The sequence below is a fragment of the Podarcis pityusensis genome, assembly GCF_964106645.2.
Source record: "Podarcis pityusensis genome assembly, chromosome: 5".
NCBI classification, from domain to species: domain Eukaryota; kingdom Metazoa; phylum Chordata; class Lepidosauria; order Squamata; family Lacertidae; genus Podarcis; species Podarcis pityusensis.
The window spans coordinates 31,570,062-31,642,150 of NC_138032.1; the positions used below are offsets into that span (position 1 = coordinate 31,570,062).

General features: G+C 40.5%; 2 long non-coding RNA genes across 5 annotated transcripts; one reads left to right on the forward strand and one right to left on the reverse strand.

The window, feature by feature from the left end:
- Nucleotides 1-1,558: 1,558 nt before the first annotated feature.
- On the reverse strand, nt 1,559-13,304 carry LOC308477917. 4 transcript variants are annotated; one of them, XR_013986743.1, is made up of 6 exons: nt 11,970-13,304; nt 11,720-11,868; nt 11,426-11,516; nt 11,023-11,108; nt 2,844-3,012; nt 1,559-2,117 (listed from the first exon to the last, which is right to left on the reverse strand). It is a non-coding gene; the product is annotated as an uncharacterized lncRNA (long non-coding RNA). The 4 variants fall into 4 exon arrangements; XR_013986744.1 differs by having other exon boundaries at nt 1,559-2,217; XR_013986745.1 differs by having other exon boundaries at nt 1,559-3,012.
- Nucleotides 13,305-13,328: 24 nt separating this feature from the next.
- LOC308477919 lies at nt 13,329-34,963 on the forward strand. Its single transcript, XR_013986748.1, has 3 exons — nt 13,329-13,457; nt 14,267-14,308; nt 34,435-34,963. It is a non-coding gene; the product is annotated as an uncharacterized lncRNA (long non-coding RNA).
- The last annotated feature ends 37,126 nt before the right edge of the window (nt 34,964-72,089 follow it).

A 72,089-nucleotide genomic window follows, 5' to 3' on the forward strand; every position in this document is an offset into this window, starting at 1 on the left:
ATGTAATTCCTCCACTCCATGCCTCTGTTAAGTCGTGGGTTGACATAGCAGCCGGCACAGCGATTTCTTCAAGTAGCTCTTTATTATGGTAAGCTGGAATAGAACTGACTGCGAACAGCTCAGCCGGCCTGTATTTATAGGCAGCCGGCTGTCAACATTGTAACCACAACAGCCCAGAGTTCCCGCCTAAAATAACTGCCGCGGACCTGAGTGAAAACTATCTACAGACCTGAGTGAAAACTATATACAGTATCCCCCTGTTGGCCCAGGGTGAAACTACACTACATAACAGCCTCCATTTGGGGAATCAGATTCCCAAGTCATCTTTACAAAAAAAGCTGGTGGAGACAAACGTGTCCTCTCCTAAATTGGAAATTGCTTTGTAATTGTAACAACAATGAGTTACTTCTGTCTCCCCCAGCAAAACAACAATTCTATCCCATATGCCACTAAACGTACCTGTTTTCGCTTAAAGGAAAATGTGTTACCAGCATCAATCGACTGCTGATACAAATATCACATATCTTACTAGCAATGATATTGTTAGCCTCAAGATGACAAAGATCTTATCATTAATTTACAGGAACTAACCTGATTCTCATCTGAAGACGGTTCAGCTTCTGACTGATAAAATGCTAATAATGCTGTTGCAAGGCTGAACAGGAAGCATAAAGGACCGTAAAGTCTGGAAACTGCTTGACCTCAAAGAATAGTATCTTGAATAAAGTCTCTATTAAACATTTCTTTTCATTAGAAAATGTTAAGTTTTCAACCCCCCCTCCAAAAATATATTCCATTATTGTTGTTGTTGTTGTTGTTGTTGTTTCCATATGCTGTTGCTCCAATATGTGAACAACAACTTCCATGTTGTTGTTCCAGTATGTGAACTTCAGCTGAAGTTCACATATTGGGCTACAGCCTATAGCACTTACATGGGACTATGCCCAATTGAAGCGTATATCCATGTAAAATCCACGTAAAGCATTTCTGAATTTGCAGGGATCTGTCAATCAAACTCAGGGCACTGGAAATATGGACACTATTCTAATCCTATATACATCACAAATAAGAAAAATAAAATGGCACTCATTCTGATCTCTCCTCTCCACAGCACACACACAAAATTTTGTTTCACCCCCTCTCAAATTACAGATAAAACTGCCCATTTCAAGGTAGGCAAAACAGTTGCAAAATTTATTTGTTTTTCTTCCTAAAATGACCCCAAAGCAAATGATTTTATTGAACTTAACAATTTTAATGAAAAGTTCTTTCCAAAATTGCCTTTTGCCCTTGGTCAAAATAGATACACACAAAAATGTTTATTTTATTTGGAGGGGAAAGGAAAGGAAGAGCATGGTGAGGATCGTTGTTGAGAGATGTTCAACAAACCAACTAAAAATGGGGTGTCAGGTTGGTGAGGTTTGTTGTTGCTTGCACTGCTTTTAAACAATATATTATTTCTAGCTGGATACAAATCAAAACCCATTCCCTGTGCAGTTTACAGAACAGCAGGCTCTCATGGCTTCTCTGTATTTGGACATCTTGATTCAGAGACATATTTCTGTATTCAATTTTTAATGAGTTCAAAATCAACTATATATGAGGGCAGCAAACTTCTCCTTGGTGCATTTATCAGTGGTCATTCTGAAGTTAAGGCAAAAACTGAGGTGAGAGGCTATTTTGTCTAACAGTCAAAACATCATCATCATCACCATCATCATCAACATTTTTTATTTGTATGCCGCCTTTCCATAGTTAAAACAATGCTCAAGGCAGCTTACAGCATAACAAGATTTACATAATTACCAACATTACAAAGGTCATCAACAATAAATAAATAAAGCACATCCAAAGGTACACAACCAAATGGAAAACAATTTCCACATAAATCATAAAATCTAAAACTAAAAAATACAACATTGATATCAATAACAATTTAAAATGATATAGATAAAAAATAAAAGCATCCATCTCTGTTGAGCAGCAGCAGCAGCAGCAGCAGCCCTTTATGGAGTCCTCCAGACCCCGCCCCAAGCCAGGTGGAGAGAGGCAGGGCAGGGCCCTTCAGTCTCCCAGCAGGTCAGTCCTGGGCAGCAGCAGTCCTTTATGGGGAAGAGCTATACTGCAGTGGTAGAAAAGGTTCCAGGTTTAACCTCTGGCATCTCCAAGCAGGGCTGAGAAAGTCTCTTCTCCAAAACTCTGGAGAAGAACTGTCGCCTAGTATAGAGTGGACAACACTCAGATAGATAGACTAATGGTTCAACTCGGTGTAAGGCCACTTTCAATAAATTTGAGAATGTACGGGACTACATTTTGTTATTACACTGTTTTTAAATTTACTTAAAAACCCACCCCACCCTAACCTTCCACAGAATCACACTCCAAGTATGAGCTATAGCAGAAGGGTATGTGGGAAGTCTGGCATAGCTGGGACTATGTCTGCTCCATCAACCAATGGGATGTGAATGTGGTAGAAGCTGCGTGTGGCAGCAATTGGCCGTCTGAATTTTCCCCAGCCTCTCTATGATCATAAAAGAATGTAGGCAGAGGAAGCAAGGCTGCAGGAATGCTGCAAGAGAACACTGGCAGTCTAGATGCTACATGGAGCCAGAACAGGAAGCACCCTTTCCTGTGGCTGAAACTAGCAAAACTGGAGGCAATTCTGGGCAAATGTCACCTGGTAGTATTCCAGGAACTGAGAGGAAATAGGAGATTTGCTGTGGGTTGGAGGAAATATCAGCAGGGGTCCTTTAAGAACCAAGTTGCACTATTTAAAGCCAGCTAAAACTGTTAGGTAATGAAAAGATGAGGTAGATGCAGGGGGTTTTTCAGCCAGAACTCACCAGAACTCAGTTCCGGCACCTCTCGGGTGGGCGCCATTGCCATTATAAGAGAACAAGAGTGAGTTCCCACACCTCTTTTTCTAGAAAAATAGCACTGGGTAGATGTCTGTGATGGGTTGGGCTTCCTGACTCTGCACAAATATCAGGAAGAAGTCATGTCTTCTGTTCCCTGGATTGAAAGAGAGTGGGGGAGAGACCCAAATGGTCAAAAAGAATTTGAGTGGAGTATGTTTTGAGGTTCAGAACAGATTATTCCCTAATGGGCATTCGCTAGAATTCTCAGTGCCTCACAGCAGCAACAAACAACAACCCACAACTTACGTGATCCTTTCCCGGATGAAAATGTTTTGATGGTGCCAGCTTTCACGTGGCTGCATACAGCATATTTGCTAATGTCTGTCACACACGTAGGTGACAGGAGGGAAGGTTTTATAATGAGAATCTTCACAATGACCAAGCACAATGGGCTACATCATTTACATACACGATCAATGACTGCATGACCGCTGGCTTTCTGTGTGAATTCCTATTGTTAGCAGTGCTTAACTGAAATTAAGCTGTCATGCTCTTTAACATAAAATGTCATCCAGAATGAAAAGAAATGTAGTGACTCCCTCATACTATTGGGCTGTGCAGATAGAAACATAGGCCTGGACACACTGTACAGCATCTTCCTGATCACCTCACCTCCAGTTGTTTTGTTCAGAAAGAATGTATGTTGGAAGCAACAATTTTCCCAATGTATGCATAAATGTTCATTAGTACGCTGCAGACGTAATAATGAACACATTGGTGTCAAGGGGACGTAACTGGTAAAATGTTCTTTGTGGCATATTCCTTGCCATTACAGAACATGGGAAACTCCTGCTTTCATGGAGCTCCTTGGTGCAATGATGTCAGGACTGCAGCAGAAATTGAACTGTTGACTTGAGTGGACCACTCTATCCAAGGTATCCACATCCGCCACTAACCCAGAAAAGGTCAGGTGACAGCTCCTGATCCTTATACATCAGAAGCAGGTGGTGTGGTGGGACAGAGGCTCTTACCTGACCTCCCAGCATGTGAGTTGCTGCTGCATATCCGAAGGGGAGGGGGAGATAGACAGTGGTACAATCAGTGTGGTGCAAATACACTGGCTGAGTCAATCCAGCACTCCTGCTGGTATATTTGCACTGCACCACCTTCCCACTGTCTTGCAGCAGTGACTCCACTGCTGGGAAGTCAGGTAAGTACTTCTGCCCAACCACAACAACCACTCCTGTTGTGCATGTTTCCATATCATGCTTGGTTCCTTGGCTGAAAAACTAGGAGGGAGCAATTCTTGAAAGCAGACCACTTTCATGTTGCCCTGATCTGCCATCAAGTGCATATAGAAGTGAAGTCTGTCAGATTGACATTCAAAGGCCCTAGCTATGATTCACAGCAGTTCCTGATGGGATGGCATACAAAAGGAAACTGTAAGTTCAGCTCCTGTGGGGGAAGTGTTTTTAAGTAGCAGCAGTGTGATAAACTTGACTTTAAGCTTTGGTGGAAAACTTATCATAGTGCTACATATTTTATTTTCTATGCAGACTTAACTTCCTGATTCTATTTATTGTTTCTCTCCCAACTGTTTCTTTCAAGTCTATTTCTTTTAGGCATATTTCTTTGTTGTGCTTGTGCCTTTTGTTCTCCATACTGTTCTTTTATTCTGTGATCTGCCAAGCCCTGCACAATTAGAACAGCTAAGTCAACATTGCCAGCCTACTTGAATTCACTTGGCACTGTAACTAGCATTTAAGATTTGCATGGCCTATACACTCTTCATCTCTTTTATTGGAGAAGGTCATTGTAAAGTCATTTATGTATTCCTGAATAGTTTATTGATCTCCTAATTATTCTGTGTTTGTGGTTCCCTCTGATGTGTCTCTCTCTCTGTTATTTTGTTATATTATTCTAAACATTCAATAAACAAATTTCGATTTATAAAAGGCAGCTTAGACAAGAGGGTAGAAATTCCCTGAAAGTTCAAAGGAGGAACAGAATGTTTAACTTCTACTGAACTTAGAGGGTGGGAATAAAAACACAAGGCAAAGGGGAAGCTAAAGCATATCATGCCTATCCTAAAGAAATAAATAGTGATATTATGGCCTTTTCCTCCAGCGCTGTGGTCACGTTAGCCTTGGTTATTTCATAGCAGTTCCAGAAATGGATGTTAATAATTCTCAGAGTAGTCTGCCCAGAAAAAAATGAAATCAGCAAAATGATTTGCACATTTTTGGAACAATAAATAGCGACCTCAATTATACAAAAGAAATTTCATAATATTTCTCCTCCCCAAACAATTACAAAGCATAGCCCATCCCTGCATTTGGGAAAGGGTTCAATGACCAGAGCTAATGCCAAAAGGAGGAGTGGGCTTTACTTAAACCCATATTTTACATTCTGCTATTAACACAGCATGCCTACTATCCATGTCCCAGAAGAAAGGCACATATTTTTGCATGCATAAAATCCCAAAGGCATTCCCAGCAGTTAAAGGGTTTCGGATAATGGAGAAATGCTTGGCTGAAAGGGCCTACAGACACCATCGTCCCAAGAAACCCATCAAACGTATGCTTGCTTCTAGGTTCACATCATGATAGCCAAAGGGAGAGGGGAGGGCACAAGGGAAATTGCTCCTATACACGAAGCAACAGCATTCTCAGCATCACCTTCGAAAATTGTGATCACGAACTGCCAGCCAGGCCCAGGAGCAATTCTGCATTTGGCTGGCTGCATGGAATTATAACATCAAAACTCTAGTAATCTGCTTCTGGGTGGGCTAAGCTAGATGGACAATTGGTCTGACTCAGAATAAGAGTGTAACTACATGCTAGGCGAAGCATGGCTGATGCCAAGAGCAGCAGCCTGATGTCTGACTCTTCCCTTTTGTCTCTGAAATGTAAGGATGGGGGGGGGGGATTCAATTCAGCTCATATTTAAAAGTGAACCTACCTAATTTGCAGTTTACAAAACAATATGCAAACCAAAGGACAGTCATTCTTCTAAATTTGCACTTTTCTGAATTTTGCAATGCTGATTTTCCACCAACTAATGTGTATAAAACAGGCATTTTGGTGAAAATAACATACAAAAATGCATTATATTAAGCAGAAATGCTTTGCCAAATGTGTATATAAGGAGAAATTGCATACACAAATTTGGGTATTTGGTGAAATTAGTGCTAAAATTTTCAAAAGGAGTTTGTTTGTTTTGTTTTACTTATGAGCAATGCAAAAGTCACTAGGGCAGAGACAGACCAATTCATCCAGCCTGACTCTTCATTGCCCAGAGATGACTTGGGTTTGTATTCATCTTTTATATTACATTTATACCAGCATTGCTGCTCCCACTACAGCTGAAACTGTAACTGCTGCTTCTAATCACTGCATATTTGACACTGAACTTGTTGGTCAGTACAGTAAAGGTAGTTGTTGAATGCTGAGAAAAGAAAAGAAACTATAACCATAGTCCTCCCTGTTGCATTTCATTTTAGGGTGCTGAAAGAGACGTCAAACTTTTCAGCATGTGTTCGGAAATATATTTTTAAAAAGCAGTAGTTCAGCTGAACATAAATATTATTGTTTCAATCCTAATTAAAAAGCACAGGTCATTACTACATAAATAATAAAGCCATCAAAATATGTTTTCCTTTTATGAGGAGAAATCACATTAGGAATGGCATTTCTAACACTCACTTTCCAAAAAGCAATTTTTGACAAGTATTGCCTGTGTGTGCATATGCTTACACACAGACAAACCAACACAATACAATTCTATTATATAAGAAAGCGAGAGCTCCCAGCCCTGACACTTTTATAACACCATACTGAAAAATACAGCTTTCCCAAGCAAAGAAATCGGAGAAGGCCTGTATTTTTTGTTATCTTGTATTTACATTAACTAGAATCACCATTTTTACTAGCTGTGAGATCACTGACTAGAAACCCAGAGGGTGTTAGCTCCATAGTTGTTGTATTGTATAGTGCTACGTGACGTTCTTTTTCCATGGGAAGCACATAGATTTCATGCACTGTGTCGGAGGTTACAAGACCCTTGCCGTGGTCCCTATGGAGTATCACATACACCATGGTGCATTATCAAACAAAGCTGTTTTGTTTTTCTAATGAGCTCATTGAGCAAGGATGACTACCATGTGCAGATACAGAAATGGAAACAGCGTTTGCAGCTTCTTAATGATTTCTCTTTTCATTTGCTGTAGCTTTGCACTGTAACTATTCATATACCTATGTTTCTTGTGCGACGGTTAATTTCTGTCTGTTATCCTGACACAAGGAGTGTCAGGTTGCATTACCATATGTGGAAACGCTCAAGTGCAAAGCTGATATGTATTTATGTATTTATATAAGCAGATAATAGCAATTATTCTATTCACGAAGACCTGTGTATGATGGTTATTGCGACAGTTGCATTGGGATTTCTATATCTTCCTGCCGCTATACAAATAGTGAGCTTTATTTTTTATTTTTTATTATTTACAGGCACAGTTTGTCATGCAGGGGTGAGTGACACAAACACACTTGCACCATAAAGTTATATTATATGGGATATCCCAGTGGTATATCTGTTGTGGTGTTAAGGTAGACCTGGCTGCTCATCTGACTGATTTTCAGTGTAGGATTGACCTCTTAATGTATCAAAAACATCACAATTAGCCAGCTCAGAAAATAATACTAGGTAAGATCATGCCCCTATAGCAGATAAGAACGCCTAGAGAACACTGGCTGGCATTAGGATATACAGAATCAATATGGATTTCTATAGACACCATGTATCACCTATTAAATACTTTCTGCTTTACCATGCAGTAACCTTCTCCTCTCCCATGCAATAGATATTCCTGATTGCCTCCATTTTAGTACCTTCTGCTGTGACTCTTATTGGTTGTTGGGAACACCATCCTTTCTGTAACTGCTGGTGCTGCTTCATTTGCCCCATCCAAAAGTGGATTACGTACACCAGCCTACCTTTCCCAGATGTCCTAATATGGATGTGGGTGGCACTGAGGTACAAACCACTGAGCCTCTTGGGCTTGTCGATCAGAAGGTCAGTGGTTCAAATCCCTGTGACGGGGGGAACTCCCATTGCTCTGTCCCAGTTCCTGCCAACCTAGCAGTTCGAAAGCACACCAGTGTAAGTAGATAAATAGGTACCATTGTGGCGGGAAAGTAAACAGAGTTTCTGTGCGTTCTGGTTTCCATCATGGTGTTCTGTTGCACCAGAAGTGGTTTAGTCATGCTGGCCACATGACCCGGGAAGCTGTCTGTGGACAAACGCTGGCTCCCTTGGCTTGAAAACAAGATGAGCGCTGCAACCCGATAGCTGTCTTTGACTAGATTTAACCACCCAGGGGTCCTTTACTTTTACCTTTATCTAATATGCACCTCTTTATCCTGACCGCTGGAAATTTTCTGATTTATTTTTTTTTAAATATTTATTAGGGTTTAAAATAAAAATAGATATAATAAACAGTATAACATATATCTTAACATAATTTCACATTTTCTTTGGACTTCCTCACATCTCCCGCTCCCACTTTCATCGTTGTAACTTTTTGCCAGCAGTTTATTATCTTATTTGCATTCTTATGTCCCATCTATATATTTATAATCTTGTAATTCTCAAAAAAGTTTATATTTTCTCAATCTCACTTATTATCTTAAATCATCTAATTTAGTGGTGCTCAATTGTTTATGATCTAGCATCCTGCTTAACATTCACTCAAATTACAATGTTTTTGTAAATAAATCTTGAATTTCTTCCAGTCCTCCTCCATCTTCTCCTCTCCCAGGTCACGGATTCTGCCGGTCATCTCGGCCAGTTCCATATAGTCTATCAGTTGCATCTGCCATTCTTCCAGTGTGGGTAGATCTTGAGCTTTCCAGTGCTTTGCAAGAAGTATCCTTGCTGCTGTTGTTGCATACATAAAAAATGTCCAGTCCTTCTTTACCACCCCTTGGCCGACAATACCCAAAAGAAAGGCCTCTGGTTTCTTTGTGAAGGTATACTTAAATACCTTTTTCAGTTCATTATAAATCATTTCCCAGAACGCCTTCACTTTAGGGCAGGTCCACCAGAGGTGGAAGAATGTTCCTTCGCTCTCTTTACATTTCCAACACTTATTATCAGACAGGTGGTATATTTTTGCAAGTTTGACTGGGGTCATATACCATCTATATATCATTTTCATTACATTTTCTTTCAAAGCATTGCATGCAGTAAAGTTCAACCCAGTACTCCACAACCTTTCCCAGTCCTCAAACATGATATTATACCCAATGTCCTGCGCCCACCTTATCATAGCCGATTTAACCATTTCATCTTGTGTATTCCATTTTAACAGCAAGTTATACATCCTTGAAAGTACCTTAGACTTTGGTTCTAACAGTTCTGTTTCTAGTTTCGATTTCTCCACCTGAAACCCTAGTTTCTTGTCATTTTTAAAGACTTCTTTAATCTGAGCGTAATGTAACCAGTCTCGCACTTTATCCTTCATTTTCTCCAAACTCTGCAATTTCCAGTTGTCTCCATCTTTTTCTAGTATTTCCCAATATTTTGGCCATTTAGCCTCCATATTGGGTCTTTTTCGGGCCTTAGCTTCCAAAGGTGAAAGCCACCTTGGAGTTTTATTTTCCAGCAAGTCTTTATATTTTGTCCAGACATTAAACAGTGATTTTCTGACAATATGGTTCTTAAAGGCCTTATTTGCTTTAACCTTGTCGTACCATAAGTATGCATGCCATCCAAAAGTATTGTTAAACCCTTCCAAGTCCAACACGTCAGTGTCCTCAAGAAGTAGCCAGTCTTTTAGCCAGCAGAACGCTGCGGCCTCATAGTACAACTTTAAATCTGGCAGGGCAAAGCCCCCTCTTTCTTTCGCATCAGTTAATATCTTAAACTTAATTCTGGGCTTTTTGCCCTGCCAGACAAACTTAGAAATATCTCTCTGCCACTTCTGAAAGCACTCCGTCTTATCCAAAACCTGAAGTGTTTGGAACAAAAACAACATCTTTGGCAATACATTCATCTTGATAGCAGCAATTCGGCCTAACAAAGAAAGTTTCAATTTTGTCCAGCTGTCTAAATCTCTCTTAATTTCTGCCCAACACTTTTCATAGTTATCCTTAAATAAGCTTAGATTTTTTGCTGTTATGTTTACCCCTAGGTACTTTACTTTTTTAACCACATTTAGTTCTGTCTCTTTCTGAAACCGTTCTGACTCTGTGTCTGTCAAATTTTCCCCCAAAACCTTAGTTTTCTGTTTATTTAATTTGAATCCCGCCACCCGACCAAAATCAAGAATCAGTTGTAATACTCTTTTCGTACTAGACTCTGGCTCCTGCAGGGTCAAAACCAGGTCATCTGCAAACGCTTTTAGTTTAGGAAATTTTCTGATTATACCAAAAAAAAATTTGTATATTGGGTTGAAAATAATCCTAAATGAACTAACAGAATACTTTCATCTTCCCCAGATGAAGTATATAAAATATTTTCATTCTAAATCTATTTATTAAAAACCTAAAATATTGTTTAGGCTATTGGTTGTGACAGTATCAGGGAGTTGCCTTTTGGACACCAGATTCCCTCCTTACGCCTTTCTAAGCTGCAATCAAAGCTATGTCAATTGATTCCCAAGATGCTTGCTAGTCAAAAGTACAGATGATCCAAGTCGGTTTTCTGCTGCCAAAATTTTAGCCACAGTTCCAGTCACCGTTTCTGCTCATTAGGCCGATGGGAATTGTTTAGATCATTTTCATTCTCTGCGAAGATGTGGTGCCAAGTGTTTACTATTACATATGCAAAATAATTTTCCAGAATCACATTACAAATGGGAAACACTCAGATGACTCACAAAGACTGAAACAAATGAATAAGAAATAAATAAACAGTCCCTACTGCATGGGTTATCAGTTTTATGCACAGGATGAATAAGCCATGCACATTTCCACTAATCTGGAATTACAATAACCACTTTTCTCTTGGAGGGGGTGGCAGCTGAAATACTGCATTAAGATGTGCTTTGTTCGCTTTTCAGAATAGCAGGGAATGGTCTTGACTGAACTGAGTTTTATTGAGTATGCAAACAATTCTAGAAATCTTAATAGTGCTGTTGGGCTACACTCCCATACCTACTTACCAGGGCCGGATTTAGGTTTGATGAGTGTCAGGGAAGAGCCAGAACGTGCTGCTTCGTCAGTAGCAGGGGAGGGTTCGGAGCAGGAACTGTCAGAAGAGGAAGACAGGGAAATGACGCATGAAGCAGAACAGGGGGAGGAGAGTAGTCAGGCGGAGCAGGGGGTCACAGATGGTGAAGAGTCTTATAACCCACCATAGCCAGGAGAAGGAAGTTCAGACTCAGAAAGATGGGGGGGGGGCATTCACATCAGGACAGGCAAGGAAGGAAATGAAACATAAAGATCAAAGACGTCTTGCGAGGTTTCCATGCCTACTTTTTTGGTTCTGGAAACGAAAGAAGCCACTCCCTGAATCTGACTCGACAGGTTGTTTAGCTTATACGTAAATCCGGCACTGCTACTTACTTGTGAGTATGGCTATACGAAGGCAATGTTTTCCTTTCCGCCCTGTAGTTGTCACATGCAGTATTGTTTCCATTTCAGTGCAGCTCATCTTCTGCAATTTTTTTTTTAAAATGGCATTATTCATCTTGTCTGCTGTGGCAAAGTTACAATGTGCATAATTAATTACATTATCATGTTGCCATTACATTCTTCCACTCCATTCCTTTCATTGCAAAGGAAATGCAATGCAAATGAGGAAGAAGCATTATCAATTACATATTATTTATTGACTGAAACATCAACAATCATGAATACCAATTATATTTGCTGGATTGATTTCTGGGTATGAGATGAATAAGTGAACACTGGCATTTTTTGCTCCCATTTCCATTGGAATTATCTGGCATTTCTTCTTAGGAAGAGATGTTGTTCTTAGGAACAGCTATTGTGAGCCACCATGAGATCTATGGGCAGTATACAAATTTAAGAAGAAGAAGAAGAAGAAGAAGAAGAAGAAGAAGAAGAAGAAGAAGAAGTTAGGCCCATTGAACTTAATGAGACTTACTTCTGGGTAGACAGGTACAGGATTGAACTATTTATTGTCTTTTCCAAACTTTCTTTTCCAAGCAGAATAAATGAATTTGGGGGAAAGTAAACAGCATCCATCTCAGGAAATGAACTGAACTGCAAGAGATAAGAGCTCTGATCCAGACTAAGCTAGTCACACTTTAAATCACAGGGACAAGTTCACCACAACTAAGTCTGGATATCAGTCAAAAAGGAAAAGGCAACCAAAACTTCAGAGTAAGTATCAGTATTAATATTACTAAACATATGTAGAAAACAATTGCTGGTAATTTAACTCTGCATTCTGAACGTGCTGAAGATGTCACTATTAAAGCTATAGAAGGCAAATTCTGTTGAAAACCCCAAATCAGCCTTTGTTGTAAAAAGCAGCAGAAAATTGCTGACAAAACCTAATGGAGGCATCAGAATAATCTCATTAAAGTGGAACGCACTTATTCAAAACATACAAAGAAGGTTCACAGCAGCTCTCAATCTGTTTGGGGAATGGCAGGGGAAAGAATGTATTTGACCTCATCTCCTTTTTGAGTCGAATTTTCTCCATTAACTCTATATTAAGCTCTGACATTCTAATATCCTTCACAAATACACCTGTGTGCACACATACACACACACACATACACACCCCACTTTAATACATCACCCACACAAAACATCAAGTAAAGAGACTTAAAATCTTAAATGTAGATAACTAAAGATAACTGGATCCTCTCCCTCTTTCCTTATGTTCCTGACAGGAATGTATTTTTTATGTTGGCTGTGAGGGATATACAGTGGTACCTCGGGTTACATACGCTTCAGGTTACATACGCTTCAGGTTACACACTCCACTAAGCAAGAAATAGTGCTTCAGGTTAAGAACTTTGCTTCAGGATAAGAACAGAAATCGGGCTCCGGCGGCGCGGCAGCAGCAGGAGGCCCCATTAGCTAAAGCGGTGCTTCAGGTTAAGAACAGTTTCAGGTTAAGAACGGACCTCTGGAACGAATTAAGTACTTAACCCGAGGTACCACTGTAAATTGTATAATTCAATGAAGATAAATATTTATATTCCTATCTGCCAGAAGCCAGGCAGTGGCTGGTGGAGAGGGAGGCCTGAAATCAGAGTAGGGGGTTCTCTTCACAAGGCTCCCCATTGCAGGAGTGGAAACCTCCACTGCTTTGTTGCTGCTAAGGCTGACATGCTTGTTTTCCTTCCTGTTGAGACCTGGGACTCATGACAATATCTGGAATCAGAGCTGGAATAGGATTTCTCTAGTCTAGAGTCTCAGCATTAATTTGAAGTGAGGTGGTGTTTGAGTGACTTCCGTGTGGCAGTTGGAAGCTTGAGCGTAACTGGCAGGAAACACTGTTAACCATATAAGAACAGAATGCCAGGCTGCCCAGTAATCCCAGAGGCTGATGTTAGAAATGTCTGATTCCTTCTGGACCTGAAGTGAGGGCTCAAGGAACTGAAAACTACAAACACAGGTAGTGTGGACCTAGACGGACCTGGTTCAAGCCTCAGATTCCCTGTCACAACTAATGCACTTCCTTATTCCCCACCCCAGCTTGCTGGGTTGATTGGGGCAGAAGTTGCACATAAACTGTGCCTGTTTCACATACGTGGAAGCATGTTTCCAAGTGCTGCTTAGGCACTCTCACTGAGTGAAAAATATATGCATGTTAATGGCAAATCATAAAGGTTAAGTGAATCTCTGGCCTAGCTCGGTACAGTTAGTAGCAGAGTAAGGAAAGGTGGGTATAAACGGGAATCAGGTGAAGGTGTGTCTAACTCTTCATGAGTTGGGTTAACATGGAAGCAAAAAGTGCAAAGGCCAGAAGGTCATCATTTTAAAATCTGTTATATACTTTCCCATCACTAAAGTGAAATAATCATTAAAAAAAATAACCAAGACTGAGAATTTGCTTATACTGTATTTATTGACTGTGCAAAATTGCACAATTTAATAGGCTTCACCAATGCCAAAGCAATTTGTTAGTTGATTTTAAAATAAATAAAAAATATGTTTTGTAATTAGGAAGAAAAGATTGCCACCAGGATAGTTTTCATGAAACCTGGCTGAGATGTGTTGTGACTTAGCCAGAATTGATTCTTCAATCTAAGTATTAAGTAATAAGCAATTTTCTGTTGGCATATAATTCAGTATGCTAGCATATGAAAATGAATGACAATACAATTCCTGGGGTTGAGGGTTCCTCGTTGCTAAAAGTGACAGATATGGCTATGTTGTACGATGCATTTTCAAATCATTTGTGATCTTCTTCATCCTTTGAAGGATCCCTGTCATTCTGTTTAATAGCAAAGACATTGAAAAAAGGTAAGGGCAATTGCTGATAGTTAGCTGTGTGCATGCTTCAAATCTTCTGAAACTTTCAGATATGTAGTGTGGTTATATTTATAATTTTCACTATATTGTAACTCTTGCATTGCATTAATAACATACTATGATGCCTGTGGTCTGTGCCCAAACATGTGATGAAGGCTAACTCTCCCCACAACCCAACACACACACACAGATCTATCCACAGGAGAGTCATCTGACTCAGAGAATAAAGTGTATGTCAATTTTGATGGGCACCATTACAGCTCAGAAGTTGCAAGCTTCCCGAGAGGTCACCAGCAGAGGAACTGAAGGCATCACTCAAGAGAAATACTATCTTTCTGAAAGATTTCAAAGCACAGAACCTTTACAACTGTCACAATGTTTTGGTGTTCCCTTCCAGTAAGCATATCTTTACCAACAATGTGTGCCCATCAATCTGGGTACAATGAACTTGTTTTCATCAGTCTGTAACTTTCAAGTTCCAAGATGGATCCTTTGTTATGTTCAGGTTGTTTTACCCAAACTAAAATATTTGTATCTAAAAGAGGCTCCTCTGCTAGGGAATGTGGGATAATGTGCTTTTGATCACTGAAGAAGTGGTCTTATTTTGCAATGCAATTATCTACATGAAAATACTAGTGATGATGAAAACAAGTGATTAAAGTGATTTAAATATTCAGTTCTTATGAATTCACAGGTGTGAATTTGACTGCAAAATGTAAATAATATTTTCCAAATTTGGAACAAGTTCTACAAGGAGATTTATTATGATCCGTGTTTATCAGTTTCCTCATGAGTTTTCAGATCTGTCACAATCTTACTTTGCAATGGTAAAACAAAAGTTACGGACATGCAACATATTTACCAATGGAACTGGTTTTTTCCTGAATCCTTTTAATTGTACAGTGTTATTGTTGATTGGCTCTCAATGAGCAAAACACATCAGTGCTGGTTTGCTGATCACCTATACTGATGTATAACTGATGTACAGTGGTACCTTGGGTTACAGACGTTTCAGGTTACAAACGCTTCATGTTATAGACTCCGCTAACCCAGAAATAGTACCTCGGGTTAAGAATTTTGCTTCAGGATGAAAACAGAAATCGTGCTCTGGCGGCACGGCAGCAAGAGGAGGCCCCATTAGCTAAAGTGGTACCTCAGGTTAAGAACAGTTTCAGGTTAAGAACAGACCTCCAGAACAAATTAAGTTCTTAACCTGAGGTACCACTGTATTTAGAAAACTGAAATAATCTCTGCCTTTGTAAGCACTCATTGAGTTGCCTCTACAGCAAAGACATTGATGCATTTATGTGAACTTCTGTTGGTAAAAGTCTTGAAGTGTTTCAGCCTTATGCAGGTCTTAATTAAGAAGAATTCTTCACTGACACTGAAAAACTCTCATTTGTAATTTGGCAAACAGCTTGTGTTCTTCCAGGTTGGCCACTTTGAGAACAAATTCTGGACTAGATGGGTCATTAGCCTGATCCAGCAGGATCTTCTTATGTTTTTGGTACATTGTCTACACGATGGTTCCCAAGTGTTACTGTCAAGTTGTATTTTGTTTGCCAGAAAAAATAAAAATATGTTGACTAAACCCAATAGCTCTGAGGTCTCCACCCCATTTTCCAAGATAAGATTGCAGTTGCAAAATCTGACTTTGGTTTTATAAACATACATGGTTTGGATCCAGGTTAACTTAGTCACATGTTGGCCCCACTTGAATCAGTGAGATAAGTTAGTCATGATTCCCTTTACTGATCCAGATCATTGGGTCCATCTAGCCTGCCAGCTCTTTGAATTCTCAGGTAACTGTCTTTCATGTTGGTGGTATTACTGGAGAAGCTAGAGATTGAACAAGGTTTATTTTATTGTTTGATAAAAGTTACCATTTTATTATTTGATAAGATTAACTTAATACAGTATCTTTACAGCATCTTTACAGTAATGTAAAGATATGAAGGATTTATATGAAAACAATTTTTTGTTATGAGTATTTAATTTTAAAACAAATACAGTCATACCTTGGAAGTCAAACAGAATCCGTTCCAGAAGTCCGTTCGACTTGCAAAACATTTGAAAACCAAAGCATGGCTTCTGATTGGCTTCTGAATCGGAAGCCACACAAGCCCTGTCAGACGTTCAGCTTCCAAAAGAACATTCAAAAACCGGAACAGTTACTTCCGGGTTTTGATCGTTTGGGAGCCAAAACGTTCAAGAACTAGGCTGTTCAACTTACAAGGTACGACTGTACTTTTCTCCTTTTTTAAAGGAATTATTAAAACCTGTCTGCATAGGCTTTTATTAGAGTCATTTGCAAATATGGCTATCCTACTTTTCACTCCTCCTGTATATCATTTACGAAAAAGTTAAGTATCACTGGACCTAATATAAATCCTTAGGGGACCCCACTTATTACTTCCCTCCATTGCAATAATTTCCACTTGTTTCTATTTTCCACTTCCTGATCTGTCAACAGTTATTAATGCATAAGAGGAGCAATGATCTTATCTCACGACTGAACTTCTCTCTGAGCAACAGCCAAACCTGATAGTTGACTAAAAAGAAAATTAGTCCAGTAATTCATATTGATAATATTTACAATGCTTCTGTTGATGTGATGTAGGTCTATAACCAGAAAGAGAAAATTATTTCCCACTAGCCATCCCTAGCCTAGGAAAACTTCCTGTATCCCTAAGTTTGGTAAAAATGTTACTGTGATAAAATGCAAACTAGTCAAAATGGAAAATAGGAACTTTGCAAAATGAAGTTGGTTTGGAAGATTCACGCTGAGTTAAAGTAGATTTGCATTTCCAATTTATTATTTCTACTGCAGTTTTGGAAAGGCACATGTTTATTTTGAGCTTGACATCTTTGCTCTGCAGGCCCTTCAATTTCCAGAATACTGCATATTTTCTGCAGAATGGTAGCAAGTCTTTCTATAGATTGCTCTAAATTAATTTGACTTTGTTCAGCATTATCTTACAATTGCAGTGACCCTAAGGTGAACTTCCCAGTGTTAATTCACATGCCCATAGTGAGACTCAATGTTTCTAAGACCAGAAAAGATTATGCTAAACTCATGCTAATTATAATTTTCTAATATATTCTGAAAATCACACAGTTACCAAGTAACAAAAGGTCATTTCCAATAAACGATACCTTTTGAAGTAACTGATATATTAAATTGTTTGGGGGTTATTATATATATACTCTAGCTGGATCTTGAGAAGTAGAAATGGGATCTTTGCCAAGGAAGTGATCTTTGACACTCATAAGCAGCATATTGTACACAAAATTGTTGTTGGCATCCGTCTGTCTCGGGAGAAAATGGAGGAGTGTGCCTTTGGGGGTGAAGTCAAACTGTTGGAAGGTTACAAAAGCACCTGCTATGGCTGCAGAGACCAAATAGAGAAGAAACATGTTTTGTTGCAGCTGAGACAGATAAAGATGTCCAGTTGTGCTGCAGCAGATACACCATGGTGCTCCCTCTCTCAGTGTTCCTCCCAGCAGTCATTATTCCTCTTAGGCACCAGCAAGGGATCAGGAGCAAACAGTTGTACTTAAAAACATCAGTCTATGGCCAATGTATTTTAAGAAGAATTTGGTAACCTCGCTCATAACCTTAAAAGTCACATGTCTAGTTCATGGGTAGACAACCTAAGGCCTGGGGGCCAGATCCCGCCCAAACGCCTTCTCAATCCGGCCCATGGATGATCTGGGAATCAGTATGTTTTTACATGAATAGGATATGTCCTTTTATTAAAATGCATCCCTGGGTTATTTGTGGGGCCTGCCGGGTGTTTTTACATGAGTAGAATGTGTCCTTTTATTTAAAATGCATCTCTGGGTTATTTGTGGGGGCCTGCCGGGTGTTTTTACATGAGTAGAATGTGTCCTTTTATTTAAAATGCATCTCTGGGTTATTTGTGGGGCATAGGAATTTGTTCATTTCCCCCCTTCAAAATATAGTCCAGCCCACCACACAGTCTGAGGGACAGTGGACTGGCTGAAAAAGGTTACTGACCCCTGGTCTATGGGGTTTTTTTAAAGTCCCAAATAGGTGAGCATGCAGGATATGGGAGGAATGAGGTCAACAGGAAGAATTCCTATTGGTTGCTTGCAGTGGTAATGGAACATGCATTTCTTTGGTGCTCCCCACCCTAGTCTCTCCAGAAGTTAAATATTGGAGAGTGGAAGAGCAGATGCTTCATTTCTAATATCAGCATACAGTATGACCATGAACACTAAAATACCATGCAGTGTATTTGTGGGAAATTGGGTTGGACTAGCCTATCTTTATCTGAAAGAAGAACAGACAATCTTGGCTTTTACAATGACAGAAGGCACTATATTACAGTCTGAGTAAGATCTAATTTATATATTTTAATTGCTGCTATATCTGTACTGTCCCTGTTATACCAAACTGCAAATTTAAATGTATCCCCATTGTGTTTTATGACTTCCCTGATTTTGTATGTGAGCTGGAACTGGTCTGTGACCGAAATAATAAATTCATTCATATATTACAGTCTATATTACAGAGTAAATAGCATACAGAAGGAAGGTGTGGACTTCTCAATCAAGTTCAATGGGAAAAAGTGGTGTCGGCAGTCATCCTTGGTATGAGAATTAGGGCATCACAGGTCTATTCCTCTTTTTTATCTATCAAGTGCTTGAAGGCATGGACTCCTTAGTGGTTTATGCAGATTCATAGAGACTACAGGATACCATACCCTTCCACAGTGGACACAGATGCTGAGTGCCAGCAAAATTGTAGCCAAAATGGGACAAGCAAGAAAAAAATAGCAAGGCATCAGCATGTTCATGCAAATCCTGAGGTCCACAGATGCAGATCCGCCCCCTGAAAATACTAAGGGGGCATCCCTACCCCAGTAAAAAAAACCTAATAAGGCCAAAACATGTGAAGTAGCCATGGTATGTGGTCAGCTGGAAAAGGTCTATGGGGATGAAGAGAAAGAAGAGCAAGGTACAATACCCTGCTTAGAGGGAATGGCTAATTGAACCATTTCAACAGGAAAGATACACAGCAACATTAGGCTGCAGGGCACACGTGTGTGTGTGTGTGTGTGTGTGTGTGTGTTTCTTATTTTCTACTTCTGTTTCTCATATTTTTCATCTTGCCCTGTTCTCATCAAGTTCAAAGTTAACCCAAAATCGCATGGAAGAAAGAGTAGCTCTGTTATCTAAGAATGTGTAATGCAGCATACCTTTCACATTAGCATCTCAAATCCCCAGATTGCACATGTAATGTAAGAACATTTTAAATAGTCTCAGTGGATCTCTCTCCTGTTTGGAATTTGAGCCACAACCCCTCAGCATGGTGCCAATAATCCTTGTTCAGGTGCTAGCCCCTAGTGTACAAAGTGATGTATTAACTAATAATCTCTGTCACCCAGAAAACAAAATCCATTCATCATATACAACCTTTTTCACCCACCTACCCATCCTTGCCAATAAACACACAAAGAATAATAACAAAAAGGAACAAGAGCTATCTTGTGCTGCCTCCATCACATAGCAAAACATATTATAAATCAAAATATGGCCACACAGGACTCTCAGAGCAAAATGAATATGGGGCAGAATAGTTTCTTCATTTAACATGAAATGTATGCCTTGTACAGTCAGGTCTGTATGCGAACAAAGGTTGACTCTGTACATTGCATTCAGGCTTCAGTCCTACACACACGCGGCCTGGAAGTAAGCCCCATTTAACACAGTGATTCTCACTTCGAAGTAGACTTGGACAGAATACACTGTTAGCTTCCAAGATGATAGAACTTGTGAATATAGACAACCAATCATTTTTTTGCTGCAAAACATAGGCCTGGTTCATTCAGCCTCAAATCTTGACATGGATAACAGGTTCTAGCTTATATTTCTCTCATGTATTAGTGTTCTGTAAGCAAGGGCAATTTCCCCCCTAATCAAGAGCAATCACTTCTCTGATATATTGGCTAGAAAGTTGCAAGAGTTTACATGTAGAGGTGCCAGTGAAGTTCTCCTGAATCGGGTTCAGGGAATAACTTTGAGGGGCTTGTAAAAGCTTGTCTCAGTTGTGAGGTGAGCTTTTCACAATAGCTCAGAAACACACGGTTCTCATAAAGAAGGTTCCAGATGGATTCCCAGGCATCTCTGGTTTTGGGGAGGGCCAGAGTTCAGTCACAGAGTGCATGCTTGGTATGCAAAACACCTAAGTTTGGTTTCTGTAATCTCCAGGTAGGGCTGGGGAAGGCTCCTCTCGGAAACCTTGGAGAGCTGTTTCAGGTTAGTAAAGACCAGGGGTTGTTAACCTGTGGTCCTCCAGATGTTATTGGGCTGCAGGCCCCATTGGCACCAGCCATCATGGCCAATGGTGGTGGTGGGGTGATAGGATTTGTAGTCCAAGAACATCTGGAGGGCCACACGTTAGGCACCTCTGGGATAGACAATACCGAACTACAGTAGATGGCTCAGTTGTCTGATTAGCTTCCTAGTACCCAAATCCTTTGCTGACAAATTAATACTAAGAAAAGAGTCGATAGGGACTGAAGGGTTCCAAGCCTCAAACTGGGTCAGTAAATGATACAAGTTATTTCCTATTTTTTTCTTAGGTTTTTGTTTGTTTTGTTTTTTCTTTGAGAAATGCATCCATGGCATATCGTGCATGTCATTTGTTTTGATTTTTTTTTAGCATGAATAAACCACAGCAGCGTAGTATATTATAGGTTGTTCTCAGATATTCCAGAGTGTTTGGCTATAAACAAGGGAACTGATTATGATGAAAATACAATAAGCCAGTGCTCAAAGATAGGAGCCAATGTGGACTCATTGTGTCAGCAGCCCACATGTTATTTCTAAACTGTGGTATTAATTGTTACTTGTAGGGTAGAAGCTGTACTTGTATGTCAATGCTGGATTTAATGATGAGGGGATGAAAAAGTGATCAAGGGTTCAAAAGGATCTGAAAGGTTCAGAAAATGTGTGCCTCAACACATGCAAACATCTGGAATGCATACAGGAGAGAATGGCAATGAGACTTTACCAGTAAAATGTAACCAAACCGTTTAGCTTCCCTGCTCCATATTTCAGACACTTTCATTTTACAATACACAAGAAACCTAGCACTCCCTGTTAGATGATTTACTATTCTAGACAGCTTATATAGAAGAAAAGCAATTGAACATATCTGGCCACACCAACCTCCCATGCCAATAGCAAGGTTTTAAAGTAAAACTCAGCACAGCTGTGCGTATACCTGCCATGTCTTCTTCATGTGTTGTTTTCAGAAAGAACAGCTTTGACCATGTTGACTTACGAAATGATAAACACATCGTTCACCATGGACAATTTAATGTGATTCAAAAAGATACCCATTAAACAGCATCATTAACTTTTTCACCTAATATTTAGAGTCATCCGGGATGAAAAGCTGGGTGAGTTACCAGTAATTATATTTGGAGGACAGGTTCAAAAATAAATGTGTCAGGCTAGCATAGATAAAACAGACACCACGTAGCAGTCATTTTGTGAACAATGGTTTTCAGGAGGGTTTTGTTGTTGTTGTTGTTGCAAGGATTAGCATGTTCATCATAGCACTCTGTATGACAAAAATGTTTGGAAAGAGCCATATGACAATATTCACAATTATGTAAATCACATTAAACTTTTGAGAATGCTTCCTGGCACTGCTTGTTTATTTTGTTCTATTTTTTAGGTTTATTTTATTTTTTGTTCAGATTTTTATTTTTATTTGTAAGCCACCTTCAGTTTGCTTTTATCCTGGGATATAGCTGTCTAAGGGAGATAAATTAAATTCCACAAAGGCATAGTGATGTAGCAACTCATTCAAATATGACAAAGAAACCCACATTCTTATCACATCATATCATGACTTCCCAGTATACTTGAAGGAGCATCTCCACCCCCATCATTCAGCCTGGACACTGAGGTCCAGCTACAAGGACCTTCTGGTGGTTCCCTCGCTGCAAGAAGTGAGGTTACAGGGAACCAGGCAGTGGGCCTTCTTGGTACTGGCACCTGCCCTGTGGAATGCCCTCCCATCAGATGTCAAAGAAATAAACAACTATCTGACTTTTAAAAGACATCTGAAGTCAATCCTGTTTAGGGAAGTTTTTAATGTTTTATCGTGCTTTTAATATTCTGTTGGGAGCCGCCTACAGTGGCAGTATTAATGTTATTAGTATTATTAGTATTAGTATTAGCACGTTGGTATAAATATTCTGAGGGTGCCTCCTAGCAATAAAAGAAATGACAAGAGGGGCCAGGAGATGAAGATGTGATGTGGAGGGGCAGACCAGCTAGTGCATCCTCATTCTGCCTTCATCAGGTGAGGCTTTGAACACTTGAAGAACACTATACAAAAAGAGAGGGCAAAGAGGCAGCTTCTGAATCTCTGCCATATTTCCAGGCTCCAATCATATGCCCATCTACGTATATAGGATTAAGCCCCGCTGACTGGGTCTTACTTACAAGCAGATGTGTCTAGAATTGCACTGTCAATCTCCAAACTATGTTTTGCTGCATGTGAACTGAACAGTATAGGGCTTTTAGAAAATGCTGCTAAACGTTTCCCCCTTACAGAAGAAGAAGAAGAAGAAGAAGAAGAAGAAGAAGAAGAAGAAGAAGAAGAAGAAGAGTGGGGTGCTTTTAAAACTAGAAAAGACAATGTGAATTCACAGTATTGTTTAAGTAGGTCCCTCCCCCCCATATTGTCCTTATGATTGGATATGGTTAGGCTTGCATAGTCTGCAGGGGCTGGCATCTATGGGAAGAATGAAAATATGGTAACCACAAGGTTCATTAAGTCTTTGATGATTTACTAGCAGAGACTTATGGCAAAAGTGATGCAAAAATTCAATGCAAGTACAGTGCTCTTTTGAGAAAATAAAAATTACTAAAATAAACTGGCGGGCATCTGACAAAGAACAATATATTCTGCAGAAATCAAATATAGACTTTGCCTGATTTATGCATGAACATTATGAACTAATAAATGAAATGCATTATTATGTTTTACTTTTTTGTGCAAGTCAAAATTTTAGATCATAGTATTTTAACTTTTTTTTAGGAATATATATGTTCTCATGAGTCATAATTATAATCTTTTGGATAACCTGCCTCTACCAGAACAATGGTAGGGTGTTTCTATATCAGATGCAGATCGACAATTGTGCACTTATCCCCCATCTCACACCACACATGTACTTAGCCCTGCTAGTGAAATGCTTACATCCTGCAATTATATACTGAATGCAAATAAATTTTAACAATTACACTCCTTTTGACTGAATGGTCCCCAATGAGACAATAGTATTGTGTTTTCGCATATATACAGTTTCAAATCTCCTTTATTTCATACTCCAGCTTCTATTCCAATCACATATTTATGTATCCTGCAGTTTAAATAATTGTTAAAGTTGTCCTTTTTTGCATACTTCTATTTCAGCTTTTCTTTAAAGCAGTTTTTAAAAAAGCAGAAGTCAGAAAAACAGAAGTTGCATCAATTGTATGGGAACCTGAGATATATTCAGAACACCACCCTCCTCCAAATCACCTTGATGCTTGTAGTTATTGCATAGTAGGGCTAAAGCTTAAAATGGGATTAGACAAATTAACAGGCAGAAGGTCTTTCAAAGGCTATTAAATGTGATAAGTAAATGCAGCCTCCATCCATGCTCAAGGTAATGTGCCATTTGAGTCTAGATATTGGAACAAATAATTGAGAAGGACAGTTGCCTTCTCTTACTTTGGGTCTCCTTAATCAACCACTGCCTACCTGGTGAAAGACCCCATGTTTGATGACCACAGAGTGTCACCACCAGACCACCAAGCTCTCATTTTCTTTTTCATTTCTTTATAAATATGTTTAGATATAGGCAGAATCCCTGACACATGTCCACTTTCTGTGGTTACCTAAGGCTCAAAAGGGAAGCAAGGATTGTGCAGTCGTAAGTCAGGACCAAGGAGAGAGCATACAGAACCTTGGACAGCTCTTTGAAGCTAAGGCAAGAGAAGCTGGTTCACAGAGAGCTGGAGCCGAATTAAACCTTATGTAGGCTGAATGGGACGCAGGTGGCGCTGTGGATTAAACCACAGAGCCTAGGACTTGCCGATCAGAAGGTTGGCGGTTCAAATCCCCATGACGCGGTGAGCTCCCGTTGCTTGGTCCCTGCTCCTGCCAACCTAGCAGTTCGAAAGCACATCAAAGTGCAAGTAGATTAATCATAGAATCATAGAATCATAGAGTTGGAAGAGACCACAAGGGCCATCGAGTCCAACCCCCTGCCAAGCAGGAAACACTATCAGAGCACTCCTGACATATGGTTGTCAAGCCTCTGCTTAAAGACCTCCAAAGAAGGAGACTCCACCACACTCCTTGGCAGCAAATTCCACTGTTGAACAGCTCTTACTGTCAGGAAGTTCTTCCTAATGTTTAGGTGGAATCTTCTTTCTTGTAGTTTGGATCCATTGCTCCGTGTCCGCTTCTCTGGAGCAGCAGAAAACAACCTTTCTCCCTCCTCTAGGTGACATCCTTTTATATATTTGAACATGGCTATCATATCACCCCTTAACCTCCTCTTCTCCAGGCTAAACATGCCCAGCTCCCTTAGCCGTTCCTCATAAGGCATCGTTGCCAGGCCTTTGACCATTTTGGTTGCCCTCCTCTGGACACGTTCCAGTTTGTCAGTGTCCTTCTTGAACTGTGGTGCCCAGAACTGGACACAGTACTCCAGGTGAGGTCTGACCAGAGCAGAATACAGTGGCACTATTACTTCCCTTGATCTAGATGCTATACTCCTATTGATGCAGCCCAGAATTGCATTGGCTTTTTTAGCTGCCGCGTCACACTGTTGGCTCATGTCAAGTTTGTGGTCAACCAAGACTCCTAGATCCTTTTCACATGTACTGCTCTCAAGCCAGGTGTCACCCATCTTGTATTTGTGCCTCTCATTTTTTTTGCCCAAGTGCAATACTTTACATTTCTCCCTGTTAAAATTCATCTTGTTTGTTTTGGCCCAGTTCTCTAATCTGTCAAGGTCGTTTTGAAGTGTGATCCTGTCCTCTGGGGTGTTAGCCGCCCCTCCCAGTTTGGTGTCATCTGCAAATTTGATCAGGATGCCCTTGAGTCCATCATCCAAATCGTTGATAAAGATGTTGAATAAGACCGGGCCCAAGACAGAACCCTGTGGCACCCCACTAGTCACTCTTCTCCAGGATGAAGAGGAACCATTGATGAGCACCCTTTAGGTTCGGTCAGTCAGCCAGTTACAAATCCACTGAGTGGTAGCATAGTCAAGACCGCATTTTACCAGCTTCTTTACAAGAATATCATGGGGCACCTTGTCAAATGCCTTGCTGAAATCAAGGTAGGCTACATCCACTGCGTTCCCTTCATCTAGCAGGCTTGTAATTCTGTCAAAAAACGAGATCAGGTTAGTCTGACATGACTTATTTTTCAGAAATCCATGCTGACTATTGGTGATCACAGCATTCCTTTCTAGGTGCTCACAGACTGTTTGCTTAATGATCTGCTCCAGAATCTTCCCTGGTATTGATGTCAGATTGACTGGGCGGTAATTATTTCGGTCCTCTCTTTTCCCCTTTTTGAAAATAGGGACAACATTTGCCCTCCTCCAGTCTGCTGGGACTTCGCCTGTTCTCCAGGAATTCTCAAAGATGACTGCCAGTGGTTCTGAGATCACATCTGCCAGTTCTTTTAATACTCTTGGATGCAGTTCATCTGGCCCTGGAGACTTGAATGCATCTAAACTAGCCAAGTATTCTTGTACTATCTCCTTAGTTATTCTGGGCTGTGTTTCCTCTGCTGAATCATTTGCTCCAAATTCTTCAGGTCAGGCATTGTTTTCTTTATCGGAGAAGACTGAGGCAAAGAAGGCATTGAGGAGTTCAGCCCTTTCTGTGTCCCCTGTTTGCATTTCACCATCTTCTCCTCTGAGTGACCCCACTGTTTCTTTGTTCTTCCTTTTGCTACGAACATACCCATAAAAGCCTTTTTTGTTGCTTTTAACCTCTCTAGCAAGCCTGAGTTCATTCTGCAAGGCCAGTGAGGAATCTGTTTGACCTTATGCTCTTGGCTGAGTTTGACATCCAACAAATATCCGGGTAATTAAAGTCCCCCATTACTACTATCTCCCTTCCTTTTGCATGCTTGGCCATCTGTTCCAGGAAGGCATCATCTATGTCCTCCGTTTGGCTTGGGGATCTATAGTAAACTCCCACAATGAGGTCACTGTTATTCTTCTCTCCCTTAATTTTGACCCAAATGCTCTCACTTTGGCTTTGAGGTTCTAAATCTTGGATCTCTTCACAGGTACACACATCCCTGACATATAACGCCACTCCTCCTCCTTTCTTGTCTGGTCTGTTTCTCTGAAATAGATTGTATCCCTCCATTATTACATTCCAAACGTGGGACTTATCCCACCAGGTTTCAGTGATGCCTATTATGTCATATTTAGTTTGCTGTACCAAGAGCTCAAGCTCATCTTGTTTATTTCCCATGCTTTGCGCATTAGTGTACAGACATTGAAGTCCATTAATCATTCCCCCGTGAGTCTTATTTAAGGATTTTTTCCTCCCACCACTAGGTCTGCATGCTGTTTGCTCCATTTGGTCTATGACATTTGGATGATCATCTTCATCAATTGATAGACTCCTACCTTCAGGAGCACTGTCTCCCTCCCCCACATTAGTCATTTTAAAGCCCTCCTGATGAGGTTTCTGAGATTTTTGGCAAAAACATTCCTCCCAACCATTGTGAGGTGCAGCCCATCGCTTGCCAGAAGTCCATCTTCAAGAAACTGCAGTCCGTGATCTAAGAATCCAAACCGTTCCTGTTTACACCATTTGCGAAACCAGCTGTTCACTTCCACTATTTTTCGCTCTCTCCCTGGGCCACGTCGTTTAACTGGGAGGACAGATGAGATGGCAATTTGTGCATTTAATTGCTTCAATTTCCTGCCCAGAGCCTCGTAGTCTCTTTTGATCTTCTGGAGGCTATTGCTTGCAGTGTCATTGGTTCCCACATGAACCAAGAGGAGGGGGTATTTGTCAGTGGGTTTTATGATTCCTTGCAGTCGTTCAGTTACATCTTGGATCTTAGCCCCGGGGAGACAGCACACTTCCCGAGACATCTTGTCAGGCCCACAGATCACTGCTTCTGTTCCCCTCAGTAGGGAATCCCCTATCACCACTACACACCTCCTCTTAGGTTTGGTCGAGGTTCTTCCGTGAGCTGTCCGTTCCAAGGTTGCCTGCACATTCCCTGAGGACTGACTTTGCTGCTCGTCTTCATATACCTGATCGACTGTAATGAGGGAGAGATCTTCAAATGGAGTCTGCTCTTCGTCTTCCATGCTAGGGGAGAGGACCTCAAAGTGATTGTGTATTTCTAAACAATCAGAGCGAACCCTGGGCCTCCTACTTCTTTGAGTCACGTTTCTCCATATATCTGGCTCCTGTGTTGGTGAACTAGCCTCCTTCTCAGGGGAGTCCCCTGTCTCCTCCTTGGTGGAGACGGTGTGCTCTGTTACTTCCAAGAAGAGCTCCAGCTCTCTAATTCTTTGGAGCATAGCTACACGTTCCTCCAGTTGCTGTACTTTAATAGATTAATAGGTACCGCTCCAGCGGGAAGGTAAACGGCATTTCCGTGTGCTGCTCTGGTTCGCCAGAAGCAGCTTAGTCATGCTGGCCACATGACCCGGAAGCTGTACGCCGGCTCCCTCGGCCAATAAAGTGAGATTAGCGCCACAACCCCAGAGTCGGTCATGACTGGACCTAATGGTCATGAGTCCCTTTACCTTTACCTTAGGCTGACTAGATCTGAAGTGGAGGAGTCTCCGCTTTCTGAAGGAGATGTTTGCTTAAAGGGTCTTCACATTATTTTGTAAAGTTTGTCTTCTGTGAGGCTGAGGGACAGATGTACTGTAGGGGACCCATCCTCTGGGTCAGAGGCTGTGCCCTCTGGCTGAGAATTCCCTAAATAAGGGACTGTTAGTTATCTCCCCTTAACTTCATCTGATATTTATTTCTGATCTTCTTTAGTCCTGGTTTGTTCTGTGTTTGTTTCTTCTGGTTTACCCTCTGATAACCTTTGTTGCTCCTTGGACTGGACTCCCAGTTCCCATCTGCAGGCACACTCCAAACTGCTACCCTGATAAAATGGCAGCTGTCATATATTATCATCTACTATGCCCTTTCCAATTACCTTCTTCCACTTTACTCCACTACATACTAGTGGCAGAATGTAGTGCACATCAGGTGATTGTGCCACCTTTTGACACATCAAGGTTGAATCTGTTGTGGTTCTGAAGACCCTACAAAACCCATTCCAGCAGTGCATTGCTAGCTGAAATGATAGTACTTCACTCGTTCACAGCTATCAGCCTCCCATTTGGCATGAGCTTCTCCTGCTCATTTTCTTTCTTGTTTCTTCTTTGGCTGACAAAGCTCAGCTTGTAATCCTGTCAGCAATCACTGAATGATTGGCAAAACATTCTTCACCAAAGCCAACTCCCTGGTTCACCCTTCAGTTATTTCATATTTTATCATTGGTTAGGAAAGCATTTTTACACTGCCGGGATCTGGACTCTATTCATGCACTTTGCTTCCAGAATCAAGCTGGATAGGCCGATAATTCCAAAGCTAAGGCCCTGCTCGCCAGTGCTATAAATTTTATCACGCTGCAGCAAAATGCTATGATGCATGTCAAGCTCTTTTAACTTTACTCTGCAAAACTAACAGTCGAAATCCTGGCAAAGCTTCCACTGTTTGGCATTTGGTTTAAGTTCATCCTGGGTATCAAGATCTACTTAACAGACAGAGACCACTGCTGGGTCTAGAGCACAGAGACATCCTTCTTCAGGGAATTAAGTTAAATAGCTGTGAGACTGAAACCCAGACAACCATTTGTTCAGGTGGTGGCTGTTTCTCTCGAGCCAATGGGCAGAACCTTCTCTTCACCATGGCTTGTAAGAGCACATTACAGACAGATACAGATGAAAGGAAAGTGTGACATCTGCTCAGTCCTAGGGGAAAAAACAGCTGTGGCAGGAGAATGTAGAGTGGGGAAGCAATTGGAAAGCCTTGCTTAATCCTGTTTCTGTCCCAGACTACCATATTCTTAATTCTCGCTCTCTCTCTCTCTGCCTCCACACGCACACACACACACACACACACACAACACAACACAACAGCCCCCTTTCCCACATGAGATTACATATTTATATTTGCAAGAAAGTATGCTTTTGAAAACATGCAGGTGGGAAAAAGTGGCAGGGGGTTCACACAGATTATATGAAAAGAGATTTGCACCCTATCATCTGTGGTTGATTCTCCGCTCAAAATCCCCTCCTAACATTCCCCACCTAGAAAAACAGATATTGCTCTTAGAGAAAGCAGAATTGTCATTGTAGACCTGTTTATGTGTATGTTGGGTCTGCCACCCTTTTTGCTCCAGTAGGCATATTCAGAGTTTTGAGAAAATTCCAGTGACACCTGTCATAAAATGGCTGCCACGGAAGCATGTAGCAGAAGCCAGAGCTGAGCAGGAAGAGCAAACAGTCTCATATGCATTGTGGCTTTTGCACGGAATAGTTACTAAGATACTTTTTGGGTGCCATAGGAACTATGTTGGTGCCCATGCTCACCACACCAGTGACTCCATGTGCAAGCTATAAAGGTAAAGGTAAAGGGACCCCTGACCATTAGGTCCAGTCATGACCGACTCTGGGTTGCGGCGCTCATCTCGCTTTATTGGCCAGCATGACTAAGCCGCTTCTGGTAAACCAGAGCAGCACACGGAAACACCGTTTACCTTCCCGCTGGAATGGTACCTATTTATCTACTTGCACTTTGACATGCTTTTGAACTGCTAGGTTGGCAGGAGCAGGGACCGAGCAACGGGAGCTCACCCAGTCGCAGGGATTCAAACCGCCAACCTTCCGATCGGCAAGTCCTAGGCTCTGTGGTTTAACCCACAGCACCACTCGCATCCCTAATACAGGGTGTGGGAGGAGCATCAAGCAATAGTAGCTGATTGCAAAACAAATAAGAAAGTGGTGTAGCCAATGCAGGATGAGTGAACAGAAACAGAGCCAGCCAGCCTATGAGGTGGGCTGAATCAGCTGCCTCAGGAAGTGGAATCCTTGGGGGGGCGGTGCACCCATGGGTGCCCCACCTGCCCCTGTCACCACTGGGCTCTAGCAAGATCTCAGAGAACTCTAGGAAGCATTCCACGAGATCTCACTGGAATCCACCATGTGACCCTAGTAGGCAAGGCTTCGGTGGGGCAAGCGGTCTGAGCAGAAGTGTCAGTATCAGGGAAATTATCTATGCCAGAAATATCATGCAAGGCAGATAGTCAGGAAGTGTGCTAAAGAGAGAGTGTCAAGGAATGACTGCTCCCCACATGAAACGGGGGGCGCCCTTTGCGTGGACGCGCGCAGCCCCTGGACCTTGTGTGGCTCCATCAGCACAGGCTTGGCTTCACCTTCCCCCAGGTGGGATACCTGGAGGTCTCCGCCTACCTCAGTCAGTTGTCCAATCCCGCCTGGGGAAGCATTGCCAAGGAGACCAGGCCAGGTAGGGGAGGGACTACCTGCCCACACAATAGAGGGAGGACCTTACCTGGGAATCCTCACCAGCACAGGCTCCAGAGCTTCTCCCACTCTACCCACCCTCAGTTAAGTCTTATTTTGCAGGTTAACCTTTTCTTCACAGGTATGAGGGTGCTGCTACGTCAAGGTCGCTGTTGAAGGGCCGGAAGGGAATTCCCCTGCATTGGCAGGTTTTGCCTTTCCCATAGCAAAACATCACAACTTTGGCGGTATCAGGCCTTGGGCGGAATCCTTTAGTCTATCTTCCTGAATGGGGGGGCGTGCAGCGGTGACCCACACCCCCTTCCTCTTTGCAGCGGCAATACCGGGGTTCCCCATTAAAAGGGTTTCTGAGGGGAGGCTTTGACCGTACACTGAGAGGTTGTCATTGCTCTCCCCTGCGACGGCGGCGTAACGGGGGCGGCTATCTCTGCTTGAACATATGTTCTCCAGAGCCGGCCCATCCCCCCCACACACTGGATAACCCTGATGTTTCCTAGATCCCCGGCTGGGGACTGGGGAGGGATAAACGCCCAATGCCTGAGCCAAGGTCTACCCACATCTGAAATATAATAAAGTTGTGGCCAATTCAATCCCATAGCACATTGTCTTGAGTCTTATTCCACATGGGGGGGGGCGTCCAGGGTTTGGGGGACTCCGCCTGTCCACGCAAGGAAGACTGTGAGAGGTAATAGGGTGGGGAGAGAGTTCGTTATTGGTATCCCCTGTTTAAGAGTGTAAACAATCCAAAACACCCCCCTCACCTTGAATCTAATTGGATTAAAAGTTTTCTGTGCAAGTGAGGCATAATAGCGGCAGCTGTTGCCATTTATAATATCATGAGGCTAGCTACCAGTCTCTCCTCCCCCCACCCCCAGCGCTGACTACCTGCAAACAGCGGAAAGACAATAGCCATTCATCATTTCAAAACGAGACATTTTGGAGTGGTCTAGTAAGTAGTACACCGAGTTTTCGACTGCTGGGTTCTGCTTCTATACAGAGGGGAATTCCTCACTATGTTTTTCACCAGATCATATTGATTGCCGAGTGTAGGAGATTTTCAACTGTCCAATAAATATTTTCCTTTCTTTTCCTTTCTTTTGTTTTTTACACAGGTAATTTAATGCAATGAACTTCTTCTTCTTCTTCTTCTTCTTCTTCTTCTTCTTCTTCTTCTTCTTCTTCTTCTTCTTCCATATTGGACTGGTTTTGTAAGCCTCCAAAGACAGCCTCCTAAAATACCTTGGTTAACTCATAAGTAATGTCGTACCAAAAGTCCTCCCTAGGAAACCTGCTCAAATTTGGAAGGGGGAGAGGAAAGGAAAGGGGGAGAAGTAGCAATTTGAGGGAATGGGAGTGGGACAACAAAATATGCCAAAAGATTCTCTGCCACTTATGGTGGTGACCAAAACCAGGCTGCAGAATCAGATCCTTATGAAGAGTGAGGATTCATCAAGTGGCAGTCTATAGGAAACACTATTTTACACTATTGTATTCCTGGATGATATTTTTAAAGTGTAAAAGTGTTATTGTAAAAGCCACTCAGTCTCTGGAGTATCCAGGTTGGTACTATACGTCTAGCTATGCTTATCTGGGCTAAGCAAAATGTATAGGGCAAGGGAGTGCTGCCATTGATTGTCACTTATGCTTGATTAACCTTTAACCATTATCTATCTCACATGAATGGAATCCTTTTTATGTCACTCGCTAATACCAGTGGAACTATTTTGCTCAAAATTTGACTGATGTAGCTGCCAGCTTCCTTAAATGAAAGGATTATACTGCTTAATCTTCCTTTTAAGATAATTTGTGGCAGATAGTTATGAAAGTAATGGGTCTTAAAAGTATTTCTGAAGAGGCCTAGGCTACTGTTTTAGGCATCCTTTCCCTACCTTGAACAAAGTATTTACACGAGCGGAACTGAAAACACCACAGAATATGAAAGGAAGTTCTGATTTGTGTGTACACAGAAGAGCTAAATACTAGAATTTAATTATGCAGGTGGTGTTTCATTGTTTAAGCTCTTTTATATTTTGCTCTTAATGCTGTCTGATAGATCAAAGCTTTCTTTAAAAAAAAAAAAAGAGTTGCAGGGCTGTCTACAATTTATCTTTCAGCAAACGTCTGACCTTGTATTTCATTAGCAAAAAGCACCAAGAAGTCTCTTGCTGTCTTGTCCAGATACATTAGTGAATCTTACGCTTATCCACAGGCCAGCAAACATTCATTCATTTGTAAATGAGCAAATAACTAGTGTGTATCATGCTCTTCAGTAGAAATATAATATAATATATATATATACTAAAAACAGTTCAAAGAATAAAACACAATCAAAATGAAGTTGCAAAAGCAGAAGTTATAGTTCTCAGCAAACTAAAACTAAAGTGGTGGAGAGAATATCTCAACTTTCATGGGACCATTTCTTTTATGCCCCGAAAGGGAGATATATTAACTGGATTTCAGCAGGTGCATTCTAAAAATTATTGGCGGGGGGCGGGGGGACTCACCTTATTCTGGCATGTGAGTGAGGTGATAATGAGACTTTCAAGTTTGTGTGTGCCAAATTATCATAGAGAATTAGCAAAGTACTGAAAAAGAGGCTGGGTACCTCTTTTATTTTCTTCAGAGGAGTTCCTGCTTTAACATTAGTAGTTCAGATTGTAACACTACTTTTCAAGATCTGATGGCTGATTTTTTGTTGTCGTTGTTCAATGCATTAAGGTTGGGTTTGTTTGTTTTTAGAAGACTTGCTCTATTGATACAGGGTAGACCAGAATCCCTTAGCTGTCATCCACAATCAATTGCCAACTTAATGGGACAAGCACTCTTTCTTTGATACACTTTTTTCAGTTTCCAGGGAACCCTTCCTTCTGGTCAAGACTTGAGGATACCCCCAACAACATGACACATTAATCTCCTCTAATGTCTTCCTGCTTCCTGGGGCCAACTTCCTGCTGCTGTAACTCGAGCCACTGGAGTTTTCCTCTTTTTGTGATCTCCTGGAGCTTTTGCATTCAGTGACTTCCTCTCTTCCATTTCTCTGTGTACTGTTCTTTACTGTGCTGGCTGATCATCAGACCACACACTGACCACATTGAGGACAACTGCCCTTTATATAATATCATTTTGTACAAGACCCTCTGACCAATGGCTTTTAATTACTTATCTCTCTGCACATCCATTTCTATGGAGAAAGCTGTCCTATCAAATCCTGACCTTTTGAAGCCTCCTGCCAAGTATAAAAGCTGGCAAGCTTTTAAGTGTTAACCACTGGGGCCTGTAGCAGCTTTCTTTGTAACTGTAGGAGCCGACAGCAGGATGTATAAGAAATAACAGTCGGAATTCAGCTAGCGCTGACCATTTCATCATTTATTCTTACCCAGGTGTAAACACAACAGTATTATTATACTCATAAACATTCTTATTTTTTCTATTTATAGAGCATCTTAAAACTATCAGACTTTTTCTGATTCTCCACAGAATACGTGGAGGACAACTTCTGAAAGAATCTCATGGGCTGCAAGACATAATGATTGGTCTCATCACTTATCACAGCTGGCTACTCCCAGAAAGAATCACCAATCTGAGGAATGGAAAAAGGAAAAGGAAAAGGAAAAAAAAAAACTTGACAAAAAGCAGTGGTCAATCAGGTCACAAATAGGCAGAAACAGCATGAATAAAAGGTGATCTGTGGAAATAGTTTACCCACCCTGACAGAACTATTTGTGCACTCATAATTAAAACTGGCAGCTTAATGAGAGAAACAAATTATTATTTAGTTCACAGAGAAGGTTATTTTGTTGTATCATTTTTTTAAAAAAGTGAATTGTCCTTTGATAGTTGCACATCACAAACCTTCCCTGGTCCCTCACTTAAAACGGCTCCTTTAAATTCTTTTCAACCAGTATTCTTTAAAGTATGAAATCTCCTACTTTTGCAGTAAAAACAAAATGAGAAAGCAGAGCAAGACAGAGCAACAAGAATGCAGAATACTTAAAAGGGCAGCTTCCCAAAGGCTTTGAAAAGTTGAAAAAGTCTGCCTAAGCCATAGCCAGGTTTGTTTGCATTTGCTAATATTATATACACTTTCATGAAGTTTAACAGCGGGAAATGCTTCTTGTTTTTAATAGATGACACACCTGTATTCCAGACTGCCAAGAAAAAAGGACATTCCAGTCTGAAAGTTATTTTTCATGTGAATCACATATTTGCTTTGAAAGTGCAGACACCTGCTGATCAAGATTCGAGAACACCTGTTCACCCCCACATATAGGGGCATATATCCTTTTCACATGAGCACCATGATCTTTTCTGCTGCTGTTGTTGTCAGTTGTTTTATCATGCGATCCAACTTTTATTCATCTAAGCACATGGTGGTTCGGTAAGCATTACTTTGAAGTTTCGATACAGATGTTTTAGAGCTGAGTCAGATCCTGCTCTACAAATGGAACCTTTCTTGGCAATGATGTATAGGGCACCCCACTTTGTCAACTCTATCCAGGGTAGGTCAGGAAAGGTATGTTCCAGTTCTGGATTGTTCCAGACTGCATTCACACATGGGGTTTATTGTGCTAATTTTACTGATGTAGGTGCTTCTGTCCTGATGTCTAACATTTCTTTTACATGGCAGTACCTGTTGCCTTATGGAGCTGTGGCTTTTTTATTGCCAAACCACAATGTCTTGCCTTCCTGTTCAGGGTGCAGGGCTCACAGGGTGGCGTGAGTGCGCCCTTTGGGTGCATGCCTGTTGCACCCACCAAGGGCACCAACCCAGGGTGCACCCACAACAGCCTTGCATGCTACGTCACAGGCTGGGGGTCATGAATTGGAAAGTGCTATTGTCATCAAGTGCCTTTAAATATGGATGGGGGACCTTTGGCCCTTAAGATGTTGTTGATTTCCATCTCCCATTAGTTTGAGACATTATAGCCAATGTTAAGGGATGGTGTGGCAACATCTGGTCCATCAACATCTGGAAGGCCAGAATCATAGCTGTCAACGTTTCCTTTTTTTTTAAGGGAAATTTCCTTATTCCAAATAGGATTCCTCGCAAGAAAAGAAAAAAGTTGACAGCTATGGCCAGAATGTCCATACTTCTGCTTTAAAGCAAAGGTACAAAATCTGTCATTTTCTTAGCCTGAGGAAGCTTGATCCATCCAAAGTAATGTAGATATTGAGGGCTAAAGTAGGTCCTCCAAATGTCATCCACCTAAACAGATTACCAGCACTGTTTTCTCTCTTAATAGTCCTTGGTAAGAAGCAGATACAGGAGATAATCAAGTACCAGGATGGGGTGGGGTTTGTGGACTGGGCTCAGCCAGATAGGTGTCAGGTTACGCAGGCCTGACCTGAATGTAACTTCAAATAGGGTTGTGCATCTTTTCAACTGCTCTAAGTGGTGAAATGTCTTTTTTTGGATTTGGTCCCCCCGTAATAGTAGTTTCTGCATATGACAAAAGCAAATAACCAAGTGCTCTTGGGGGGTTAACTAAAGTCCTTCAGTCGGGGGTAGGGGGGTTAAATTGGTGCTGAAAGATGAATGAATGTGTTTCCATCACTTTTGTTATTTTATCTTCTGGTAGTAAATAAATTTAGTCTGTAAAATTTTCTTAGTGTCATAATATATATTGAGAGACTGCATAAAGTGGCATGTTCCTTGTATAAATGAATGGGATACATTTTGAATCAATATTTGAATATCACATAAATCTTGCACCAGATTTTCCTCCCTCTGCATTGTTTCTATCAGATGACCTATTTAGACATTAAGACACTTCTATGTGCATACAATGAGCAAATGGCTTAAAGACAACAGCAAGCACTGTACTCCCTGTCCACACACTGTAGTTTGCAACAGGGGGTCATGCATAAGGATGTATGCAGTGCCACAAGTCCACAGGATCAGAAAAATCATGTTTTCCACTTGTGCAAAGTCCTGCCACTGCACACACAACACACACTGTGTGAACGAACCTGCCAATTTCAGTTTCTCTCATTTTCTCCACTCATGTTCAGTTCTCCAGAGTTCTCCATCTGTTTCTGCGTTGTTCTTTTTAAATAAAGTCCTTACAAAAAATTACCAGCATTTTAGTGTGCATTTCTTTTAACACAGAAAAATTTGCAAGCCATTTTGCTTAATATAATGCATTTTTCTCTGTCATACTAATATGTGAATTTTTGTGCATATTTCCCTAATATGTTTTTGGGTGGGGTGCAGTGCAAATTGTGAAGGATCACTGCATTTCAGTCTCTGTATTGTTTTAGCAAACTCCAATTTGGTAGATTCACATTAAATTTACAGTAACTGCAATTATTTTCCTTCCCTAGACATGGATAGCAGAAAGTGAAGCACATTCTTTGCAGATATGAAAAGAAGCCCCAATACTTCGTCGGGACTGGAGTTTGCTCTTTTTTTAGGTGGGTGGGTGGGTGTGGCGTTTGCCCATTCCTTGTGGTTTTGTTTGATGGAAATGGTTAATGTAGATTGACCAATGAGAAAGCTCAGAGGTGGAGCCTACCTGGTTTTGAGGCTCAGCCCAGCGGTTTTACCATTGGGAGATAGAGGAGTCAGAGTCAGACAGAGTCAGTAAGACGAACATAGCGGTTGTGAGAGCAAGAGCGAGAGACAGGGATAGAATTGAGAGAGAAGAGTGTGACAGTGTGAGATAGTGCTACATCTAGTTAAGGGCACGCGTTGAGAAACTTTTCTGAATATATTTAAAACTTGTTTGTTCTTCAGTAAACTTTAATCTTCGTTGTTGACTTTACAACCTGGCTGAGACTCAGTATTTCACCAGAAGAAACCTGGTTGGTGGCGGCGGAAGAATAAAGCAGTGGTTTACAGGTCAATAGCCTGTGAAACAACCGGGAGCTCTGTACGAATGCCACAGTGGGAATCAATGTCTATTTTGTCAAAATCATTTTCTATCAACAAAATACTTGAGAGCTGATTATTTTCCTTTTACTCAACATTAACAAGGTCAAAATAGCTATGATCATATCAGGGCTGTTCTATGAGGGTTCCATAGCTGGACTCAGAGCTGCCAGTACAGACAGTATCTGTGCAGCGATGTATGTACTGCTGTCCAAATCCAACAAGGGGTAACATTCATGCAACATTGTTTTGCCTGCAGAGATGGATACGAAAGGGATATCTGCAATAAAGCCTAGTTCTGAGCATGGAGCATCCTTGTTGGTCAGGGCACAAGTAACTCTCTTGCACTCCAAATATAGGCATAACCAGTCAGCTTTCTCAAAGGTTTCAAGGTGGAATCCCTGAAGGCCACATACCAGTGCTTCAATATAAACATATTGACATGTGTTTGTTTTATGCATTTTCTACTTCAGCAAGCCTGGTATCCTTACACTCCCTGGAAATGTGCAGCAGAAGACAAAGTCTAGATGTAATTGGTCTATTAGGCAGGGAAATATATGCAGTGACATATTCATGGAATTGGATTGATTCAATTTGCATGTTTGTTGAAAAGGACTTATCCTAGTTCGGGTAAACAGAATAAGATTAAGTTTGATCTCTAGCCTCTTATTCAAACCAATTTACACAGTTCAGTGACAACACACAAAGAAAAAAAATATGTGTGTGCTAAGAAACTGTCATTTTGTAGGATATTGCGCTTGCTGTGAACACAAGTTTATAGTACACCAAGCTGCACACCTATTGGCCACATCTTCAACCTCATCTCTTCATCTGATTTGCAACTATGATGTGGCCTTCTGACTAAGAGGATTTCCATTTTAATAAGGTCATGCTGTACTTGTTAACAGAATCACTAAAGGAAGAATTAATGTAACTAACTAAGAAATTGGGAAAGGCGACATTTAATATTATAATGCAATGTTTAACCTCAAACAAATATTACAAGAAATTATTATCCATATATACCAGAATCAAATTCTTAGGAAGATAAGACTCTATCTATCTGTGTATCTATATATAATCTATCAATCTATCTATCATCTATCTATCTATCTATCTATCTATCTATCATCTATCTATCTATATCTATCATCTATCTATCTGTCCAAACTCTGTAATAATCTGTTACTCACTTTCCCTGTCAAAGTGATTATGCCACTTTGAAAGAGAGGCTTTTTTTTTTTTACTGCATTTCAGTGTCACATGTTTTCTATTTTAATCAGCTGAAGTCATACAAACCCTAGTTCAATATACATATGCACACATATTTAAAAGATAGTGAATATTACCAGCACCATCCATGTTTGTTTAGCTGTGTATAGGCTATTTTCCATTTTCAACCAGAGGAATCCAGGAAACAAGGGACCATTTAAATGACGCTAAATTACATTTTCAAACTTAAAGTGTAATCTGCGCACAGCTAAACAAACAACATACAAGCAAATCCAGGGTGTACAACTGAAGTGGGTTGACCATAATTCTGGAGATTCAGCAGTCCCAACTCAGAGAAGGCTTCTCTTCATTGTCTCTTCATTGGACAACTTCATTGTCCAGAAAGTGGGAGAAGCAACAAGAGGAACAGCCATTTTAGATCTGGTCCTAACCAATGTTGATGACCTGGTTAGTGGGGTAGAAGTGGAAGGATCATTAGGCGCGAGTGATCATGCTCTTCTGAAGTTTACTATACAGCGGAAAGGAGCAGCCAAGCATACTAGGACTCAATTTCTTGACTTTAAGAAAGCTGACTTCATAAAACTTAGGGAAGTGCTGGGTGAGATCCCCTGGACAGTAATACTAAAAGGAAAGGGAGTTCATGATGGCTGGGAGTTTGTTAAGAGGGAGATACTAAAAGCACAACGTCAGGCAATACCAATGAGACAGAAACATGGAAGGTGCCTAAAGAAGCCAGGGTGGCTATCTAAAGAACTTTTAACTGAGTTAAGATTAAAAAAGGATGTGTACAAAAAATGGAAAAAGGGGGAAACCACCAAAGAGGAATTCAAACAAATAGCCAGCACGTGTAGACACAAAGTCAGAAAAGCTAAAGCACAGAATGAACTCAGGCTTGCTAGAGAGGTTAAAAGCAACAAAAAAGGCTTTTATGGGTATGTTCGTAGCAAAAGGAAGAACAAAGAAACAGTGGGGTCACTCAGAGAAGAAGATGGTGAAATGCAAACAGGGGACACAGAAAGAGCTGAACTCCTCAATGCCTTCTTTGCCTCAGTCTTCTCCGATAAAGAAAACAATGCCCGACCTGAAGAATTTGGAGCAAATGATTCAGCAGAGGAAACACAGCCCAGAATAACTAAGGAGATAGTACAAGAATACTTGGCTAGTTTAGATGTATTCAAGTCTCCAGGGCCAGATGAACTGCATCCAAGAGTATTAAAAGAACTGGCAGATGTGATCTCAGAACCACTGGCAGTCATCTTTGAGAATTCCTGGAGAACAGGCGAAGTCCCGGCAGACTGGAGGAGGGCAAATGTTGTCCCTATTTTCAAAAAGGGGGAAAGAGAGGACCCAAATAATTACCGCCCAGTCAGTCTGACATCAATACCAGGGAAGATTCTGGAGCAGATCATTAAGCAAACAGTCTGTGAGCACCTAGAAAGGAATGCTGTGATCACCAATAGTCAGCATGGATTTCTGAAAAATAAGTCATGTCAGACTAACCTGATCTCGTTTTTTGACAGAATTACAAGCCTGCTAGATGAAGGGAACGCAGTGGATGTAGCCTACCTTGATTTCAGCAAGGCATTTGACAAGGTGCCTCATAATATTCTTGTAAAGAAGCTGGTAAAATGTGGTCTTGACTATGCTACCACTCAGTGGATTTGTAACTGGCTGACTGACCGAACCCAAAGGGTGCTCATCAATGGTTCCTCTTCATCCTGGAGAAGAGTGACTAGTGGGGTGCCACAGGGTTCTGTCTTGGGCCCGGTCTTATTCAACATCTTTATCAACGACTTGGATGATGGACTCAAGGGCATCCTGATCAAATTTGCAGATGACACCAAATTGGGAGGGGTGGCTAACACCCCAGAGGACAGGATCACACTTCAAAACGACCTTGACAGATTAGAGAACTGGGCCAAAACAAACAAGATGAATTTTAACAGGGAGAAATGTAAAGTATTGCACTTGGGCAAAAAAAATGAGAGGCACAAATACAAGATGGGTGACACCTGGCTTGAGAGCAGTACATGTGAAAAGGATCTAGGAGTCTTGGTTGACCACAAACTTGACATGAGCCAACAGTGTGACGCGGCAGCTAAAAAAGCCAATGCAATTCTGGGCTGCATCAATAGGAGTATAGCATCTAGATCAAGGGAAGTAATAGTGCCACTGTATTCTGCTCTGGTCAGACCTCACCTGGAGTACTGTGTCCAGTTCTGGGCACCACAGTTCAAGAAGGACACTGACAAACTGGAACGTGTCCAGAGGAGGGCAACCAAAATGGTCAAAGGCCTGGAAACGATGCCTTATGAGGAACGGCTAAGAGAGCTGGGCATGTTTAGCCTGGAGAAGAGGAGGTTAAGGGGTGATATGATAGCCATGTTCAAATATATAAAAGGATGTCACATAGAGGAGGGAGAAAGGTTGTTTTCTGCTGCTCCAGAGAAGCGGACACGGAGCAATGGATCCAAACTACAAGAAAGAAGATTCCACCTAAACATTAGGAAGAACTTCCTGACAGTAAGAGCTGTTCGGCAGTGGAATTTGCTGCCAAGGAGTGTGGTGGAGTCTCCTTCTTTGGAGGTCTTTAAGCAGAGGCTTGACAACCATATGTCAGGAGTGCTCTGATGGTGTTTCCTGCTTGGCAGGGGGTTGGACTCGATGGCCCTTGTGGTCTCTTCCAACTCTATGATTCTATGATTGTATGATTCTATGATTCTCTCTTTGGATCTGATTCTTGAGAAAAGTTGTCCACAGCTCTGACCTGCTTTTGGGTGCAAGCATCATAACCCACCAGATACATTTTAGAAGAGAGGGTGAGGAGCAGGAGCACATTAAAGAGCACATTAAAGAAACCAAAGGAATCTTGTTATTACAAACTTGGAGAAACCAATGTATGTCCTTGAAAGTGAAAGCCATGGTAGGTAGATGTATCCATGAGCACCAGAACAAGATTGACACTTGATATGCCTATACCTTATTGTTTGTTATTTTAAAATCCTTTTTCGTTCCCACAAACCTGGATTATATATGCTAAAAACACCAAACAGATTAATATTTCTGCCTTCTCATGATTACTGGATGAGCAGCTTCTGCCTAAGGTAAGCTTTATGAAAGGCATTTGTGAAAACAAAATTATTGCTTAATTATGTATCAAAGCCCATTATTTACAGTGATATAAAGACAGGGAGTCAGACAGTAATGAGGGTATCAGAGGAAGACATGAGCCCAATTAATGTAGCCATCATTACACACTGTTAAGGCTACTACTGATGAGAGGAATTCCTTTTCAGCTACTGGGCTTCAAAGCTCAAGCAGCAGAGGGCTTTTGTGGCCAAACCAGGAATGGGATTCTGGCATGACTTCAGTCATGCAGCATGCTCATGCATGCTATGACTGAGTGGGGCTTGCAAGGCTAGATAGAAGACCACTCTGCTCCACCACCTGCCTCTTTCATTCTCCACCCACTCACTCTCCCTGAGCGCAGTACAGATTTCACTGGCTGCCTTTTGGAGTTGAGCAGGATATTTTTGCCATTTGGTTCACTTGTTGACTGATCATTATGGGTTGTTGTTTTTTTTTGTTTTGTTTTTTTGTTTTGCCTACTCTGTACTGCTTCTCTTATCGTGCTAATTTGGCTTGTTTAAATAGGTTAATGTGCTGCTTTGTGAATTGGATTGCTTGGCATTTTCCTAGTTTCCTAGTTTAGTTGGTCACATTTGACAGGTATCTGTGGGAATTCCTCTTCCCGGGGAGGTTTGACTGTCACCTTCACTATTTACCTTTAGGCGCCAGTCAGATTGACATCTAATATCCTTTTAAAATGTGTTGGGGAGGGGGGATTATTGGCTTGTTCTTGTTCTTATTATGTATTTTGTGTTTTTATATTGTGATTTTATGTTGTGAACCACCCTGAGACCTGTGGGTATAGGGTGGTATACTTCTTCTTCTTCTTATTATTATTATTATTATTCCACAGGGTAGGGGGTGGTGAGACCCTTAGGCACCTTGAAGATGAAAGGTGAGACACAAAATGTGCCTGCCTGGTCTGTGGGGCTTGTTGTCTAAGTAAGGTTTATCTTTGGTGCTATCTTGTAACACCCACCTGGATTTGTGGGGCACCAAGATGGGGCGGGTAAGGCAAGGGTGGAGGAAGTGGGTGCGGTGGGTGCGGATTGCCCGGGTGTCACCACTGAGGGGGCGACAAAATGCCAGGCAGCACTCACCGCAGGGCCTGCAGCCTCCTGGGAGGGACGCAGTGGCTTGGGCACGCGCAGGCTCCGCACTGCCACTAACAGTCTGCCCGCTGCCTCCCCCCAGCTGTAGGGTGGCTGAGTGGGAGGAGGCAGGCCCTGTGGTGTGCCCCACCCCTATGGGCGCACCACCCCAGGAGCCCAAGAGGCTTCCTCCGCTGCTGGGGTGAGGAAGGCCTCCCTACCCACCCTTGAATAACTACTTGTTTCCCACAAGGCCGCACTGCTGATAGTAAATAAACAGCAGCCATGTTTTCCAAAATCGCTTTTGTGCCACCTCTCTCTTCATTTCATGCTTGCAGTCACAATTATTCTGCTTTCCATGTGCCATTTAAACTGATACAGTTTTATATATGAACTCTGTACTTTAACAGAGGATTCTCTCCTCCCTCACTCCCCTCAGTGATTTTTTTTTTTTTATAAAGTTTCTTCTAATTGCAGTGTGACAGAAAGGCTGGTATCTTAGACAAACTGCCATGAGGCATGATCTGCAAATGGATGGTTAAGTGACATGCTTACTGTGCTCACAGACAGGAAACATAGTGAATTCACAAATGCATTAAAAGTACAGTAGAAAGAAACCCAGCAGGATCTTACAGAATCCCATAAACATCCCCACAGGGCTCTCACAATATTTTGCAAAGGGCACTGAGCCAAAAAGACAAAAAGGCCCTTCAGAACATAACAATGAGGAAATGATGAGATCTTAAATTGATGGTTTCAGCGTATCTTTGTGCCTTCTAAACTTAGCCTGGAACAGTTTGAAATTGTGCAAAAATGTCAAAATCTGCTATTTTCACACGACCCTCCATTACAGCTATTGTGAGTGAATGACAATAGGTTTACCAGTATTGGGGTGGGTTTTTAAAAAAACAAATATTTTAACATTTAATTTAAGAACATCTAAATGTAGAGTTCAGTGTTCGGGCACATTACCATGCTGGAACTTTAATGAAAATATTATCTAGTCTTTTTTCCACTGAAGTGCTCATTGGCAATTCTTTCAGTATTACACTACAGTCTTCTTCTACACAGCCCAAGAACTCTGACAGGCCCACTCTTTCCCTTCAAAGGCTTGTTAACTATGTGATGAATAAATCTGTCACTTTCAATTCTGAAGCTGCTCTCTGTTTTGATTGCTGCAGGATCCCATATCTGTGGCAACTTTTCACCACTCCAAATCGATTAAAAAAGTGATTGGCTTAGCTTATCGGAGGAGTGGTGCTGATGGAAAATGATTGATTCATTGAAACTGAAAGACAGTTTGTGTGTGTGTGCACCTTTTTTTTTTTTTTTAAGTGAAAAACAGATAATGAATTCTCAAAGAATCTATCATGGCCGAACTAGATGCACTTTCCCCCCTTTCTACAACTGGAGACTAATTAAATGCCCCTGAAATCAATAGTGGAACTTCTGATTAATATGTAGGGGCTTCATTTAAGGAAATTACTTCATTTCACAAGCCTTATAAAAGACTCGACAGAGCTTTGTCTTCGGCAGTGGAAGCGTTTTGTTTATTAATTTGCTTCCTAAGTGTCTTCAGCGTAATGGCAAAGTGAGCTGAAGGGCTTCAGTTTCGCTTCCAGAATAAATTTGTTGCTGCGCACAGCTATCAAACCACTTACTCTTGGGTAGGTCCACTTTGGAGTCAATATAGCTACCCTGGAAAATGTAATCTTAACTCTGATTGTAAGATATACCGTACTCTGCCAAAAGCTAAGTGTTTTATCAGAAGAATATATCTGTTACAGATAAATAACCCTAGTGCATGTCAGTGAGTCAACCAGCGGTGCGCTTTTTTTTTACTTAAACATATTAGGAGAAGATTCAGCTTTCTCTCACCATTCACTTCTGACTAAAGTATAGTTCTATTGACGGGACACTTCCACTAGCAGAACGGAGGAGATTTCCTCTCCCCCTTCTTCTCCTAGGGGCCTCCTGCCACACTTTCTAGCTGAGCCTCAGCCTATGGAATCAACTACCTCCCATGAATAGAAAGAACCTTTCTGTGCACAAAATGTGAAGTCCAGACCCAACCCCTTGATCTTGCTAAAGCTATTTACTCAGCCCTGCTTCAGCTAAAGCAACCCTCATCCCAATGAATCTGCAGCCAGCTTTTCATTATTATACCCAACTATGAACCAGCATGTCTTTGGTTCTTTAAAACCCTTCTGTGAATATTTCCACTCAAGTTGAGCAAGTGGTGATATTAGTAACAGGGCTAGGGATTCTTATGCTCTGCGAAGTGTGTCAGGACCTCTGCAACAGCTCATGGACTATAAGGGAAGAAGATTCTAGTAAACCACAATCCCCCTGAAGAATCATTTCAAGTTTTGTCATATTATAACAAGCTCTTGACTCATGTTATGTGTTATTCTTGGAGCAATTTTCTTGCATCTGAAAATATCAGAGATTGGATGTACATGCTGTAAGTGCTAGAGAGTTATTCGTTTATTTCATAAGATCCAGAGAAGCTGGAGGTTCAATCACATGAGGCCTTCATGGATGGAAAAAGCTGTTCTATAGAGAAACAAATGGACACATCATTTTTGTAATTTAGAAGCAACGGTAGCAATGGAGAGAACAAATGCAACTTCAGAGGAGAAGGAAATGATTAATTGTATGGTATAGTTCGTTGGCTGTAATTGAATTATTTTCTCTTTGAAGAAAAGCTTAAGTGTACAATAAATGTTAATTATATTAAGATCAGCACAGTAGAACCAGGATTCAGATTATTTTGCGGAAACAAGAGGGATTTACTGGAGATTTCCTGAAGAAAACCTCCACCTAAAGATTGCCAGAACTTCAAAAACCATCCAGACCACAATTTTTGTGAAGTATTGTGTATTGATGTGACACTAAGGTGATCGTATTTAAATCAAGTTAGCCCGGCTGACATAATAATGGTTATAGGCTTGTCAACACCAATGTCTTACCACATATTCATTGAGATTTCAAGGGAATTTAATGTGCAGCTCCTTTGATCTACACGTGGACAGGAAACTTATGCTAGCTTGGGATCTAGTCATCAAATCTATGGGGATGGGTGAGTAGGGCTTGTCTTGGTACAAAAAAAAGTTTTGCACACATTAGTATACTTCTTAATCATAAAAGAGCATATCAAAGTGGCGAACAAAACTATGGGCTATGCAAAGGCCTGCACCACCAACTGGATAGACTGTTCTTTCTTGCCCAACAATGATAGTGGGTGGGAATTGGAGAGACAGCAACATCTGTGGGCGGCATCATTTCCAGCCCTGTTTTGAAAGTATGTGGTGTCTAGCCCCTTGGAGTAGTTTGTACCTTTAATAAATGTTCAAAAAAGAAGGCAAATGGTGGGAAGCCTTTGGCTCCCTTGTAATTATAATCCTCCCACCACAAAAAGCTCTACTTTTTCCACAAAAAGCTCTACTTTATGAAACATGCACCTCCAGCTCAAAATCTTTAGGAAGGATGCCACTGTCAGAAGAGCCGGGGGGCACTGCACACAGCCCCCAGATCAAGATAAACCTCTACAGGCGTCTTCCTCTGGAGTGCAGCATGGGACGGTCATAACTCTTCAGTCCTATTGTGCAGCAGCGACACATATATGAAGATATGTGCATACTCCAGTATATCTGAAGGAGCGTCTCCACCCCCATCGTTCTACCCAGACACTGAGGTCCAGCACCAAGGGCCTTCTGGCGGTTCCCTCATGGTGAGAAGCAAAGCTACAGGGAACCAGGCAGAGGGCCTTCTCGGTAGTGGCGCCCTCCCTGTGGAACGCTCTCCAACCAGATGTGAAAGAGAACAACTACCAGACTTTTAGAAGACATCTGAAGGCAGCCCTGTTTAGAGAAGCTTTTAATGTTTAATGTATTACAGTATTTTAATATTCTTTTGGAAGCCACCCAGAGTGGCTGGGGAAGCCCAGCCAGATGGGCGGGGTATAAATAAATTATTATTATTATTATTATTATTATTATTATTATTATTAATATTTATTATTATTATTATTATTATTATTATTTTACTCAAACAGCAGAGTAAAGCTGGAAGCTGAGGCTATGAAGTGTGGAATCTAAGTTATTTTATTAAGCAATATATACAGGACAAAGCAATCATGGCGTCCTCTCACATCTTCTCCGAGAGAGAGAAAGTACAAAAGTACAATACAACGGAAAAGATAGGACTGGCTTCCGTTTCCCACACTTTCCAAGCATGGAATGTAAACACAGACATGTGATGTAACAATCACACATACAGCTCTGGGAGAGAAAGAAAATGCTACCAGCCACCCCCACCTGAAAGTCCCAGGAACTTCCAGAATTTTCCTGAGCTAAAATATTCAGTCAGGCCCGGTGTAAGCAGTCAGCCAAATCAGGCACCGGCCAAAGTCTCCTGGGTCTCACCAGCCTGACCCAGCTGTCCAGCCATTCATTTCCCTTTGCACCAGGTACTGAGATGGCTGCTTTAGTGGTGTGTAAGGGGCTGTGACGCTTTTGATTGGATCGACACTCAGCTCCTACCTGCGTCGACCACTGGCAGGAGCCAGAGTCAGGTGTAGATCAGCAATAGATAACATGGTGTCAATGAAGTTAGCTCCTTATTCAAAGAAACAATGCAGGCCTAGTGATCCCAGCAACTCTTTGCAGTAGATCTTGTTCCAATGAGGCAGTTGCAAGGACCAAAGGTCCTCGCCTTCCCACCACTCTTTAAGGCTCCTCTTCTCCAGGGTCTTTCCCAAGCAGTTGCAAACTGTGTTTGCACACAAACAATATATGCTCTTCTGTTTTCATTTTTCTTTCTGTTTTAGGAGACCACTGAGGAGGGGAAAACTCCCTGGCTTCTTCAAAGGCCTGTCTCCCTGTCTCCTGGCCTCGCTCTTCTCCATCTTCCACTTCAGCCTCAGAGTCTGAACTGCTTTCTGCCACAGCTTCTTCCTGCTCACTAAACCCAGTTGCCTCTTCAGCTTCCAACACCTCATCCTCCCAGCCTGCTTTCTCTTCACCCTCTGCCCAATCATTGTCATCCCACCACCAATCCCCTGGCTCTGAGCCTTCTTTCCCTGGCATTCCCCAGCCAGTGCTTCCCACCACTTCTCTGCATCCAACCAGTCCATGACAACCACCTGCCATCTTAATTTATCCAAAATGCTATGCTGCGGGCTACAGATCTATGGAATCTGTAGTTCTGGCTCCCATTCTAAAGCACCACCAACACTCAACAACAAAAAATATGCTGTCTAGGGGTCCAGCAGGGAGACAATAAGCAGTGTCACTGCTGCCTCCATGGCAGCAGTACAATAAAAAACAACAACACTGTGTGCCCACATTGAGGTTGTGTCTATTTATACTGAGGTGAGAGACCATTGTTGGCACTGTGCTAAGGGCCCCCTGAATTCTGGCACTGGGCATGCATTCCACCCAGTCCTACTTTCATACAGGGTCTTCTAAATCTTGATTACCTCCAATTTCCCTAGCTTAACACATAGAGTAATATTCTTCCTAAGGAATAAAAAGCCCATTTTAATTTCTTTTTTACTTCTTTTTAAAAAATGGTTTTCCCACCTTGCAAACTGGCACTGAAGCAACTCTTTAATGGATTCAGCACATACAGCATGCCATTATGTTTTGGCACCTATTCCACTGGTTTCATTAAGTGAAAGATTAAGACTTTACCGATGGAAGTGGTTCCCCACCCACCCAGACGCTGGAAATTCTTGATAGCTTTGAGAGAAATGGAGCTCATCGGTTTCTGAGGAGACGTAAGTGCTTTAATGCTTGCAAAACAAATCTGCATGATGTCTTAAAACTAGGGTACATAATCAGTAATAACATTTTGAAAAAGAGCAATATTTTAAAAGGGTTGTTGACTGAACGGGGAGCCATTTTATGAGCTACCCGGTGCAATGCTAATCCAGCAGGCTGGAGCAGCATTTGATATGACATATTCTGCAAATGTTCAGCTTTACTGAAGGTAATTTAAAAAGACACTTCACACAATTATTTGGATAAGTTTTTGTGGGATTTTTATGAACTCAAAAAACAATTTTATTAAAACAAATATTTTCCAGGTATTTATAAAGCCATTTTAGGAAAAGCATAGGTGTTGATTTACATAAAACACATTTTGCTGAGGTAACAAAGGTAACCTTTTGAACCAAGGGTGACACCTTTATCAGAAGAAAAACCCCTTTGACTAACATTAATCCAGTGAAAGTAGTAACTTTAAAGTTCAGGGTGAGAGATTTCTTGTAAAAGGTAGACAGCCATTCACAGTCTTAGAGAATGGAGAAAGGGGGGAAATCAATAGGAAAGATTTTATACTTAGTGACAGGACTATGAAGAATTATCATAATTCTACCTCATGACAGAAAGTTTTATGATTGGGTATATGATTAGGTTACATTATTATTATATCATCATTACATTCATATTCCACCTTTCCTCCAAGGAGCTCAAGTTAGTGTACATGGTTGTATTCCTCCTCATTTTATCCTTACAAGAGTCCTGTTAAATCAGTTAGGTTGAGAGATAGTGACTGGCTCAAGTACACAGAGTGAGTAGCAATGTGTGGGTATTTGAACCCTAATCTCCTGTGTCCTAGCCAAACACTTTAACTACTGTGGCACATTGGTTTTCATATATGTGGAACAGTGACTTGCTGTCTTGATTTCAGGATAGATTCCAGAAAGTTCACCTGGGATGGTTCTGTTAGACACCTTGGCTGGTTCCCTACAGCATTAGCATGCAGTTGAATTGCTGGGGGAGATACTCTAGAGAGTTGGAGATTTGGTGGCATCAGTATTCAAATGTCACTCATGTCTATCTTGTCTTCCCATTCACATCGGGGAAGCTGGAGGAATTCAGCAGCAGTGTCTAGACTGCATGTGGGCCAACAAATTGAAACTAAATCCAGGCAAGTCAGAAGATGGCCAGGAGGACTGCTGAGTCTGCATCTGTCTGAAAAACTGTTCATTTGCAAATAATACAAAAGTGGGCGCACAGCTTGCACCATATTCCATAATACTTCCGGAAGTGGCTTTTATGTTGCGTGAAAGCTCAAAAAAATAATGTGGCAAGTAACGGTTATGGGAACATTGAGGAAATGGCATGTGAATGCAGAATCAGTGGGGGAGCAGGAGACTGGCCAAGTGTTTTTATTTTGGGAGCAAAAGCCAAAAAGTTATTTGGAAGCTTAGGGGACCCCTGATCTTACCTCAAATGCCTCATTAATGAAATGGGAAAACCTTCTTCATATCTCCCCAATCTGCCCCATAATCTGGGCTACATACAAAGCAGATACACACCCCTACCATTCACCATCTTCATTTCAGATTATCAGAGAAAATTTGGTTATTTCTAGCAAACTTCTTAGCAATAAAGTTGGTCCTATCATTTATCAAGATGATGCAGTAGATGAGGATTCCAGCAAGATACAAGGTCCTCTAAGACATTATTAAGACAATAGAAACAATACTATTCCCTGTGATATATGCCCCATTGTTACATGTTTGCAATATGATACTGTTTTAAATATTTGCTGTGCATATGAAAGGAAAGGCAATGAAAAAAAGATTGACATACAGTCTGATCCAATGCATGTCTACATGAAAATAAGTCCCACTTGGCTCAGCCAAACTTACTCCTAAGTAAGTATGAATGCCTAAGGCATATGATAAACTTTAGTCATTTTCAAAGAGTTTTGTGAGAGTGAAAGCAACAGTTGAGCTGGTAAGTTTTAAAAGAGAGTTTAATTCATTTAAAATTCATTTTGGCACATCTGGGGTTTTTTTTAAGACTAATATAACAAATTCTTGATATACTTACCATGCTTCAGTATTTCACTGTGGAACTTCAAAGTTCCACAGTGTTTATAAGATTAATCAAGCAGTGATCAATAAATTCCTTATTGTTTTACTAGCCCATGAAAGACCTGAATCATATGACAAGCTGTACATAGTTTAAAGTTACTTACTGAAAATTAGCCATTCTCCAGGTCTAATATATCTGTCTTTCAGATTAGCCATACAAATTATTTTTTAAATAATATGTTGCTGATAAAGAAAACTCACATATAAATGTCAAAGTCTTAATATAGAATATATTAGAATGAAGAAAGATGTCAGTAAAGCAATCCAAGGGCTTAAGCACCATTATGCCAGCACAGTATGCCTATTGCTAGTCCAAAATTCTCTTTTATTATTGTGGTGTCTCATATTAAAAGAATCTGGAACAAAACAGACTAATTTAAATTATTTTTTTACAGCAGGTTGGAAGCTTATTAAGATCATACTAAAGTAATGCAAAATGATGGAATAGGCATTTATTATACTATTAACCCTTAGAGAGAAAATCGAGAATAAATCAAAATGCTTAATCAAATTGCTTATGAGACAAACAATATATTGGCTGTAATAATCAAGGTAGCCAAGGGCTATACAGCAGTATTTGAACCTAGACCTCGAAGTGTGTTCTCTAACTCATGGGCTCAGTTCAGGTGATATGCTAAGCCAAAACCTCTGCTCCCAGCCAACGGTTAGGATTGCTTTCCCTAGCACAAGATTAGAATCAGCAATTGCATTAAATAAGCCAATAAACAGAGCATTTTCTCATCTCAAATTGAGCCATTAGCAAGCCTCTTGAAGTTTTCACAAACCCAAAATGTTTTAGTAGAGGGGATGCTTAAAATGCTTTACACAGCTAGATCCACATTGTAGGATCACCTTGGAAAGGGTTCTACCTTTGGTAGTCATCCTCTGTCCCTCTGACAGAGGGTTTGGGTAGAGAGATGACCAAACCCAACAGGTGCTCACCATTTCTTCCTTGTCAGCCTGGGGGGGGGGGGGGGAAACTCTGCCTGCTGCAGAGTTCTGTCCTAGGCTCATTGTTGCTCAACATCTTTATAAACAACTGGGATGAAGGAAGTAAGGAGATCAAATTTGCAAATGACATCAAACCAGGAGGAGTTGTTAGTACCTCAGAAGATGGAATCAGGATTCAAGACTAACCTAACAGATTGGACAACTGGGCCAAAACTAACAAAATGAATTTCAAAAGGGGCAAATGTCAGATTCTACACTTAGACAGGAATAACCACCTGCACAAATATAAGATGGGAGAAAACTGTATTGCCAGCAATACATGTGAACAGGATCTAGGGCAGACCACAGGCTTCACACGTGTCTACAGTGTGATGCAGCAGCAAAAAAAAAAAAGAAGAAAAAAAAGTTAATGTTGTTCCAGGCTGCATCGACAGAAGTATAGTGGGAAGTAATAATACATACTGCTCTATTCTGCCCTGGTGAGAGCACCACAGTTTAAGAAGAATATTGGCAAGCCTAGAAGGTGTGCAGAGAAGGACAATCAAGATGATTGAAGAAGTGGAAAGCAAGCCTTGTGAGGAATGGTTGAGGGAGTTGGGTATGTTTAGTTAAGATGAAATTTAGAGATGTGCTTGCCATCTTCAAATATCTTAAGGGCTGCCACATGGAAGCTGGAGCAAACTTGTTTTCTCCTACTCCAGAGGGCAGGACCCAAACTGATGGCTTCAAGTTACAAGATAGGAGATTCTGACTAAACATCAGGAAGAACTTTTGATGGCAAGAGCTATTTGAGAGCGGAACTGACTTCATCAGAAGGTGGTGGACTCACCTTCCTTGGAGCTTTTTAAGCAGACATTTGTGGAAATTGTAGTGGAATGGACAGTGCTGATATTGACAAATACATATTGGAATGAAAAATGGTGTCTTCTCACTTCCCTATGTAGGTTCCTAACTCATCTTTCCACAACTGGCACCCTCAATAATCTGAGCTAGAATTCCCTGTTTATGCAAGCTGTGAGTGATGGGAGCTTTAGTCAAAAACAACTGCGGGCAGCAGCTTGGGGAAGGCTGCCCTAGTTTCACTCACAATTGTTTGTAGACTATTTTCTGCTCTTAAGCTCACTCTGGATTTTTTTTTAAGCACTTCAGCTTGGCATGACTACAGTTCTGCTATTTAAACGTGTAATAATAAGTTTTACTTTATTACTAAGAATTTTAATTAGCCTAGTTTATAAATGTTTTCTAAAGTAAGAGCAGAATACCGACTCATAATTACAGTTATTTGATTCCAGAAGAGATCCTTGTCACAAAATCTTAGCTGTTTAAATGTAGTTTTATTCTTAAAATTCATTAAATGATCTGCACTATTTAACTGTAAATTATAGATACATTATGTAATAGAATAATCCCTTCAAGTTAATTATAAGCATGGCAGAAATTAACAACTGGCAGAAGTTTTGTTATCTCTGTTTTAAAAATCTGCATTTTACTAGTCTGTTGGCAAAAGAGCATGATTCTATCATAATTACTATTCATCAGCTGTTCCCTCTTTAAGGGGAGCCACAAACCTGAAAAAGAGGACTTATTAAATTGATATTTCTATTGAATGTTCAAAAATGATCTCATGTGTTGTAAATCTATAAATATTCAGTGTTTCAGCATTCCTTTTTTTTTTTTTTTTTTTTTTTGGTGAGTACCGGCAGTTTTTATTTCTTTTTTTTTTTTAAAGCAATTTATTGGGTTTTACAATAGAAATAAACATAATAAACAATATAACATTTGTCTTAACATAGTTTCACATTTTCTTTGGACTTCCTCACATCTCCCGCTCCCACTTTCATCGTTATAACATTTTGTCAGCAATTTATCATCTTATTTAGATTCTTATATCCCTTCTATGTTTCATAATCTTATAGTTCTCGAAAGGAGTTAAATTTTCACAGTCTTACTTATTTTCTTAAAAAAAACTTCTAAGTTTAGTGGTGCTCAGTTATTTTGGTCTAGCATCTTATTTAGCATTCGCTCAAATTACAATGTTTTTGTAAATAATTCTTAAATTTCTTCCAATCCTCCTCAATCCTCTCTTCTCCCAGGTCACGAATTCTGCCGGTCATTTCAGCCAGTTCCATGTAGTCTATCACTTGCATCTGCCATTCTTCCAGTGTGGGTAGATCTTGAGTTTTCCAATATTTTGCGAGAAGTATCCTTGCTGCTGTTGTTGCATACATAAAAAATGTCTGGTCCTTCTTTTCCACCCCTTGGCCGACAATACCCAAAAGGAAAGCCTCTGGTTTCTTAGTGAAGGTATATTTAAATACCTTTTTCAATTCATTATAAATCATTTCCCAGAACGCCTTCACTTTAGGGCAAGTCCACCAGAGGTGGAAGAACGTTCCCTCACACTCTTTACATTTCCAACACTTATTATCAGACAGGTGGTAAATTTTTGCAAGTTTGACTGGGGTCATATACCATCTATAAATCATTTTCATTACATTTTCTTTCAAAGCGTTACATGCAGTAAATTTCAATCCATTACTCCACAACCTTTCCCAGTCCTCAAACATGATGTTATACCCAATGTCCTGTGCCCACCTTATCATAGCCGATTTAACCGTTTCATCTTGTGTATTCCATTTCAACAGCAAGTTATACATCCTTGAAAGTACCTTAATCTTTGGTTCTAACAATTCTGTTTCTAGTTTCGATTTCTCCACCTGGAACCCTAGTCCTCTTCTAGTCCTTCTTCCTACTTCTGAACGTTTTCCAGAATGGATGTCTTTCCATCTCTACAATACTTGTTTTGTAGCCATACAAATATAAATGTTCCATGCTACCTTCTCATTACCATATTATCTAATTTTTTAAAAAATGGAATCATTCGTCCCATTGGGCTTGCAGAATTTTATTGGTAAACACATTCAAGTGAATGGACTTTCACCCTCCGGTACTCTTGGCTGGAAATCTCATGCAATATGGGCTGCAATGACACAGGCCAGAGCTCCTTAGTTGCATGTTGCTGTTTGGGTTGAAGAGTTGCCCCATATAGCTCTGCATTACAGGGGGTTGGACTAGATGATCCTCGGGGTCCCTTCCAACTCTACAGTTCTATGATTCTATGATATTGGGATGGGGTAGAAATTCAGTTCATGTTTATAAGTGAACCTACCAAATATGGACTTTCTGAAACAATAGGAGAACTAAAATGCACTCATCAACATGTGCTTCTCTCAATTTGTGGTGCGGTCCTTCAGCCAAGTCATGTGTATATGACTTGCACACAAATGCATAAATTAGTGAAAATAACATACAAAAATGCATTATATTAGGGTATATTTGGGGAAACCTTCATACAAACATGTGTCCATTAGAATAAATTAGTGCTGAAATGCTGATGTGTTTTTTTTCCAAATCATTTTTATTGGTTTTACAAATACAAAGCACACTTAAACGCAAACTTGTAAAAACATATCTGTATACAGTGGTACCTCGGGTTACATACGCTTCAGGTTACAGACTCCGCTAACCCAGAAATAGTGCTTAAGGTTAAGAACTTTGCTTCAGGATGAGAACAGAAATCGTGCTCCGGCGGCGCAGCAGCAGCAGGAGGCCCCATTAGCTAAAGTGGTGTTTCAGGTTAAGAACAGTTTCAGGTTAAGAACGGACCTCTGGAATGAATTAAGTACTTAACCCGAGGTATCACTGTAAAGAGATTTTCTGAATCTCGAGACTTCTCCCCATCCCCTCTGTGGGGTCTCATTTTAAACATCTACAAGTGCATACTCATCAGAACTCCAATTTTTATATCAAACCATATTGTCCATAATGATTTTTACACTACAAGTGAATCAAAATCTTTTCTTGTTTCTATATGCTTACAGTGGTCTCCTAGGTGAATGCTGATGAATTTTCATGAAAACTTGTTAAATAATACTGATGTGGAAGTTTGGGGAACTGAACTTAAGACAGGAAAAATGAGAACCTGAAAGAAGCCAAATTAACAGATTCATCCACCCACATTCACGTGTTTAGTGTATTCCTTTCTATGTCATGTTGCATTCATCCACCTTTCCTTTCTTGAGTTTGATTAAAAGCATACTCTTCTTATTCACTTTGGAGCTGTGAACATAATCAGCAGTTACTGATCTAAAGCAAGGTTATCCCAGAAAGTTTAGTACATGGGTAGGCAAACTAAAGCCCGGGGGCCAAATCCGGCCCAATCGCCTTCTAAATCCGGCCTGTGGATGGTCCGGGAATCAGCGTGTTTTTACATGAGTAGAATGTGTCCTTTTAGTTAAAATGCATCTCTGGGTTATTTGTGGGGCATAGGAATTCATTCATTTTTCTTCTTCAAAATATAGTCTGGCCCCCCACAAGGTCTGAGGGACAGTGGAGCGGCCCCCTGCTGAAAAAGTTTGCTGACTCCTGGTTTAGTACCTCTCATAGTGCAATCCCGTACATGTCTACTCATAACTAAGCCTGAATCAAGTTCAACGAGACTTAATCTAAGTGTGTACAACAAATACAACATAATCTCAAAGCAGAGTGCTAATTTAGACAGAGGCTGTGTAAGCCAGTTGTAATCATTCCATGTACAAGTCTCACAAAAATGGATTGGTCTGGACATATTCAAATGTGAGAAGTTGTTAATTGATGCAGGATGTTCTAAACAAATGGTGAGAAACCTCATATTTCATTTATACTTTTCCATCTGTTCCCTTGATTTCGAAGGCCAAGTAAGGATGAGCAGATTTTCCTAATTCAGACCCAAAATTTTATGGTGAGGTGGTATAAGACAGTGAATGGATCCATTTATTTCTGGTCAGTTTCACATGTACTCATTCATAAGTCAATTATGTCTTTTTTCCTGTAGCGATCTATTATTTTTGTCTAGACACATGCAAAACAGCTTTTAAAAAACATATCACATTTTTGTACATTTTATATGGATTTGAATCTAAAATGTGTCCTTTTGGTACATTTTTTTATCTGAGAACTCCATCATAAAATTTTGACAACTGTGAAAAGTGAAGGGTGGCAGTGTTTTGACCCATGCATTAGTCTAGGAAATACGAACCAGGTCAGTTTGCTTAAAAATGAGGACCAAATTAAATTTCTGAGAATCTGTACACCAGGGGGCATCAGAAGTCAATATGAATCAGCAAAAACCTATATATAAATCTGATCTGCTTAATGTGACTTCCAGTGTAATCCTATACTGTACATGACTACTCAGACATAAGTCCAACTGGTTTCACCGAAGGTAAGTAGGTATAGGATTCTAGCCGTAATTTAAATCCATATGGCTTTTAATTTCCAGGTACCTATGTGCTCATTTTAGGCTCTGGGCTGAGAACTAACAGATATTCCACACAAAACAGAAAAGGTTATATCTATTTGATGCATTACCTGATTAAATAATTTTTGCACTGCACAAGCATAAACCTCCCTCCTACTATTTCTTTACAGATGGTCTTGAGCCCAGAACCATGTGGAGTTCAGGAGTTCAGAACTATGTGGAAATAGCTGCAAGAGGGAAGAGAAAACTCACCTTACTCCTGACGTTGCCATCCTGTCCCTAGTGCTGTCCACACTTTGCAGAACACCAGCTGTCCCTGCGCTCTGGAATTCTGAGTGCAGACAGACACTGCTTTGACATTTTTAAAGAACAAAGAAATGCATACACAAAATAAATAGCATGCTCTTTTATCCCTTCCGAGGACAGGGAACAGGGAAAGGGATACAATCTAGACACTAAGGCCACATCTGAACTATACATTTAACTCTACATTCCCCTCCCCATGCATTTCAGTTTAACGAAGAGATTTTCTAAAAAATAATAATCTTTAATTGGAGCATGGTGCAACCTTCAGTCCTGCAGCACATTTGCATGCCACACACCTTTGATTTTGATGGCCACGTGTACATTGATGCAACACTGCAAAAATGCAGTATGGGTGTGAATTTGTGTACGATTTCAGCAAAGTAATTTTTGTGCAATGTTGACGCGATGCACACTGGCAAAACACCACAGACAAATAATCTTGATTTTGTAAAAAATATGCAATAGTAAAACAACATTGATTGCCTATTTTTTTTGGAGGGGGACATTATTTTTCAATGTGCACGTAATAATTGTTAATATGAGGGAGGGAGATGTGCATGATCCAAAGGAAAGGAAAGCTGTGGCCAGCCATGCATGCACTGTACAAAATTTGGAAATGATAGCACAGAATGATTCCAGATACTTTTGGTTCCACTTCCAAAGCAAGATTAGTTTTTTCAGAACTCCCAAACCCATGGAGCAATTTAGATGGGGAGAAGTGAGTAAGCACCCGTATTAGCACATTTACAATAGCAGCTGCTTCCTTGTTGATTTCAGCCAAACCTGTGATGGATGCAACTGGGAGAAAAGAGTGCTTTGCTTTTACGTTCCTGTTGCATGAAAATCATTAATCATTCAAAAACATCTTCGCTGAGGATTGACTGGAGTGTAGCTGAAGGGCAAGCAGTGTAAACATGCATGTTGGAGAGAAAATGGAAGCTTCTTTTGAACAAAACAATAGGCTCATTAGGCTCTGTGATGTTTTGTGTTATATGTCACAGAGAAATATTTAATTAAAATGCATAGAGGATGCTTAGAAAGCAGCTTTTAACCTGATTGATGTTCAAAAACATGAACCTCATCGCAGACTGGGAGCTCCGGCTGATCTTATAGCGTATTTATCAGTTGCTTTTTGAGCTACTTCATGCACGTGAAATGACTTAACATGATCCATATTAGAAACAGACTCTTTTTTCTGCCACAAAGTACCACTTAGGTTTAATTCCATGTGTAACTTGTGCACAAAGAATAATGAGTTCCTTGTGGAAAGGAAGATGTTTCTTCAGTTGTTTGAAAACAAAGATTCATAATTCATTAACATGTAGCATGTTGAGAATTCTGCCTTTGAAATGTCTCTGCACTCGAGGCCAAATCCTTCACTCAGATCCACATGGTTGATTTCACAAATGAGTGATTCAGAAAATCCACAATTCTTGTTTCCATGCCTCCTGTTTAGTACTTTATATCCATAAGCAACATGGGCGACCCTATCCAAGATCCATCAACTGATATGAAGGGGAAAATGAATCTGGTTTTTATTCAGGCATAACATATAACTAGAAAATTGTGAAAGTTCAAAAGCTTCACTGTTGATCATTTAAGTGCAAATAATTCTGAATTATACTTTAAGAAGACAGGAGGAGGGAGATTTCAGAAAATACCCTTGGCCATATGACTTTTTTAAAAAAAATCCTTACACTGAGTGACTCAGAGGAAAGAAGTCATTACGATGAAACTTTGTAGAACCAGTATGGAAGAGATACTCTGTAATAAGGAAGGGGAAAGGAGATTAATTCAATGCTTAGAAACATGGATAACTGTGTTTTTGAAAGCTATTAGGACACTTGATGGTTTGTTTGCGAGACATGTTGGCAGTTGGCCCCAGGCATGAGAAAAGATTTTAGGGGATGCTGCTCAGAATCATAAGAAGATGTAGAAAGGTAGTGCTAAAGCTTAAGAAGGTAATGGAAATCGTAAGCGTGTAAGAAGAACCCTGCTGGATCAAACCAAAGGTTTATCTAATACAGCATCTAGTTTCCCACAGCGGCTGACCAGATGCCTCTGGAAAGGCCTCAAGCCTTTCTATGAGTGCAACAGCATGCTCTGATCATATTCCCCAGGAGTCATGCTGCCTCTGTTCCTATAGATAGTGTAGAGCTATCATGACTCTTTGTTTACTGAAAAAACATATAGTGATTAAAGAAAAAAACACCAAATAATATAAACAGGATAAAAATTGCAGCACATTAATACATAAAACTGAAACTAAAAAAAATCAGGTTACCTATGGTGTTCCGGACAGGTAAGTTGTATTGAAATGTTCAGATAGTAAAATGTTGTTATGACTTTCTTTCTTTTTCCCTTTTTCTTTTTATGGTCATGGTCATACCAGCCAGATCATGCTATTTTCTGGTGGTGGAAACAGTTCCTTTACAGAAATGGTCATGCACTTTACAGAATCAAACCACACAGGAGTAAAGTTGTCTTTCTTGCTCTGCCCATGTGTCATTCTCAACTTACTTGTCAGTCTTTCCAGTAAAGCTATTTCTCAAACCACTTTGTGACTGTTTGTAAGTATATCACCTGAGAGGTTTTTCCTGCGTCTAGCAAAGATTATATCAGCATCTTGTATTTTTTTTAAAAAAAAAGATATTTATTAAGATTTTCAAAATATTACACAATAAAAAAAGAAAAAAGAAAAATACAAAATAAAAATAGTTAAAAACAATTCAATCTTTCAATCACTTATCTTTCATTTGCTTATTTCCCGGACCTCCTCACACCTCCCTTTTCTGTATTCCAATTCAGTTTGTTAGTTCAGCAAATCCCTCCCCTCTTTGTTTATCCTAATCTTCAATCTTAAAGTATTGTAACATTAGATTTTTACCTATTAATAGTCCATTTTTTCATATTCCCTTATAACATTACAGCTAGAAACCACTTAGTTTCTATCCAACATCATTCTAACATTCATTAATTTTACAATATTTCTGTAAATAGTCTTTAAACTTTTTCCAATCTTCTTCCACCGACTCTTCTCCCTTATATCAGCATCTTGTAGTAGGTGGCCTATGAGTTATTTACTATTTAAGTCCAAATAATTTTCTGGAAAGATATTTAATAGCTCCACTCAGTGCATTCATCTCCTTGTCATTATGACCATGGTCTCTCCCTTTTGGCACAGTCTGCATCACTGCCCTAAAGGAGAAAACAATGCAAGTGGCAGATGCAAGAAATGGTTCCTAATTTATTTATTTATTGTTTACAATGTCCTTCCTCTCTTTGTACAATCGTAGCTTGTATGCGAGAAGAGGGCAGGAACAAAATTGAGATAAATATACTTATGAAACCAGAAGACTGTTGTTTAAACAGGATATATGATTCCTTAAAGCATGTATAAAGTATTTGCACATCAGTGCTGGAAACCTAAACACCAAGTGATGCCCAAACGATGCTATATTTTGCCCAACTCTGTATACTTTAGTCCAACTGAAGCTAGTGAAGTTTCAATGCTTTTATGCCAGACACTGACCAGTGTTGCCTGAAATGGGTTAGCTCAAACACTAATAAATGAAATCCAGGAATTCTAGGGTCATGCCCAGAGTGGCTGTCAATATATATTAACGAAGCTCTAGAGTCAGATAAACTTAGGATTGGAATCCAATATACGGTCATTATTGGGAGTAAGTCCCATTGATCTCCACAGAGTCAGTATACATAGAATCAGGCTATAAGGAAGCTTATGTGAATGAAATGCAGCACAGTGGTGTCAATAGATAGATTCCTTAATTTAAAAAATGAAAAGATAACATCATAGAGGTATCTGGCTGGTATTTCCAGTGCATTTCCAATTATGACGAAGACTGAAGATGGCATTAAAAAAGTAACAAGTGCAATTAATGATGGTTGACTTCAGTTATCTTCTTTGCCTTGGAAATGATTCTTCCGGGGTGGCACCATCGGTAATGGCGGATTCCCTCTGATCCGGAGGGACCAGCTCCATGGAAAACGGGTCTTTCCCGCTACGGCGAAGCAGGGACCCTTTCAAAAATCACAGGCGGATGAAGCCTGTGACCATGGGACTCGGCGGGCACCTTTAGCGCCCCCCCAACCCGTAAAGGAACCCACTTACGGGCTCCGGAGCGAAGAGGGGGAAGTGGCGCGGTGCTGAGAGTCAACTGCTTCTTCCGTGGAGCGAAGCCACACAGCCGTTGCCGGAGAGCGCTGCCTTTTTCCTGGGACAATTTGGCTTTTAAAACAATTACCCGTGAGTACTTAAATTTCGGACAATTGGACTTTAAATAATGACCAGCGAGTAGAAAGGAAAATTGGACTAAGAAATTTACCTCAATTTGGCACTGAAACGGGAAGGTCTAAACAGGAAGTCAGCCTTCCGTTTCTTGTAGATAGATTAAAGCAAAGACATGGCAAACTGGAGTTCAGAAAATCGTTTGTAAAGGATTAACTTTCATCATTTAAAATTGTTGAACCCCCTTCGGAAGCAGGAGAAGAGGGGGGGGGGTTTCGGACTGTTTAAACCTGCAGAAGAGAGTGTAAAGCAAAGTAATTTTCCACCGTCTTGATCCTGGGAGCGGGGTGCCAGGACTGACGTTCTTTGAAGCTCATTGACCAGAGACAAACATTTTTGACAGATAGTTAAAAGAAGAGAAACATAGTGATTCCATTGTTCCCCTTCGCATTTTAAAGGAACAAATATTGACAAAATATCTGAAAAAGGAAACTTTGTTGTTAGATCTGCTTTTAAAAGAAAAGAACAAATAGAAGTTCTTCCCCTAGAGGGAGCCTGTGAAACTGTTACTAATTTTGAATCGGGGAGCTTGCAGCTGCAACAGATTATGATCGTGGGAATAGACTTCTGACCTTGCAGAACAATGTATTCAGAAGCTCTGGTGCATGCTTTCTGCAAAACAAGTGCCCTACTGGAACAGCTATATGAGAAGACGGACGTGATGACTGCTGCGATCAGAAATTTTGGACAGGTAGTGGGAAACTATATAGAGCCCACCCAGGAATCAAATCAGGAGTGTGCCCTGACAGAACAGATGATGGAAGAGGATGTTGCTGAACCTTGGGCGCCAGAGATGGAGGGAGCTGTGGCCCAGCAGGAACATGAGTTCTTGGATCTGACAAATGAACTTGGAAAAAGCCAGATTTGGAAAGATAAAGTTTGGTTTGGCTTGGAAATGGGGGGTTGGATAGACCCCCCCCCCCATGCAGGGATGTTTGGACTTTTCAAGTCTGGCAATGGGCCGTGAGATGTTTGGGGTTGTGGGGGCTCTTAATTCTGGAGGGACTTTGAAACATGTTTTTAAATACCAAATGGAGTTCAATGTGGACTATGGAAAAGGGGCTGATTTGACGAGAAGGGTCAAAAACACTGTTAAGTTGGAGTTCCCACGAGTGAAAGGAGTAGGAGACAAAGTAAAGTACAGGTATAAATATGAAGAAGAGCCGCAGAAGGGACATGGAAGAGACTTAAGGGCCTCGGACATAAGATTACCAGGTTAATGCGCTAGATTGATGTGATAGAAAGGACTGACAAAACCCGGGACCAGGAGGAAGAGACGCTGGATGAAGATTGGAAGAAACAAATTTTTTTATTAGGATTGTTTTATAAAATTGATGAATGCTAGAAAAATGTTGGAAAGAAATTATTTGGCTTTAGTAAAAATGTTTAAAGAATTATGTAAGAATATTATGGTTATGAGAAATTGGTATAAATAAGATCTAAGTTTCAAGTTTTAAGGTCTTTTATAGTAAGATAAGATTAAAATAGATTAAGGTAATGTAATGACAGAATATTATGAAAAATGGAAAGGATTTGCTGTGACAATTAACAACTAGGATACAAAAAAAGGGAGGAGTGAGGAGGTCAAAGAAAGAAGGTAATGACAGTTAAGGATTTGAGAATATTGGATTTGTTTTTAAAATGTTTGTGGCTTATTTTTGTCTTTTGATTGTGTTGTGTTATTTTTTGATTTTGATTTTTATCGATTTGTACTGTTGGATTGTGGTTTGTTCTTCTTTTGTTTTTTTGTTTTTCTTTTTTTTCTTTTTTTTGTTTTTATCTGTAATTCTAAAATTCTTAATAAATATCATTTTTTTAAAAAAGGAAATGATTCTCCAGAGATAAGGACATAAATGTACTTTCTAGACATCATAAATTACTCCTTCTTGGAAGAGCTGGTTTTAAAACCTACCTGATGACAAGAACATTAAGTGAAACATAAGAATTGACTTGGGTGTAAATATAGCTGAGTTGCTACTGTCTATAACATATTCAAGGCATGCAGCTAAAAGACCAATGTGTATATCTATAGATGTATCTATCTAACCATTTATATATATATTCATTATTCTTTCCCCTGACTAGTCCTTGTATATCTTCTGTCAGGAGCAGTGCTGGTCTCAGAGTACATAAGGAGATATGGTGATGATGTGCCAATGAAGTGTGAAGGCATATTCTAGGAGGGGATTGCTTTCTCCCACTGCTGGAACCGGTTCACAAAGGCAGTTTGAACTATTATAACTAATGATAATCCATTCAGGGAACAGAATCCAAAAGACCTTTTGCGTCACCTATATTCCTGTTTATAATCGTGTTTGAAATGGTTTTTGTGAACCAGAACTTGCTCCTGCAGGAGGCAATGATGGACACCAGCTTGGATAATTAATAATAATAATAATAATAATAATAATAATAATAATTTATTATTTGTACCCGCCCATCTGGCTGGGTTTCCCCAGCCACTCTGGGCGACTTCCAACAAATATTAAATATACATTAAAATGTCATACATTAAAAACTTCCCTGAAGAGGTCTGCCTTCAGATGTCTTCTAAATGTCAGGTAGTTGCTTATCTCTTTGACATCTGATGGGAGGGCATTCCACAGGGCAGGCGCCACTACCGAGAAGGCCCTCTGCCTGGTTCCCTGTAGCTTTGCTACTTGCAGTGAGGGAACCGCCAGAAGGCCCTCAGAGCTGGACCTCAGTGTGCGGGCAGAACGATGGGGGTGGAGACGCTTCTTCAGGTATACTGGGCAGAGGCCGTTTAGGGCTTTAAAGGATGGCTTTTGAAAAGGATGAGAAAAAATAATGGAGGACAAGGCTAGCAATGTCCACAACGTTGCGTTCTACCTCCACATTCAGAAGCAGTCCACTTCTGAATACTAGTTGCTGGGAATTACAGGTAGGCAGGGTGCTCCTGTGCTCATGTCCAGCTTGCAGGTTTTCCACAGACATCTGGTTGGTCACTGTGACAATAGAATGCTGGACTAGATGAGCCATTGATGGGTTATGTATGATGTATGTATGTATGATGTTACTCACATTATCTATATAGATAATGAAACATGGATATATTGCATCTGGGCTGGAATGCTTTTGCTATATACACATGCCTAACTTAGGAGAATGAGCAGGGTGTCCCTGGTACACCTTTTGACAGCCTTCCTTGAATAAATTCTGAATTCCTTATGGGGAGGAGGGAAAAGTAAGGGATGTCTAGGGATGTCCATACCTCTTGGAATAATGTGGAGATCAGAGCTGATCAAGTGGATGGAATTTGCAAATATCTGAAGGCTGAGACGCAATTCAGTTATACCCCCAAATGTGTTTAAATAAGGGTTATTTTTAATGCCTGCATGTATTTAAAACATTGCTAGGAGATAAAAAATACACATTTAAATGCATATTTTTTAAACTGTCATAGATTAATGTGGAAATGTAATAGAACAGAATGTTGGGGGAAAGCATATGAAAATGACACCAATTGGAAAGAAAACAGAATAGCCCATTCCTAGAGACTAGCTTGCTGCACCTCAGAGCGTATGTTGAATGTGAATAATGCTTTGTGAATAAATTGAGTCTGAAAAGAATTACACTACATTGTATAAAATCAATATGAACACTATTGAAACTGGGACCACTTATGCATTTTATAGTGTGTGCACCAGTTTTTGTGATTGCTTGCTACATGGGTGCAATGCACCTAGTGAGTTTTCTAATATTGGAGCAGCCATAGAACTGGGTCACCATCCATGCTGGTCAGAAGTGATTGTGGCAAATGAAGTAACTACTGATTGTATTTTGAATAGCTGACTAGCATGCTTCCTGTACTGTAAGGTATTCATATGTACTGTACTGTAAAGAATTGTCCTTCTAAAACGGCTAAATCCAGTTATTACGGGAATATTTACAGCATGAAAAAAAACCCTGAAGGATTTATTTTCAAATCACTGCCACTTTTGTTTTCTTGTCATTTGTAGTCAAATTTACAAGAAAGCCAGTGTACTATAGTGAACGGTGTTGGGCTGGGGAGAGCCAAGTTCAATTCCTTGCTCAGCCATGTAATTCAGAAGGAAGATCTTTCCGCAGCCTCAGGGCAATCACAGTCAAGGCCCTGACACTGGTGGCTAGAGCACCAGGTAGAACCAGCAAGTGGTTTATTAATGATTCTCTCCCCCCAGTGCCTTGTCTGTTTCCCTACCTTCTTCTTGCTGCTCATTCACTGCCCTCTCCAAATTTATGTGTAGTGGCAAGAGTACCGAAAATAACAGCCTCCGCTTAGGTGTTTTTCTTTTGGACAGTGCTGCAAAGGAAGGGGCATAGAGGGAGAGGGCAATGAAGGAGCAGCAGTGATAGAGACAAAGAGGTAGTTCTGTTCAGGAGCAGGACACCTAGGGCATTCTAAGATGTATTGTTTCCTGGCCATTAAGGGCTTTAAAGATGCTAACATGCTGAATTGGATATGGATATTTGCAATCTGTGTGATTGACATGAATTGATGTTGTTTCACTGTTAGTACACTGCCAGGGCTTCCTGTGTGTATGACTTGCGTGTGTTTTTATTTAGCTTTTGGTAAGCAACTAACAAGTATTGATGATACTGATAATAATACAAAAACAGACTGAAAGGGTTTGTGTTGTCTCAAATTTATGAGAAGATGGACAGCTACATTCTCCCTTCATTGAAGCCCTCAGCAGCCCCACATAGGCTGTGGGGTATAACATCATGGAGGTTATAAAAGTATGTATGTGTATAGCTTGATCCCACCTGTCCATGAACAAGTGGATCCTACCTAAACAAATGAAGCTGATAAAAAAAACTCTCTAAGCTACTACTCTTCTGCTTGATTAAAAAATAATAATAATAATGCAGCCATAATTGGCACTGCAAGGCTATGCCCCTGCCCAGATGACAAAATAATAACTCCACTGATGCCTAAAAGGTCCAGGTATATGCTACAGGCATCATTTATGATTGGTTTTGATTCATACATTCCCCATTGCATTGGAAAGGGAAGATACCATGGCATTGCCCCTCCATTAAATTCTTGTTGGTCCATTCATATGTTGAGACTGAATTTCTGGAGTAGGAAACTCCCTGTGTATATTTGTGCTATCAGGTTTCAAAATGGTTCATTTACCCAGCAAACATGGAGAAGGCTTACCTATGCAACTCAAGGTTGTAATTCCTGGGATGTTTGTCATGCAAGTGCTGAACAGACCTGGACCTCAATAGTGCACGATTGCTGCAACTTCTGTCTGAAGGATTTTTTTTGTCTGGGATGTGCTTAAGTTTCAGACTGTGGTACACTTCAGCTGAATAAAATTATATTCTTTCTCACTGAAAGATTTAATTATAGCTATTAAATGCCCACCGAAACATGTTCCATTAGCACAAAACTGGGATTAAGGTTTTTCTCAATAAAGGTGGTATATAACAGTAAATTACCCTGCATCCATTGCAGCAGATGAGTATGGTCTAATATGCTTTGATGACTCAAGAGAATGTTGTCAGTGATACTAAACAGATTGGTTTAACGCTGTTTTAAAACAGCGGAAGAAAAAGAAGAAGCATTAAAGTTTATCAGTTGAATTCCATGATGACTGGGTCCAGATTACTTTTTATGACCTGTTTTATTGGCACTATCTGGGAAGATCCCCACAGCTAATTAACAGTACACATCAAGGAATAGCTATATAAGCTGCCATTTTCCAACCCAGAGAAACAAGCTAGTCATTTATAGGCCAAACTGTGTGGATTTTGGGGGGCGAAGGTTATTGCCATCACAAAAATACAGTTGTTGGGTTTCCTCCCTTCCTCTTAGTTAAGAAAAGATTTACCGGTAATGGATTAAAAAAAAAAGTTTAAAGACAAGCTTAGATGCCCAACATCCAAGATCACACTCCTTGCATCTGAATATAATTATGCTGCGCAAAGTAAAATCAGATGACACACGTCTATTCAGGCAGACAGTTTCTTGCATGAGTCAAACAAACACAAACAAATCTAAGCTCTCCTCACATTTCAGTGCTTCTAGAAACAGCATCCTCCAGGGCAAAATTGAGATGATGTTTATACAGTGAAAGGAAGTTAAGGTTAAAGTTCAGGACACAAAGTCACCAAGTACAGGGCGGTATGTCAAAGGTTGCCAACAGAAAGCCCGTCCTTACAATTGCTATGAAATGCTCTCGTCACTTATAAAGACTGCAATTTTTAATAGGAAAAATTGACATGCCTGTAGAAAATGCTAGTACATTGCATCAACAGCAATGTTGATGCCCTATTCATATCCAAACAAAACAAATTATAAAGCCACTTTTCCTTTTTATATAATTGTAGCAGTCTGAGAACGTAAAGGTGTTTGTTTTTAGTGAGGCACAGAATTCATATTGTTCAGATAAGGACTGGGGTAAGATAAAAGTAACAATGCTCTTTACTAGTACATCAGGGTTTTATTTTAGCTGTTAGTCACAGGGTATTATGGTCTCAATGCCTAGCAGTAATCAAGAAACAGAGTTAGAAGCTGCAGAGTCGCAGGCTGAGGGTTTGTCCACACTTCTCATTGTCCCATAGCTAGGAAGCACAAGTCCAAATGATTTTCTGTTGACCTGTGTTTCCTAGGCATGAGTTCAAGCAGTTTTCCCCTTGCCCTGCTCCTTTCTCAGGGAAAGCCACTCTTTAGCTGTAAATCAGAGCAAACATCAATCTGGGAAATCCTGTAATTGTCATTTGCTCCAACTGAGTGCTAAAAAGCGGTTTTCCCCAAGGGGAAAGCAGTAGAACAAGAAGTGTGGGTAAGCCCTAAGTAGCCAGAGCCTTGCTAGATCATTAGAAGACTTTACCTATAAAAGTATGAATTTGAGATTGATGCAAAATCCCAAGAAGTGTAAACGTTGAATGATAGCTGCATTTTGGTTTGCATATTGGTTCAGGAATTGCATATTTGGAAATGCAAATGAATTTCTCCTCAATTCCTCGATGAAGCAGCTCAATTCCAGGCTCACATAAATTGTCCCAGCCATTGCAACAAACATCCCTTTGCATCCTTTCTTCATTGATATCTGTCTGGCACATCATATTTAACATTCACCTAGGAAGGGAAATAAGATAAGCATCTGACAGTACAGAGTTCTGAAATGCACACATTTCAGTATCTCTATTAACCAGAAATGTAATACTGTGCAGTAATACTAACACTGATTAATGTTTTCATCAGTCTTGATCATTTCAAATTCAGCAGAGTACTTGCCATTGACCTGGTGGCATCAGGATTTCACAGAAATCTGCATTTCTGGATACAAGTAGCTCCAAACTCACAGCACTCAGATGTAGCCAAAGGCAGGAAGTAGAAAGGAATTTCCCAAATGGGAATCTTCCCCTTTTGTGATTAAAGCAGAGATGGAGAAGGGAAGAGGCCATCTTCCCTTGTAGGAAACATACTGTTGGTCACACGCCAGTGGTGAGTATGGTAAAAGTGGGTCTGGTCAGAGTCACACCACACAGAGAGAGAGAGAGAGAGAGACATCCAAGAAGTGAGGTATCACAGTTTAAGGACACATTGCAGTCAAGTAAAGACACTAAAGGAGGACACAGGGCAGGGCCTCTGGGTGTATGGTCTGGGGGAGTTACTATGTAAGAACATATGAATTCAAAAAGAGCCTTGCTAGATTATTAGAAGACTTTGCCTATAAAATAAGTCTTGGTCTTGGTCTCCTTCTTGTTCTCTCATTCTCTTTCTCTCTCTGTATGTGTACAGATTTGTTTATAAGTAATACAAGGGCAAATTATCCCAGTAACTGCAGTTATTTACAGGGCTTATGTAAATGAATTTTAAATAGTCAAAAGTTCTTTTTGTTTTCTTTGCTGAATGACCCAGTGATTGCCTTCATAAATTTAGAATCAGTTCTAACAGCTTATCTTCCTCATTATTGTTATACAATACACTGCAGCCAAGTCAAAATTCGTTAAAATTACTTGAAGAAAAGTAAACTTGTATCTTGAAAAAGTTTGTGAAAGGAAGTCTGAAAGGGGGTGGACATCTATAATGGGTCATGTCCAATCCAAAAAGTATTAGAGCCTACAGATTTCCTCTACATAAACTGTCCGGAGTTGTTTATTTTTTACAGACAGGGCTCGATGTTATTTACCCTTCATTGTCTTTATTTCTCTAAGACGGTTGGATGGTGCCTTGTATGCCTCCTTCCAGCAACTCCTGCAGCCAAGCTGGTGCCAAACATATTGCTCTGCTTTCCTTTGGACCATAACATGGACCAGAGGGGAGTCTTGTAGTCTGAGTAGTCTGAGGACCTCCATACACACTACCCAGGAGGTCACTTGGGTGCTGTTAGTGCAGTGGTTTGACTTCAGACCTGGAGGCAAACTCCATTGTCTCTTGAGACAGATGGATGGCAACAACCACAATCCCCATCAACTTGTGTCAGAATCTTCAAACTGCTTTTTGAGGAAGGAAAGGAAAATGTTCCACTTCTAGCTCCCTCAGCTGGACCAGGAGGTTCCTGCAGTGGAAGCCCCAGTGGAACCTCCAGTTCAGCCAATCTCAGCTGCTCATTGGGGCTTTGGCATTGAAAACTTCTTCAAACGTTCTCCCCAAGTGCTGACACCTTGGTGCAATGTACTGCACTGCACTCCAAAGACCTGACAATCAGCAGATACTTAGGGTTTCAAAGTGCCTGTATGGCTTGGCCAAAATGGCCTGGAGGCTCCCTACTCCTTCACTGCTACTCAACAGCATCTTCTCCTAGCTGACAGGCTGGGTTCAGTACTCAGTGTTAATCTTCACAAGAACAGAGTTTTAGCTGAGTACTTACATTGCTTTCCCCAACCTGGAACCCCCAGATAACTCCCATCAGTCTAGTGGCATACCAGCTAGGACTGATGAGACTTGTAGTTGAAAATATATGGACGACAAAGAGGTGCACTGGTTCTCCAACTCTGCTAGATAGCTTTGCCAGTTGCACTTTTTCATTGTGTTTTGAGACATTTGGGGCTGGAAGTTTGAGAAGTGGTTGACCCATTCCAGAGTCTAGCCTTGGAGGCTGTATTTAATAATACGAGGAGGACTGTCAATGACTACTTACACTGGCTGCATTCCCAATGAAACTATGCTAGTTCTGGCTCGTTTTGAATTGACCCTCACATCGGAAAACAGAATGAATTGTTTGTTTACCTTGCCATTGACCTTACGAATGCTTCTCTTGAGAGGTGGGAACTGCATGGGGCTCAGAATAGGAAAAAAGAGATACTTTTCTTTGCAGGAGAAAAGAAAATAGTGGAGATTTATGGCTATAATCTTTTAATAACAGCAAAATATTACGACAGGAACATCTTTATTTTGCTTGCATTGAGCCAATTAACTCCTGACAAAATGTAGGAAAATCTGATTTATACTCCGGGGAAGAAAATTCCTGGAACATTTTTCTTTAAAAGGTGGAAGTGTTGCTACTGACCTGTGGGGCAGTTTGGGACTCCAGTAGCACTTGTCCAAACATACAGTGCATGTTCACTAGAGCTCTTTTGCAAACAAAGCATACAAGATATCTGTAAAGAGCTACAGGTTCTTCACTTTGACTTGCATTCAAACATGCTTAGACATACAATTTAAAAGAACTGGTCCACCAGGGACACATTACAGAGAAGTCCATCACAGAAGCCAGTATGTAAATTTGGACAATATTTCTCACAAGAGTAGACCCTCTCCATATATGGATTGAACTCGATACCTAGTTTCTATTCCCAGGTGTTTCAAAAAGTGGGCAGCAACTTGACAGGCCAAGGTGTTGGTCATTGTTTCAGGGTTGAACAGTACCTGGGAACAGGTAACTGACAGAACTAAGAAGCTCCATCACAGTATTATGGGAAGATGGAGAAATCAGCACAATTTCTAACATCACTGCTCCGGTTACCTGTGTTCCCATCAACACTGTCTTGCTCCTTTCTTAATATGTATAAACTGTTCTGTGCCTTTCTTAATATGTATAAACTGTTCTGTTCTAGTATGGCTGGGGCATAAGTAAATTAGCTAATTCTGCAAT